Source organism: Triticum urartu, chromosome 4A (assembly GCF_056163025.1).
Source record: "Triticum urartu cultivar PI428250 chromosome 4A, HENAU_Tu73, whole genome shotgun sequence".
Taxonomy (NCBI): Eukaryota; Viridiplantae; Streptophyta; class Magnoliopsida; order Poales; family Poaceae; genus Triticum; species Triticum urartu.
In genome coordinates, this window is record NC_141876.1 from 408,052,040 (window position 1) to 408,123,845 (window position 71,806).

At 44.7% G+C, this 71,806-nt stretch overlaps 3 protein-coding genes and 1 pseudogene across 7 annotated transcripts; 2 read left to right on the plus strand and 2 right to left on the minus strand.

Annotated features, from left to right (window-relative positions):
• The first annotated feature begins 27,641 nt into the window (after positions 1 to 27,641).
• Positions 27,642 to 34,989, plus strand: LOC125554779 (uncharacterized; annotated as a pseudogene). Its single transcript, XR_015601286.1, has 5 exons — positions 27,642 to 28,091; positions 28,956 to 29,292; positions 29,824 to 31,792; positions 32,121 to 32,327; positions 34,401 to 34,989. The product of XR_015601286.1 is annotated as an uncharacterized LOC125554779 (transcript).
• A 4,732-nt stretch (positions 34,990 to 39,721) lies between these two features.
• EMB2191 (Cytidine/deoxycytidylate deaminase family protein) lies at positions 39,722 to 42,894 on the minus strand. Of its 4 annotated transcripts, XM_087518493.1 has the most exons (8): positions 42,756 to 42,894; positions 41,630 to 41,667; positions 41,459 to 41,525; positions 41,213 to 41,372; positions 41,012 to 41,111; positions 40,638 to 40,741; positions 40,282 to 40,358; positions 39,722 to 39,936 (listed from the first exon to the last, which is right to left on the minus strand). In XM_087518493.1, exons 1-7 carry the CDS (start codon positions 42,792 to 42,794, stop codon positions 40,318 to 40,320), a joined length of 549 nt encoding a protein of 182 aa, XP_087374619.1. In that variant the 5' UTR covers positions 42,795 to 42,894; the 3' UTR covers positions 39,722 to 39,936; positions 40,282 to 40,317. The 4 variants fall into 4 exon arrangements, with proteins under 4 accessions (XP_087374619.1, XP_087374620.1, XP_087374618.1 ...); XM_087518494.1 differs by lacking the exons at positions 39,722 to 39,936; positions 40,282 to 40,358 and having other exon boundaries at positions 40,365 to 40,741; positions 41,213 to 41,327; XM_087518492.1 differs by lacking the exons at positions 39,722 to 39,936; positions 40,282 to 40,358 and having other exon boundaries at positions 40,365 to 40,741.
• A 121-nt stretch (positions 42,895 to 43,015) lies between these two features.
• LIP2 (lipoyltransferase 2) lies at positions 43,016 to 43,866 on the plus strand. Its single transcript, XM_048715217.2, has one exon. It carries the CDS (start codon positions 43,016 to 43,018, stop codon positions 43,742 to 43,744), a length of 729 nt encoding a protein of 242 aa, XP_048571174.2. The 3' UTR covers positions 43,745 to 43,866.
• Positions 43,867 to 44,807: 941 nt separating this feature from the next.
• On the minus strand, positions 44,808 to 46,414 carry LOC125551847 (uncharacterized). The gene is made up of 3 exons (XM_048715216.2): positions 46,063 to 46,414; positions 45,817 to 45,921; positions 44,808 to 45,535 (listed from the first exon to the last, which is right to left on the minus strand). Exons 1-3 carry the CDS (start codon positions 46,113 to 46,115, stop codon positions 45,073 to 45,075), a joined length of 621 nt encoding a protein of 206 aa, XP_048571173.1. The 5' UTR covers positions 46,116 to 46,414; the 3' UTR covers positions 44,808 to 45,072.
• Between the last annotated feature and the right edge of the window lie 25,392 nt (positions 46,415 to 71,806).

A 71,806-nucleotide genomic window follows, 5' to 3' on the forward strand; every position in this document is an offset into this window, starting at 1 on the left:
GTACCAGGCTTTACAAACCGCAATAGCCACTCGTTACTTGAAACGAGATCTAAAAATTGCTGAAGAAACATCGGTCAAGCATCACCCCCATGTAGTACATGCTTGTAATACATAACCACCGGTCTAGAGAGTTGGAGAAACCAGACCATGTTGTTATTTATAACAACACAGATGAATATGTCAAAATCGTTGCGCCAAAAGCCAGACAATCACTCACCAACTGCCAAGAACTGAAGAGAGCCAACAGATCTAGCGACATAAACTCTGACATGCCCTTTATCGTCGCCGGATAGAACGTCGTCGAGGCATGGAGAGGCCGGAGAGATCTTATTCCAAGACGTCATTGCCATCGCCACCTCGTCGATGCCGCCAAAGAAACAAAAACAACACTTAAGGAGAAGAAAAGCGAAATGGACGGGTCCCCACTCCTCTTGTCACTACAAGGCAGTCGGACGAGGAGGGGGAGGTACCAAAGCGACGTCGTGGAGGAAACATTTGTCGATGATTAGGGATGTTTGTAGACCATATGCCACTTTAGCGTCCTCTTTGATGGTTTTTGGGTCAGGCATGTTCAGAAGTTTTGACAAATTAGTTTTCGTCTTCCATTTTCAAGGCACGTGGGCTCCACTGTCAACATACTTCTTCTCTTCTCTCCTTTTATTTTTTACTTCATGTCGATGTTTGTTAACCAGGTTGCTCAACTCATAGGCAAGAGATATATAAGCCCTTAATTGATTACGAGAGCCTTTATTTGCAGGATTTTAAGGAATACGAAAAGCATAGGATTGTAGTGTCATGGGCATATGAATTCTACAGGATTTTGATGTGTTTAATGGTTCTTTTGAGGAAAAAACAAATGATTATTTTCAAGAAGTTTAAGTGGGTGTTAAAATTCCTATGGAATGCAATACAAGGGAAACCTTAGAAATTCTTTTAGTAGGATTCAATCCCCACGAATAAAACTGCCAACGTAGAAAAAATCAGATGGATTTCAATTCTTCAAAATTCCTATGATAATCCTTTCAATCAAAGAGGCCTTAAACATGTGCATCGATAAAAAGAAATGCTAGCTTCGTAGTAAAGAATATAACTCATGCTATTGGGATCAAACACAAAACCAAACGATCTGGAGCATTTCTTGTGGTATAGTTTTGAAATTGAGATAAAAGCATAGTTGATTTCGTAATCAAGGTGAAGCTGGCAAAAGCACCCCAATATATGTCGAAACAAAATTTTGCCCCACTTTATATATAAAGTAAAACTGAACAGAGTACACGGTCAAACGATACAAGGAGATTTGGTAACCCTCACACAATGCCAATCCCAGGATAACTGGATCACGTAGGACGCACATGACTACGCTACCAAAAGAGAGTACAGGAAGAACTGAGTACAACACCACGCCAAGCCCTAAAACACCTCAGCTCCACAACAACGCCCCCAGGAGGGAGAACCGCGCCAAGCGTCATCGCCGTCGAGTCCACAGCAGATATAGGTTTTCACCCGGAACCCGAGCACGGAGAGGAGCACCACAATGACGTCATCAGAAAGATAACGGCGCCCACAAGCGTCGCCGTAGAAATGGAAAACAACAGTTATGTCTGTACCAATACATGCAGTTGTCGATAAACTGTTGGTACAGATTCCCGAATCACTGCAGCTCGCGCTCACATGAGTACTTTCGATCCGGATGCTTTTTTTATTAAAAAAAGGACGAATATGGTCGATGCATGCTACAGTGAAGGAAATATGCCCTAGAGGCAATAATAAAGTTGTTATTTATATTTCCTTATATCATGGTAAATGTTTATTATTCATGCTAGAATTGTATTTGTAAGTGCATCTAGTGCCACCCTAGTTGGTTTTGGAGTATTGACGACAAACCTGGTTGAGGGATTAATGTGTTTGTGAGAATTGTAGAATAACACAGGTAGTAGTCCCTCATTGATTCGATTTACCTACTGGAGATGATCCCTAAAAATGTATGAAGACATTGAAGACAAAGGTGGTATGTGAAGATATTCACATTAAAGACTATGACAAGAGAAGACATCGCGTGAAGACTATGGAGCGTGAAGACTTAGTTGTTCCGTTGTTTCCTTTTCTTATTTGTTGAGTCATAGGAACCACCGTACTGTTAAGTGGGGTCCCAGTGAATAAAGTCAGAGTGACTGAAGTGATGCTTAACCAAAATCCTATGTCTTCGAGCGAAGACAATGAGAGCAAATCTTATCTAGAGGTGGATGAGTCAGCTTTACTTGTAGCCCAAGTAAAGTTGCCGCGTGTGTTTGAAATCTGACCGTTGGAACACATATCAGTTCCTTAGTGACCCAGGGTTATTTCAGACAAATCAGGTCGGGTTGCCTAGTGGCTATAAATAGCCCACCCCCTACACCATAAATTGGTGGCTGCTCAGAGTTAGTGCACGGCTTTTGTCGTTTGAGAGCAACCCATCTTCAAAGCTTTTGAGAGAGAAATCCTTGCGAGGACAAAGCCCTAAACACTAAGAGCCAAAGAGTGTTAGGCATCACTGAAGTCTTCCTGTCTGTGTGATCTGAAGACTTGTTACACTTGAGGACTGTGAATCCTCCAGCCGTTAGGCGTCACGTTCTGAGCGTCCAAGAGTCATTGTGGATCGTCGGTGAACGAAGTTTGCGAAGGTTTGGAAGTCTACCTTGAAGACTTACCTGAGTGATTGGGCAAGGGCTGTGGGTCCTTAGCTCAAGGGGAATAAGGTGAAGACACGGTCTTCTGAGTTAAATCTCAGCCTCCCTAACCAGACATACAATTGTCACAGCAACTGGAACTGGTCCAACAAATCATTGTCTTCTTCACTAAGCAACTAGTTCTATCCTTCCCATCTCTTTATTTACAGTTGGTCCTTGTGAAGTCATTGCATGTTTGCATTATCTATTTGTCTTCACTGTGTGACTGTTTTTCTGATTGGCTTCATACTATCTTCCATCCTGATGTGTACTGCCTAGCTGCTATTAGTCTTTGTGCTTTCACTTCATTGAATACTTGACTATGGCTTGTCTAGTGTAGTCTACCTTCCGCTGCATGTTTATAGGTTCATTTCTATCGTTTGTCTTCGAAACTTCCATGTTTTGAAGACTTTCATAAAAATCGCCTATTCACCCCCCTCTAGTCGATAACTAGCACTTTCAATTGGTATCAGAGCAGGGTACTCCCTTGTTCTGTGTGATTCGGTTTAACCACCTGGAGTTTTAGCTATGTCGACAGCAGGGATAATCAAAGTCTCCGCTGCTTGCCCCGTCTTCGATGGAACTGAATATCCCTACTAGAAGAATAAGATGTGCATGCATCTTGAAGCCATTGATGTCGACCTCTGGTATGTCGTCAAGAATGGCGTTGCCAAGGCTAGTGAAGGTGTCACCGCTGCTGATGTCAAGAAGTTCGTTCAACTGGATTCTACTGCAAAGAACATCATCTGTGGTCATCTGACCAAAGGACAGTATGGCCGTGTGAGTGCTCTGGAAACATCAAAGCTAGTCTGGGACTGACTCTCCAAGGTCAACAAAGGCGTTTCAACCCAGAGAGATCAAAGGATCAGTGTTCTTCGCAACCTCTTCAACCGCTTCAAGAGAAACGACAATGAGAATGTTCCGCTCACGTTTGATCGCCTCACTAATATCACAAATGAACTTCAAGCTCTCGACGCTACTGAGATCACCAAGCACGAAATTGTCAAGACGCTTCTGAGATCTCTTGATAGCTCATTTGACACCCTAGCCCTAATGATTCAAGAACGCCCTGACTTCAAGACATTCGATCCATCTGACATACTTGAAAGGCTCAACACACATGAGTTTTAGCTTACCGAGAAAAGAGAGATCTACGGTCCCAACTATGGCCGAACTCATGCTTTGAAGGCAAAAGTTGTTTCCTCTTCTGAAGAAGAATCTGACTGCAGTTCTGATGATCCTGAAGACATTGGAAAGGAGCTTGCTATGCTTGTGAAGAAGTTCCAGAAATTCACCAAGAAGAAAGGCTTCAGAAAGTCTTCTCGATCCGGCTCAAGTAATGATGAGGCCTCTACCCATGACTACAAGAAGAGAACATGCCACGAGTGCAAGAAACCTGGTCACTACATCTGTGAGTGTCCACAGTGGGACAATGAGAACAAGAAGAAGAAGAGCAAGGAATATGATTCTGATGACAAGAAGAAGAAGAAATACTCAAAGTCTTCTTCCAAGTCTTTCTTGAAGTCTTCATCACACAAGAAGAGCTCATCTAGCAAGGCTCGTGCGTTTGTTGGCAAGGAAATGGATTCAGAGGAGGAGTCTGCATCTGAGGAGGCAGAGGTGGAGTCTGAGGAGGAGTCCGACTCTGGCGTTGCAAGTCTGGCTACAGCCTACGTTGCCAAGTCCATCTTCAACACTGAAGACAATGACTTCGTCACCGACGCTGATGCTAATGACAAGGACGACTCCGCTCCCACCTATTGCTTCATGGAACGCGGTGCCAAGGTAAACTCATGCAATGCTCACTATCAAACATCCAGTGAAGATGACTCTGATTGTGATTCCAAACCCAGCTACAAAACACTTGCTAAAATTGCAACTGAACAATAGAAAGCTATGGAACATATTCAAAAATTGTTAGACAAAAGCGATGACCTGTTGGACGCTGAAATGACTCGATCTCAGTCCTTAATTGAAGACATAAAAAATCTTCATGTTAAGTATGAGGAACTTGAAAGTCGTCATGCAACGCTCTCAACAACTCATGAAAAGCTTTCCTATGATTATCTTCAAAGGAAGCAAGAACTTGAGAAATTGAGAGCGGTTCATGAAGATCTTCAAAAGGAAAACGAGTCACTTCGCGCTCAACAGATCAGTCCCGCTCAGGAAGGTTTTGACCCACCATGTCTAAAATGCCTTGAGCGTGATAACGCTACTTCTGTTGCTGAATGTTCTACTGCTGCTACTATTGCAATATCTTCAAATGATGATGTGGTAACTACCCCTCTGCTGAGGATACCACTACTATTGCTGATGAAAATGCTAGGTTGAAGACATTGCTTGAAACAGGGATGTACAAAAGTCTCAAAGTGCATCAGACACCGTGCGATGTCCTCAAAAAGCAGATTCTGAACCGAAACCCTAGGAAAGAGGGTGTTGGGTTCGAGAGGAAAATGAATGTTGATGGCTCCTACTGGAAGCCTGAGCAGTACCCCAAGACCACATGGGTTGCTGTGAAGGGACCTTCAGTGGATCCATCCACCTTATCTGGCTTCACTTGTGCTAACCCTATTATCGTTGATGAATCCTTTGATGCAAACTATAAACTGTTTAAGAATCAGAATGGTGAAGTGTTTGCCAGGTATATTGGTACTAACTGCAGGGATGGGCCACCTATGAAGAAGATCTGGGTTCCCAAAAGCTGTCTTGAGAATCTTTTGGTGAATGTCATCATGACACCGCCTGGGAAGAAGACAAATCCCAGACCAAAGGCTTCATGCAGACAGAGGACTCACCTGAGTCACCCTAACACCAATGTTTTGCAGGGAAACCATACTCAGACTTATGAATATGAGTGTGTTTCTTCAAACCGCTATGTTCATAAAACTAAGAACTATTCTGCTTATTCATATGAGTACTATTCACCCCCTGCAAGGCTATTTGCTAGGGCTCCAAAGCCAAAGTTCTCAGATGCTGCACTTAGACTCATTGCTTCTAAGCCACCCCTGAAGATGTGGGTGGTTAAGAAGAATTAACTTTCTTTTTCAGGGAAAGGTCTCCAGTGGGAAATCAAAGGCGTCTGACGCTATTGTTGGGGACCTAAAACATCTTGTAGGGTGCAAGATCAAATGCCCAAATGGTCTTATTATGTATTTTGTTCCTGAGTCGCTTGCTATTCGTCCTATCAGTCCTAACCTCGATCTAAGCTTTCATAATCCACTTGCTCGTCAAATGTTTGTGCTTCACAATTCTCTTCGTGAAGCCTATCCCCCTAACTGCACTGTAGGTATGACACCAACTGCTTCATAATGGATTATTGATAGTTGGATGTACTAATCACATGACTGGCGAACGAAGTCTTCTCATGGACTCAACCTTACGTCCATCTGACAAAAGTCACATCACATTTGTTGATACTGGTAAAAGCAAGGTATTGGGTCTAGGTAGAGTTGCAATCTCAAAGGATCAGCACATGGATAAAGTGATGCCTGTTGAATCCCTTGGTTTCAACTTAATGTCTGTCTCAGTGCTTTGTGACTTGAACATGATTGTGATATTTGGAAAATATCGTTGCCTTGTTCTGATGGAATCTGACAAGTCTCTAGTCTTTGAAGGGTATCACAAAGATAATTTGTATATGGTAGATTTCTCAGCAGGACCACAGCTTGCCGTATGTCTTCTTGCAAAAGCTTCAGAGTGCTGGCTCTGGCATCGGAGGCTAGGGCATGCTGGCATGAGGAATGTGCATACTCTCGCAAAGAAGAAGCACGGCATAGGCATCGAGGGCGTCAAGTTCAAGAAGGATCACTTATGCGGTGCCTGCGAAGCTGGAAAGATGACGAGGGCCAAGCATCCCTCGAAGACAATCATGACAACGAATCAACCCTTCGAACTGCTACACATGGACCTCTTCGGCCCTACTCACTACTCTACTCTAACTACTACTGCTTGTCTCTATGGCTTCATCATTGTTGATGATTATTCAAAATATACATGGGTACACATAATCCTCTACAAGACTGAAGTGCAGGATGTCTTCAGACGCTTCGCCAATCGAGCCATGAACAACTATGGCGTCAAGATCAAGCACATCAGAAGTGACAATGGCACTAAATTCAAGAACACCGGCCTCGACACTTATCTTGATACATTGGGCATCACTCATGAGTTCTCAGCTCCGTACACGCCGCAGCAGAATGGCATCGTGGAACGCAAGAACAGAACACTCATTGAGATGGCTCGGACGATGCTCGATGAATACAAGACACCAAGAAAGTTCTGGCTTGAAGCTATTGATACTGCATGCCATGTCATCAACCGTGTTTATCTTCACAAGCTTCTGAAGAAAACATCCTATGAACTCCTCACTGGTAAGAAGCCAAATGTCAGTTACTTCAGAGTATTTGGTGCTAGGTGCTGGATCAAGGATCCACATCACACTTCAAAATTTGCACCGAAAGCACATGAAGGTTTTATGCTTGGTTACGGAAAGGATTCGCACTCCTACAGAGTCTTCAACCTCTTTCACTATAAAGTGGTTGAAACTGTGGATGTGCGGTTCGATGAGACTAACGGCTCGCAAAGAGAGCACCTGCCAAATGTGCTAGATGAAATTCCACCTAGTGAATCCATCAAGCTATGGAAAATGGAGAAACCATACCATCTAAAGTACAACCTGAAGAGGAACTTATCATTTCTACACCTAATCAACCCGAAGACAATGCTCAGCCTGAAGACAATCCTCCAAACGATGACAATGATCAGCAAGAGCAAAATCTTCATCCAGTTCATCCTCGTGTTGCAAATGAAGTACAGATTGAGAAGATAATTGATAGCATCAATGCACCTGGTCCACTCACTCGTTCAAGGGCAACGCAGCTAGCAAATTTCTGTGGGCACTTTGCATTTTTCTCAATATCTGAACCCAAGAAAGTTGATGAAGCCTTCATGGAACCTGAATGGATTCAAGCTATGCAAGAAGAGCTTCAGCAGTTCGAGCTGAATAATGTATGGGAACTGGTCAAGCGTCCTGATCCTAGTAAACACAATATCATAGGCACTAAATGGATATATCGCAACAAGCAAGATTAGCATGGTCAAGTTGTCAGACACAAGGCCCATCTCGTTGCTCAAGGATACACTCAAGTTGAAGGAATTGACTTCGATGAAACATTTGCTCCTGTGGCTAGGCTTGAAGCTATTTGCATACTGCTAGCGTATGCAAATCATCATAACATCCTTCTGTATCAAATGGATGTGATGAGTGCCTTTCTCAATGGCAAGATTGAAGAAGAAGTGTATGTTGCACAACCGCCTGGTTTTGAAGATCCAAAACACCCTGATATGGTATACAAACTCAATAAGGCATTGTATGGCCTCAAACAAGCCCCTCGTGCTTGGTATGACACACTCAAAGACTTCCTAAAGAGCAAAGGCTTCAAACCTGGTTCCTTGGATCCCACACTCTTCACGAAGACATATGATGGTGAACTGTTTGTGTGCCAAATATATGTGTATGACATTATCTTTGGCTGCACAAATCAAAAATACAGTGATGAGTTTGGACACATGATACAAGAGCAATATCAGATGTCCATGATGGGTGAGTTGAAGTTCTTCCTTGGTCTTCAAATACGGCAGCAACGCAACGGCATCTTCATATCTCAAGAGAAATACCTCAAAGATTGCCTGAAGAAATTTGGAATGCAAGACTGCAAAGGTTACACGATGCCAATGCCAACCAAGAGTCATCTGGGTCCTGACGCCAATGGTAAAGAGGTCGATCAAAAGGTATACCTCTCCATGATTGGTTCTTTGCTTTATTTATGTGCATCAAGGCCAGATATTATGCTTAGTGTTTGCATGTGTGCTCGATTCCAAGCGGCACCAAAGGAATCGCATCACTTAGCTATGAAGCGAATTCTTCGATATTTGGCTTACACCCCAACATTAGGATTATGGTATCCAAAGGGCTCAGAGTTTGATCTAGTTGGGTTCTCGGATGTTGATTATGCTGGTGACAAGGTAGATCGGAAGTCTACATCAGGCACATGTCACTTTCTGGGACGATCACTTGTCTGTTGGTCTTCAAAGAAGCAGAACTGTGTATCACTCTCCACTGCTGAATCTGAATACATCGCTGCTGGATCTTGCTGCGCTCAGCTTCTATGGATGAAGTATACACTCAAGGACTATGGCATCCATCTGAAACAAGTACCACTCTACTGCGACAATGAAAGCGCCATCAAGATTGCCAACAGCCCAGTTCAGCACTCGAAGACAAAGCACACTGAAATTCATCATCACTTTATCAGAGATCATGTCATGAAGGAAGATATTGATATCATACACGTCAACACTGAAGAGCAACTGGCATATATCTTCACAAAGCCCTTGGATGAGAAAAGGTTTTGCAAGTTGCAGTGTGAGCTAAATATCTTGGAATACTCAAATGTCCTGTGATAAGGCACACATCCTAACACTTATGCATGTTGATGACCTAGATGTACAACACACGAAGTAAAGTATATCTTCAATCAATGAAGAATTACATTCTAAGTGTGAATACATTAACGTGGAATTTGACTTCGGAGCGCCACGATAATTGTGCGTCATGTCTGGGTCTAATACTTCCTATACGGTGGGTAACGCCACCACCAAATTCTTCTGTTTGAAGTGTTTGTCTCATGGCGTTACATTTGCTATGTCTTCGCATTTGGTTTGTCTTCAAATTTCAACATGTCATCATGTTTATCTTCACTATGTTGATTTGGTTGTATTCTGATATATACATATATTAGTGTTCTGTCCTCTACAGCATTCACTTATAGCTATGTCTTCTCATTTGAATCTTTTGAACTAAGTGAATGTGATCGGACCCTAACCTCTCTATGCTCTCTGCCTCAAACTCTATCTATCCAAATCATATGCATTCTATTGAAACTGTCGAATGTCGTCTCTGCGTCCTTGTCAGCAGAAGACACAGAGACAAACATTAAATCTGATTAAAATGCTCAATCCTTTTTGCCTGAAACCCGGAGAAGCAGGAATGACCATCCGACAATCGAGGCGTGCGTGGGAACATGGAACAACCTCCAATGTGTTGCATGTTCTCCACGTGTCCTTTAGATGTGAACCGCCAGGGGCACCTGCGTAATAACATTGTGCCGTCCCTATCCTTATAAATACACGCCACACCCCAGTCATTATCTCTTCTTCCACTTCTCCTTCTCGCACAAACCCTAGCGCCACCGCTAGCCCTCGACGATGCCGGCGATGAAGCGCTTAGCTATCGTGACCTCACCGACACCATCCTCACGCCGACCGCGGACATCGTCTTCTCCGCCGTCGCCGTAGGTGTCCTCCGACGCCAAGTTAGGGCACGGAAGATCGAACTTCTCGGCCTCATCCTCTACTCTGTCTAGCAGTTCCTCGAGTGGTAAATAAAAGCTCTTTTTTACAGTCCTTTTGATTCGATAGGTTCATCCTTTTCAACCTCACATGGTTTCTGTCCCAACAAATTGAATCTATCCTTTTTTGCATCTCATAACATGCCTAGTCTGTTCACTTATGCTTCACAAAGTAGTTAGATTCCTCACTTGTACTTATTCGTGGATTCGTACAAATCTGGAACCTACTCTCTACATATGAGTGAATGTCTTCGCACTATGAGGTCAATGTCTTCTAAACTGATTTATCTTCAAAATCTTCTGAGAATGCATATGACCTCTTCCCCTTCCATCGCATCTCTAATGCTGTCACAGGTACATGTCCATGGGAGAATCCCTTGGTTCTCATAGTCTGCATTCATTTGCAGAGTTCTTACAGCATCACATCAATTCTCCCGAAGCTAATTCCTATATGACCAGCAAAAGAAAGCCTTTGCAAGTTCTGAAGCCATTCAGTCTGAACTTCATGGCGACAGAAAAATCAATCAGGAAGGGCAGCAGACAGCGCCGTGAAAACACTGCTAAGGACCTGCCACCGGATCTCTATGAGCTATACAAGTCAGATCCAGAAGAGACCTATGGAGAACGCAAGAACCGAATCCAACGGATTCGAAGACATTGGGCAGAGGAATGGTTCAAGTACAATTTTGTCACTGACGAATATGCTGAAAAGAATGCCATCAAGGGCCCCTGGGGAGAAATTATATACAAAGGTCTTCAGCCCAAGTCGAATTCCGAAGCTATTGCTCAAGGATTCTACCCTTGCATGATCCGTGGACCTCAGCCTGGTAATGCTGACCCATCCTCTCTGTTATGGTGTCGTGAAGACAATCTCTTTAAGCGCAACTTCCAGTTTGCCAAAACTTCTGCCAAAGAGAACAAGAAGTCGCTTGGGTTAGACTTCAACCCCGGTCCCTCTGCTCCTCGTGCCGACGGCACATGCGATGCTGAACCCAATATTGTTGGGCCCTTCTACAACCTTGAAGGTCTCATCACTCACATTCAGGTTCAAGGGGCAGCTGTGGATCACTCTGCAGATGACGCTGATTCTGACGAAGCGCCTGCACCACCGAAGCCTGTGAAGCAAAAGAAACCAAAGGCTTCAAAGCCCTCCTCTGCACCAAAAGTTTCACGGGCGAAGCCTCTGGCCACTGCACCTCCTGAAGCCAGTGTGCAGTCTGAAGATCTCGCTCGCATCTCCAAGTCTGACAAGATGAAGAAGCCCATGCAACCAACTGGTCAAGCATTGACCCCTGCTGCCGTTCTGAGGAATGAGAACGAAGCCATTGATCTATCTAGCGACGACGATCTTGGCGATGATGCTCTTGAAATGCTTATAAAGAGCAAGCAAGAGGCGGGAATCTTCAATGATCTTCCCCTCTTTGATGTGGAGATCATGTACAAGTTCATTGATGAGTGGTTCGATAGCCCAGACCTCAGTTTTGATGATCTTCAACTCCCAATTGGCCTCAGCGTCTCCTTCCATGGAGCCATTGCTCTTGAGCTGGCTCTTGCATAGAGAATTGTTGAGCTGAAGCACAAGATTGACTATGAAAAGGCTCAGTTCAAGAAGCACATGGCCAAGCTCAACGTGGCAGACGTCCAAAACTTCAAGGTCATGCTGCATGAGCTCAAGGAGGCGTTCCACAAGAAACGTGAAGAAGCTAAAGGTTCTCGAGAGCGCATGAAACACCTGGCTGCCAAATGTGTTCAAGGCTACAATGAAGCTGAAAAGCGCAAGCCTCTGGGGCGACCTGGCATCGACCCCAGAATGGCTGCCAAGAAGAAGAAGAAGCCTGCTGTGGCCCAACCTGAAGCATCAAGGCAAGAAGAACCTCACATTGTCTTCCCTGCCAGTATGACAGGCTCGAAGCCTAAGGTCCCCACAGTGGCTTCGGAGCGCAAGAAAACAAGGGCAGCTGAAGCCGAAGCCCGCAAGCGCAAGACCAAGCACACCACTGACGACGCTCCACCGACGAAAAAGGGAAAGACAAAGAAGAAAGATCGTCCTGCTCCCACAGAGCCCCTTGTTGTCGAGCCGATCTCAGTGGCTCGTCCTGCGTCTGAACATAGTGAGCGCCAGTTGATAGTTCATGAGCCTGCTTCCACAGAGGCTCCTAAAGCTGAAGACATTCCAGCTGTTGACCCCATCGCAGCTGAAGACATTGATCATCAAGACAATGTTGAAGATGATGAAGTCCTTCCTCAGATCGAACACAATGTGGTATCATCGCCTGTTCTCACGAATAACGAACTCATCATCATTGGTCGTCCATTGACGCCAATTGCTCAGGATGACTCATGGGCTGATCACCCACAAGACTCCCCCATCAAGAAGAATCACCAAGTACTCCCCCACCTCAAGTCACCACTCCGGTGCTTGAAGACAATGACTTTGTGGCCCAACCAACTCCATTTTCACAAGCGTCGCCAGCATTTCGCAGGCTTCGCAAAGGACCAAGGCCACAGGTCACTCTGTCAAGTGTTCCAGAAGGAGAAGAGCACCAATCCATTTCACGCCAAGTCTTTCCTGAAGCCTCTCCTACTACGAACATCCCCGAGTCTGAAGCCAAAACGGCTGAAGATATTCTGGCTGCATCAGCCGATGAACAAGAAGAGCCAAGAAATGAAGAAGAACGTGTTGCTACACCCCCAACCAACCCTGAAGTTGTTCTCGAGGAGAACGTGTCTGACCCTCCAGCTACTCGAGTGGAGGTTGATAACATTGAGGCGACCACCAACACCCATACTGAAGCAAATGACGTTGCCATGGCTGAAGCTACTGTGGCGCCTAAAGTTAATGTGGTGCCAGAAGTGATTGCACAAGCCAATGCTGCTCCTGACGCAAATCTGCAGCCAGAAGTCAATACCACTGCCACTGCTCCTGTACCGCCTCCACATCCACACACCATCGAGCAAGCATATGATCATGGTCAGGTGGTCACTGTCAAATGGCCCATTCTGGTTCCTCCATCTATTGTTGGTCCGCAATTTGACCATCATATCGAGCACAGGCCTCAGGTCCAGAAGCCGAAGCCAAGGTTGCCCATGTTTCCAGGTACAACAACCTCACCAGGATCATTCAATGCAAATGGCTTCATTGCGCACAACACTTTCTTTGATAGTGCCAAGAACCCCTATTCCAAGCCAAGAATTTCATATGATCGGTTTTGGAGCTATCGGCAGCGAGTTACTATTCTTGTGTTCTCTATGATCAAGGGCGCATCTTTCCTCATATGTGTCTAGACAGCGAAGCCATGGCTAGCCTGCCTTGCCTAGAAGAAGCCCTTGACTGCTTCAAAGATGCTGGTCTTTTTCCATTTTTGACAGCAAAAGAACATTGGAATGAAGAGCTTCTGCTTCAATTCTATGCTACCCTCCACATTCATGGCTACAACAGGGATCCAAAGACATGGATCCTTGAGTGGATGACGAGCGATGCACATCATGAAGCTAAAGCCCAAGACATCATCGAGCTTACAGCCCTACCCACTCCTGGCGAACATTATGAACCAGGTTGTCAACTACACCAGAATGCTTTGGAGAGCATATTCCAGAAGCCAGAGCCTAATTTGAGCCAAATGCTGAGCATGATGAAGTCTCTGTCACGTGACGCTGAATACCCAACAGAATTCTTTGTTGAAGACCTCGAGTATCTGCCCTGCACCATTTATCATATCATCAGGCGTACTCTATGGCCTGTCAAAGGACATTCTTCTACAGCGAAGCTTGAAGGAGCAATGAAGACTTTGGTTTTCTATATCTTCAATGGCATCTGCTTCAATGCTCAAGACTTTTTCATCAGGCAATTGGCTGCATCTGGCTCCGACATCTTTGGTCTGAAGTTCTACGCTCCATGGGTAATGCGCCTAATCAAGCTTCACTCTGCAATCAACTATCAGCCTTCTGCATGCAATCATCTCATATTCTTGCCAGAGGTTGATCTGTCTGTTGAAGCCATCTACCCAGAGCCTGCCAAAGAGCCTGTTACTCTTCACAATACTGATCACCAAAGCTTCTCATAGCCCATTGAAGGAGTTCAGGCCGTTTCTCGTGTTTATCCCTTGGCTGGCAATACACGTGCCCCTCGCACCCAAACTGAAGCCACCGAAGGCACCATTGCTCAAAGGCCTCGGAACCGATCTCGTGTTCTCAATGATCGAGAGCTTCTCGCCGCTCTACATCAGAAACAGGACACGCATCATGACTGGATTAAGCGTCAGATGCAAAGCCTCTTGGTGGACGTCAATCGCATTCGCAATCTTGCCACCAAGAATGCCTTTGTTACACATGAAACCTGTCGGAGGTCATGGAAGAGTTTTACATTGCTTAGTGTTGAAGCAGATCTTCAAGACGATGGCTTCATGGAAAAACTCAAGTTTGACTCCACTCCTCCAAGGAATGATGTCTTGCGTCGAACTCCATCTCTTGAAGACTCTGACTATTCCTCCTCAGCTGCAATGTTGAATGCCAGAGTCATAGATGATCAAGATGATGCTACTTCATCACCTCCAATTTCAGCGCGTGTCGACACTGCACCAAGTTCTTCTGCACCGCCAAACACCAACGCCGACCCTGCATCTTCTCCTGCTCCTTCTGGGAACGAGTAGAGGCTCTATGTCCTCAAACCTTTTTGGTCCTTACTGACAAAAGGGGGAGAAGCATATGAGTTGATAGTCTTCAAGCGAGTCCAAATGGGCGGTTGCTTTATATTCTTGCCTAGTGTTTACAACTCTCGCTTTTGATACATTTGGTTCTTTGAGTTGTAACACTTAAACTTGATGGCCGTCTGCTACTTGTTTGCTATTCTGTGATGCGATGATAAATTCCGCATGTACGATGATAAATCCCGCACGAAGTCATTTTGCAGACGTCTATTTTTCATTATGCATGTCATTATATTCGTTATATCCTTTCATGCATGATGAATTGTCTTCATAAGTAGAAGAGGAGCTCCGCAAGTATAACCTGCCATGTGCATTTGCATTCAAAAGCAAAATACTTATATGCACATCTTCAGGGGGAACCTTTCTGCTACTTATGAAGACAATACCTAAATCCTTTACAATTTCACATACTTTTATCTCCGTTGAAAACTTCAACCAGTTTGTCATCAATCACCAAAAAGGGGGAGATTGTAAGTGCATCTAGTGCCACCCCTAGTTGGTTTTGGAGTATTGACGACAAACCTGGTTGAGGGACTAATGTGTTTGTGAGAATTGCAGGATAACACAGGTAGTAGTCCCTCATTGATTCTGTTTACCTACCGGAGATGACCCCTAAAAATGTATGAAGACATTGAAGACAAAGGTGGTATGTGAAGATATTCACATTGAAGACTATGACAAGAGAAGACATCGCGTGAAGACTATGGAGCGCGAAGACTTAGTTGTTTCGTTGTTTCCTTTTCTTCTTTGTTGAGTCATAGGAACCACCGTACTATTAAGTGGGGTCCCAGTGAACAAAGTCAGAGTGACTGAAGTGATGCTTAACCAAAATCCTATGTCTTCGAGCGAAGACAATGAGAGCAAATCTTATTCAGAGCTGGATGAGTCAGCTTTACTTCTAGCCCAAGTAAAGTTGCTGTGTGTGTTTGATATCTGACCATTGGAACACGTGTCAGTTCCTTAGTGACCCAGGGTCATTTCGGACAAATCAGGTCGGTTTGCCTAGTGGCTATAAATAGCCCACCCCCTACACCATAAATTGGTGGCTGCTCAGAGTTAGTGCACGGCTTTTGTCGTTTGAGAGCAACCCACCTCCGAAGCTTTTGAGAGAGAAATCCTTGTGAGGACAAAGCCCTAAACACCCTGAGCCAAAGAGTGTTAGGCATCACTGAAGTCTTCCTGTGTGTGTGATATGAAGACTTGTTACACTTGAGGACTGTGAATCCTCCAGTCGGTTAGGCGTCGCGTTCTGAGCGTCCAAGAGTCATTGTGGATCGCCGGTGAACGAAGTCTGTGAAGGTTTGGAAGTCTACCTTGAAGACTTACCTGAGTGATTGGGCGAGGACTGTGTGTCCTTAGCTCAAGGGGAATAAGGTGAAGACACGGTATTCTGATTTAAATCTCAGCCTCCCTAACCAGACGTACAATTGTCACAGCAACTGGAACTAGTCCAACAAATCATTGTCTTCTTCACTAAGCAACTGGTTCTATCCTTCCCATCTCTTTATTTACAGTTGGTCCTTGTGAAGTCATTGCCTATTTGCATTATCTATTTGTCTTCACTGTGTGACTGTTTTTCTGATTGGCTTCATACTATCTTCCATCCTGATCTGTACTGCCTAGCTGCTATTAGTCTTCGTGCTTTCACTTCATTGAATACTTGACTATGGCTTTCCTAGTGTAGTCTACCTTCCGCTGCATGTTTATACGTTCATTTCTATCGTTTGTCTTTGAAACTTCCATGTTTTGAAGACTTTCATAAAAATCGCCTATTCACCCCCCTCCAGTCGATAACTAGCACTTTCAGTATTAACCAGAAACTTAGTACATGTGTGAATACATAGACAAACTGAGTGTCACTAGTATGCCTCTACTTGACTAGCTCGTTAATCAAAGATGGTTAAGTTTCCTAGCCATGGACAAAGAGTTGTTATTTGATAAACGGGATCACATCATTAGAGAATGATGTGATTGACATGACCCATCTGTTAGCTTAGCACGATGATCGTTTAGTTTGTTGCTATTGCTTTCTCCATAACTTATACATGTTCCTATGACTATGAGATTATGCAACTCCCGAATACCGGAGGAACACTTTGTGTGGTATCAAATGTCACAACGTAACTGGGTGACTATAAAGATGCTCTACAGGTGTCTCCGATGGTGTTTGTTGAGTTGGCATAGATTAAGACTAGGATTTGTCACTCCGTGTATCAGAGAGGTATCTCTGGGCCCTCTCGGTAATGCACATCACTATAAGCCTTGCATGCAATGTGACTAATGAGTTAGTTACGGGATGATGCATTACGGAACAAGTAACAAGACTTGCCGGTAACGAGATTGAACTAGGTATTGAGATACCAACGATCGAATCTCGGGCAAGTAACATACCGATGACAAAGGGAACAACGTATGTTGTTATGCGGTTTGACCGATAAAGATCTTCGTAGAATATGTAGGAACCAATATGAGCATCCAGGTTCTGCTATTGGTTATTGACCGGAGATGAGTCTTGGTCATGTCTACATAGTTCTCGAACCCGTAGGGTCCGCACGATTAACGTTCGATGACGATCAGTATGATGAGTTTATGTGTTCTGATGTACCGAAGGTAGTTCGGAGTCCTGGATGTGATCACGGACATGACGAGGAGTCTCGAAATGGTCGAGACATAAAGGTCGATATATTGGAAGGCTATGTTTGGACATCGGAAGGGTTCCGGATGAGTTCGGGCATTTACCGGAGTACCGGGGGGTTACCGGAACCCCCTGGGGAGTCAATGTGCCTTATTGGGCCCTAGTGGGAGAGAAGAGGAGGCAGCCAGGTGGAGGGTGCCCCTGCCCCCCCCCAAGCCCAATCCGAATTGGGTGGGGGAGGGCCGACCCCCCTTTCCTTTCTCCTTCTCCCTCTTCTTTTCCTAGTGGGACTAGGAAAAGGGGGGAGTCCTACTCCTACTAGGAGGAGGACTCCTCCTCCCTTGGCGCGCCTAGAGGGCCGGCCGGCCTCCCCCTCCCTCCTTTATATACGTGGGGAGGGGGGCACCCTAGAACACATCAAAGTTGATCTTAGCCGTGTGCGGTGCCCCCCTCCACAGATTTCCACCTCGGTCATATCGTTGCAGTGCTTAGGCGAAGCCATGCGCCGGTAGCTTCATCATCACCGTCACCACGCCGTCGTGTTGACGCAACTCTCCCTTGACCTCAGCTGGATCTAGAGTTCGTGGGACGTCACCGAGCTGAACGTGTGCAGATCGCGGAGGTGCCATATCTTCGGTACTAGGATCGGTCGGATCATGAAGACGTACGACTACATCAACCGCATTGTCATAACGCTTCCGCTTACGGTCTATGAGGGTACATGGACAACACTCTCCCCTCTACGTCACCGAGCTGAACGTGTGCAGATCGCGGAGGTGCCATATCTTCGGTACTAGGATCGGTCGGATCATGAAGACGTATGACTATATCAACCGCATTGTCATAACGCTTCCGCTTACGGTCTATGAGGGTACGTGGACAACACTCTCCCCTCTCTTTGATATGCATCACCTAGATGGATCTTGCGTGTGCGTAGGAATTTTTTTTGAAATTACTGCGTTCCCCAACAGTGGCATCCGAGCCAGGTTTATGCGTAGATGTTATATGCACGAGTAGAACACAAAGGAGTTGTGGGCATGAGTATATACATATTGCTTGTCGTCACTAGTTGATTCTTGACTCAGCGGTATTGTTGGATGAAGCGGCTCAGACCGACATTACGTGTACGCTTACGCGAGACTGGTTTTACCAACGTGCTTCACACACAGGTGGCTAGTGGGTGTCAGTTTCTCCAACTTTAGTTGAATCGGATTCAATGAACAGGGTCCTTTCTGAAGATCAAAAAGCAATCACTATACCACATTGTGGTTTTTGATGCGTAGGTATAACGGTTCTAGCTAGAAGCCCATAGCAGTCACGTAAAACTTGCAACAACAAAGTAGAGGACGTCTAACTTGTTTTTGCAGGGCATGTTGTGATGTGATATGGTCAAGACATGATGCTAAATTTTTATTGTATGAGATGATCATGTTTTGTAACAAAGTTATCGGCAACTGGCAGGAGCCATATGGTTGTCGCTTTATTGTATGAAATGCAATCGCCATGTAATTGCTTTACTTTATCACTAAGCGGTGACGATAATCGTAGAAGCAATAGTTGGCGAGACGACAACGACGCTTCGATGGAGATCAAGGTGTCAAGCCGGTGACGATGGTGATCATGTCGGTGCTTTGGAGATGGAGATCAAACGCACAAGATGATGATGGCCATATCATATCACTTAATATTGATTACATGTGATGTTTATCCTTTATGCATCTTATTTTGCTTAGTTCGGCGGTAGAATTATAAGATGACTCTCACTAAAATTCAAGGTATAAGTGTTCTCCCTGAGTATGCACCATTGCTACAGTCCATCGTGCCGAGACACCACGTGATGATCGGGTGTGATAAGCTCTACGTTCACATACAACGGGTGCAAGCCAGTTTTGCACACGCAGAATACTCGGGTTAAACTTGACGAGCCTAGAATATGCAGATATGGCCTCGGAACACTGAGACCGAAAGGTTGAGCATGAATCATATAGTAGATATGATCAACATAGTGATGTTCACCATTGAAAACTACTCCATCTCACGTGATGATTGGACATGGTTTAGTTGATATGGATCACGTGATCACTTAGATGATTAGAGGGATGTCTATCTAAGTGGGACTTCTTAAGTAATATGATTAATTGAACTTTAATTTATCATGAACTTAGTACCTAATAGTATTTTGCATGTCTATGTTGTTGTAGATAGATGGCATGTGTTGTTGTTCCGTTGAATTTTAATGCGTTCCTAGAGAAAGCTAAGTTGAAAGATGATGGTAGCAACTACACGGACTGGGTCCGTAACTTGAGGATTATCCTTATTGCTGCACAGAAGAATTACGTCCTGGAAGCACCACTGGGTGACAAACCCGCTGCAGGAGCAACATCAGATGTTATGAATGTCTGGCCGAGCAAAGCCGATGACTACTCGATAGTTCAGTGTGCCATGCTTTACAGCTTAGAACCGGGACTTCAACGACGTTTTTAACGTCATGGAGCATATTAGATGTTCTAGGAGTTGAAGTTAATATTTCAAGAAAATGCCCGAATTGAGAGATATGAAGTCTCCAATAAGTTCTATAGCTGCAAAATGGAGGAGAATAGTTCTGTCAGTGAACATATACTCAGAATGTCTGGGTACCACAACCACTTGACTCAGTTGGAAGTTAATCTTCCTGATGATAGTGTCATTGACAGAGTTCTTCAATCATTGCCACCAAGCTACAAGAGCTTCGTGATGAACTATAATATGCAAGGGATGGATAAGACAATTCCCCGGCTCTTCGCAATGCTAAAGGCCGTGGAGGTAGAAATCAAGAAGGAGCATCAAGTGTTGATGGTCAACAAGACCACCAGTTTCAAGAAAAAGGGTAAAGGGAAGAAAAGGAACTTCAAGAAGAACGGCAAGCAAGTTGCCGCTCAAGTGAAGAAGCCCAAGTCTGGACCTAAGCCTGAGACCGAGTGCTTCTACTGCAAAGGGACTGGTCACTGGAAGCGGAACTGCCCCAAGTATTTGGCGGAGAAGAAGGATGGCAGAGTGAAAGGTATATTTTATATACATGTTATTGATGTGTACCTTACTAATGATCGCAGTAGCGCCTGGGTATTTGATACTGGTTCTGTTGCTAATATTTGCAACTCGAAACATGGGCTACAGATTAAGTGAAGATTGGCTAAGGACGAGGTGACGATGCGCGTGGGAAATGGTTCCAAAGTCGATGTGATCGCCGTCGGCACGCTACCTCTACATCTACCTTCGGGATTAGTTTTAGACCTAAATAGTTGTTATTTGGTGCCAGCGTTGAGCATGAACATTATATCCAGATCTTGTTTGATGTGTGATGGTTATTCATTTAAATCAGAGAATAATGGTTGTTCTATTTATATGAGTAATATCTTTTATGGTCATGCACCCTTGATGAGTGGTCTATTTTTACTAAATGGTGATAGTAGTGATACACATGTTCATAGTATTGAAGCTAAAAGATATAAGTTTAATAATGATAGTGCAACTTATTTGTGGCACTGCCGTTTTGGTCATATTGGTGTAAAGCGCGTGAAGAAACTCCATGCTCATGGACTTTTGGAATCACTTGATTATGAATCGCTTGATGCTTGCGAACCATGCCTCATGGGCAAGATGACTAAGACTCCGTTCTCTGGAACAATGGAGCGAGCAATAGACTTATTGGAAATAATACATACTGATGTATGCGGTCCGATGAGTGTTGATGCTCGCGGTGGGTATCGTTATTTTCTTACCTTCACAGATGATTTAAGCAGATATGGGTATATCTACTTGATGAAACATAAGTCTGAAACATTTGAAAAGTTCAAAGAATTTCAGAGTGAAGTGGAAAATCATCGTAACAAGAAAATTAAGTTTTTACGATCTGATCATGGAGGTGAATATTTGAGTTTTGAGTTTGGTCTTCATTTGAAACAATGTGGAATAGTGTCGCAACTCACACCACCTAGAACACCACAGCATAATAGTGTGTTCGAACGTCGTAACCGCACTTTATTAGATATGGTGTGATCTATGATGTCTCTTACTGATTTACCGCTATCGTTTTGAGGTTATGCTTTAGAGACGGCTGCATTCACGTTAAATAGGGCACCACCGAAATCCGTTGAGACGACACCTTATGAACTGTGGTTTGGCAAGAAACCCAAGTTGTCGTTTCTTAAAGTTTCGGGCTGCGATGCTTATGTGAAAAAGCTTCAACCTGATAAGCTCGAACCCAAATCGGAGAAATGTGTCTTCAGAGGATACTCAAAGGAAACTGTTGGGTACACCTTCTATCACAAATCCAAAGGCAAGATATTCGTTGCTAAGAATGAATCCTTTCTAGAGAAGGAGTTTCTCTCGAAAGAAGTGAGTCGGAGGAAAGTAGAACTTGATGAGGTAACTGTACATGCTCCCTTATTGGAAAGTCGTTCATCACAAAAATCAGTTCTAGTGATTCCTACACCAGTAAGTGAGGAAGCTAATGATGATGATCATGAAACTTCTGATCAAGTTACTACCGAACCTCGTAGGTCAACCAGAGTAAGATCCACACCAGAGTTGTACTGTAATCATGTTCTGGAGGTCATGTTACTTGACCATGACAAACCTACGAACTATGAGGAAGCGATGATGAGCCCAGATTCCACAAAATGGGTTGAGGCCATGAAATCTGAGATGGGATCCATGTATGAGAACAAAGTGTGGACTTTGGTTGACTTGCCCGATGATCGGCAAGCCATAGAGAATAAATGGATCTTCAATAAGAAGATTGACGCTGACGGTAATGTTACTGTCTACAAAGCTCGACTTGTTGCAAAAGGTTTTCGACAAGTTCAAGAAGTTGACTACGATGAGACCTTCTCACCCGTAGCGATGCTTAAGTCCGACCGAATCATGTTAGCAATTGCCGCATTTTATGATTATGAAATTTGGCAAATGAATGTCAAAACTGCATTCCTTAATGGACATCTTAAAGAAGAGTTGTATATGATGCAATCAGAAGGTTTTATCGATCCAAAAGGTGCTAACAAAGTGTGCAAGCTCCAGCAATCCATTTATGGACTGGTGCAAGCCTCTCGGAGTTGGAATATACTCTCTGATAGTGTGATCAAAGCATATGGTTTTATACAGACTTTTGGAGAAGCCTGTATTTACAAGAAAGTGAGTGGGAGCTCTGTAGCATTTCTGATATTATATGTAGATGACATATTGTTGATCGGAAATGATACTGAATTTCTGAATAGCATAAAAGGATACTTGAATAAGAATTTTTCAATGAAAGACCTCGGTGAAGCTGCTTATATATTGGGCATCAAGATCTATAGAGATAGATCAAGACGCTTAATTGGACTTTCACAAAGCACATACCTTGATAAAGTTTTGAAGAAGTTCAAAATGGATCAACCAAAGAAAGGGTTCTTTCCTGTGTTACAAGGTGTGAAGTTGAGTCAGACTCAATGCCCGACCACTGTAGAAGATACAGAGAAAATGAAAATCATTCCCTATGCTTCAGCCATAGGTTCTATCATGTATGCAATGCTGTGTACCAGACTCGATGTGTGCCTTGCTATTAGTTTAGCAGGGAGGTACCAAAGTAATCCAGGAGTGGATCACTGGACAGCGGTCAAGAACATCCTGAAATACCCGAAAAGGACTAAGGATATGTTTCTCGTTTATGGAGGTGACAAAGAGCTCGTCGTAAATGGTTACGTCGATGCAAGCTTTGACATGGATCCGGATGACTCTAAGTCACAAACCGCATACGTATTTTTATTGAATGGTGGAGCTGTCAGTTGGTGTAGTTCTAAGCAGAACGTCGTGGCGGGATCTACGTGTGAAGCGGAGTACATAGCTGCTTCGGAAGCAGCAAATGAAGGAGTCTAGATGAAGGAGTTCATATCCAATCTAGGTGTCATACCTAGTGCATCGGGTCCAATGAAAATCTTTTGTGACAATACTGGTGCAATTGCCTTGGCAAAGAAATCCAGATTTCACAAGAGAACCAAGCACATCAAGAGACGCTTCAATTCCATCCGTGATCAAGTCAAGGAGGGAGACATAGAGATTTACAAGATACATACGGATCTGAATGTTGCAGACCCGTTGACTAAGCCTCTCTCACGAGCAAAACATGATCAGCACCAAGACTACATGGGTGTTAGAATCATTACAATGTAATCTAGATTATTGACTCTAGTGCAAGTGGGAGACTGAAGGAAATATGCCCTAGAGGCAATAATAAAGTTGTTATTTATATTTTCTTATATCATGATAATGTTTATTATTCATGCTAGAATTGTATTAACCAGAAACTTAGTACATGTGTGAATACATAGACAAACTGAGTGTCACTAGTATGCCTCTACTTGACTAGCTCGTTAATCAAAGATGGTTAAGTTTCCTAGCCATGGACAAAGAGTTGTCATTTGATGAACGGGATCACATCATTAGAGAATGATGTCATTGACATGACCCATCTGTTAGCTTAGCACGATGACCGTTTAGTTTGTTGCTATTGCTTTCTCCATAACTTATACATGTTCCTATGACTGAGATTACGCAACTCCCGAATACTGAAGGAACACTTTGTGTGCTATCAAACGTCACAACGTAACTGGGTGACTATAAAGATGCTCTACAGGTGTCTCCGATGGTGTTTGTTGAGTTAGCATAGATCAAGATTAGGATTTGTCGCTCCGTGTATCGGAGAGGTATCTCTAGGCCCTCTCGGTAATGCACATCACTATAAGCCTTGCAAGCAATGTGACTAATGAGTTAGTTATGAGACGATACATTATGGAACGAGTAAAGAGACTTGCCGGTGACGAGATTGAACTAGGTATTGAGATACCGATGATCGAATCTCGGGCAAGTAACATACCGATGACAAAGGGAACAACGTATGTTGTTATGCGGTTTGACCGATAAAGATCTTCGTAGAATATGTAGGAACCAATATGAGCATCCAGGTTCCGATATTGGTTATTGACCGGAGATGAGTCTCGGTCATGTCTTCATATTTCTCGAACCCGTAGGGTCCGCACGCTTAACGTTCGATGACGATCAATATTATGAATTTATGTGTTTTGATGTACCGAAGGTAGTTCGGAGTCCCGGATGTGATCATGGACATGACGAGGAGTCTCAAAATGGTCGAGACATAAAGATCGATATATTGGAAGGCTATATTCGGACATCGAAAGGGTTCCGGGTGATTTCGGAGAAAACCGGAGTACCGGGGGGTTACCGGAACCCCCCGGGGAGTCAATGGGCCTTATTGGGCCCTAGTGGGAGAGAAGAGGAGGCACCCAGGTGGAGCCCCCCCCCCCGAATCCCAATCCGAATTGGATGGGGGGGCCCCCTTTCCTTTCTCCTTCTCCCTCTTCCTTCTTTTCCTAGTGGGACTAGGAAAAGGGGGGAGTCCTACTCCTACTAGGAGGAGGACTCCTCCTCCTCCCTTGGCGTGCCTAGAGGGCCGACCGGCCTCCCCCTCCCTCCTTTATATACGTGGAGAGGGGGCACCCTAGAACACATCAAAGTTGATCTTAGCCGTGTGCGGTGCCCCCCTCCACAGATTTCCACCTCGGTCATATCGTTGCAGTGCTTAGGCGAAGCCCTGCGCCGGTAGCTTCATCATCACCGTCATCACGCCGTCGTGTTGACGCAACTCTCCCTCGACCTCAGCTGGATCTAGATTTCGTGGGACGTCACCGAGCTGAACGTGTGCAGATCACAGAGGTGCCGTATCTTCGGTACTAGGATCAGTCGGATCGTGAAGACGTACGACTACATCAACCGCATTGTCATAACGCTTCCGCTTACGGTCTACGAGGGTACGTGGACAACACTCTTCCCTCTCATTGCTATGCGTCACCTAGATGGATCTTGCGTGTGTGTAGGATTTTTTTTTGAAATTACTGCGTTCCCCAACATACAGAACCGCGAGTTTCGTTCATATTCCCCTCTGTTATGGGAAAACAGTTAAGCACGAGCTACTTCTACCGGCTGTTGACCTTCCATGGAGTTAACTGCGTTTTTCATAGTTGGGTGTTGATCCCTCTTAAACACAAGACTTTTCTCTGATTGGCTTTCTAGGACCGTCTCAACACTAAGGACAACATGGTTAAGAAAACATTGGTCAGCGATCGCCCCATACACGGATTGTGATATCTGCACGGCTGTGGAATCGGTTTCATCATTTGGTACTTCATTGTGGGCCAGCACATGCATTATGGAATAGGCTATCCCTGGCCTCTTTGGCATGTCGATCACCTAATATTCTGTACTTTGTCCAGCAAGCTGCTCATCTTTTGCAGTTCAAGCGAAAGTTGTGGCCTTTGCCGCTTGTGCTATCACTCTCTGGCATGTACGGAACGACCGTATCTTCAACACCGGTTCTTGGACGGACTCTTTCATCAGATTCCATACTGCAAATATGATTCATCTTTGATGCAACAGAGCTAATAAACAACAGGACAAAGAAGATCTAAGGTTCTGGAGCAACTTGCTTGCCGCGTAGTTTTTGTTTCCTGATGTAACGCCTCTCTGCTATCCCTCTCTTCTCTTCTTTATATTGTAGGCTGCTTGTGGCCTTGCACCTCGGTGCATCCTACAAGCTTCTTGTATCTGATACTTTGTCACCCAGGCTCCATCCTGTTTTGAAATATATGGTTGGCACTGCGCCACCTTTTCTTTCCAAAAAAAGTTTTGTTCATATCAGCAGGCAGTACCCGGTTAGATGCGAGGGTTTTGACTTCCAGGATATCATTCAGGACTTTGGTGGCATGACGGGATCTCTTCCGTGTCGCTACCTTGGTCTCCCGCTTAGCTTCCGCAAGCTCAGGAGAATTGAGGTCCTCCCACTCATTGAGGGCATGGCTGGCAGGCTTAAGGGATGGAAAGTAAAGAGAATGGAGAAGATTATGCGCAACTTCCTTTGGAATGGGGATGACGAGTGTAGCGGAGCCAAATGTTTAGTAAACTGGAAGAGGGTGTGCTCCCCTAAGGATCTGGGTGGCCTCGGAATCAAAGATATTGTCTGTTTTGGTAGGGCACTACGGCTGCGATGGGCTTGGCTTGAATGGAGCCCCACCCCTAGGCCTTGGCTAGGCACTCCCATCCCTTGTGACCGCACTGATAGGTTGCTATTCTCGGCTTGCACTAACATCTCCCTGGGAAATGGGAAGAGCACACATTTCTGGCATGATCGTTGGTTGGATGGTATGGCTCCGGTCAATATTGCTCCTGGCCTGTTTGGTTTGACGCGGAGGAAAACTTTGACTGTGCAGGAGGCTTTGGACCGTGGCCGCTGGATGAAGGGCCTGGAGAGGATTTCCTCTGAGGAGCTTCTCGACCAGTTTGTCAGGCTGTGGGAGATGCTCCAACCCATTGTGCTCTCGGATATCCCAGATTCTATTCGGTGGAAGTTCTCTGCTGACGGCTGCTACTCCGCTGCCTCCGCCTACAAGGCTTAGTTCTTGGGCAGCATTGCGGAACCGCAACTACACGCTGTTTGGAAGAGCAAGGCCGAGCCGAAGATCAAATTTCACCTTTGGTTACTACTCCAAAACAAAATCTGGACAGCGGATCGGCTTGCGACGAGGGGATGGCCACACAACGAGAAGTGCACGTTCTGCGATCAGATCATCGAGTCGGCTTCTCATCTTACTTTGACTTGCCTTTTTGCCCGGGAGGTTTGGTTTTCCTTCCTGTAAAGTGACCCCAACCTCAATGACGATCAAGGGCTGGTTGAGGAAGGTCTGGAAGCTGCGCAGCAATCCAACTAGGCGCATGCAGATCACCTCGGCTGTATACGTCGCTTGGAATCTTTGGAAAGAGAGAAATAGGCAGACTTTTGAAGGGAAGAGATGCTCCCCCGAGACTGTTGCTGCTATGGCTAGAGATGAAATAGCAATGTTCAAGGAGGCTACTGTTTAGCGCCTTTATTTCCTTTTCTTTTGGTTTCAAGAGTTGTATTTTTCTTTAAGAGTGTGAGTGTAGGCTTTGGCCGCTCTGAACAATACCTGGAACCTTGGTTCCTTTCCCTCTTCTAATATGAAAAAGCAGAACTACTGCCATGTTCCTTCAAAAAAAAGTGTCGCCGGATGAGCGGCGGTGATCGACTTACCGTTTTAAATCCGGGGCCCAGATAAAGCAGCAGACCAAACGGCCAACGGCCTTCTTCCGCGAGCCCCACCACGGCGCCACAACTTCGGATTTTGGCCGCCGCCGACCCCCCACGATTTCCACCTCCGGCCTCCGCTCCCCCGTTTCAAATCCCTAAAATTCCGCCTCCCCACAGGATTCTCCTCTCCCATTCTTCACTTCGAAACCGGACTAATGCAATTTTGCAATTACTACGATTCATTGCCAGTCCAATCCCACCATCCCGACGGTTGCTAGGCTAGCGCACTCGTCTCGTGTGCTCTGCTGCTCTTCTCCGGTGGACGGCGACAACGTGGCCGCGCTCCGCATCCACCGGCCCCGTACCTCCCCGGCGGCACCTCTGCGACCTGTTTTTACTCCGGTTGCCCGGTCCGATCCTCCCGTACCCGACCGCCTCCGCAGCTGCGCTCCGCTACGGCGGCCGGCCTCCCGAAATAGGAAAAATCCTCAACCTCTCTCTCAGGTAGGTGTCGAGTCCACCATGCTTAGTACTTATTTCAATATGATTACCGAATTTCCACCACAAACGCAGCCGTGCACTGTAACTTTCCGTTGTCATTGGCTGTTCTCAATGTCTGTTTGCTGTTCAGTGGTTATTGCTTATTGAATTGATTTGTTCAATTTATACTGTTTGGTGTTGAACTGCTGCGGATCTGGTGGCATGATTACTTGTACGGATGCAGAGCGAGTGACTTGACTGGACGTTAGTATAATACTCCATGATCTCATGTCCTTGTTTTGATCCTAGCACACAGAAAAATGCAGTGTCCGGCGATTGGCGAACTACCAAATTTTTTGGACGGAAGGCTTTGCCGCCCGATTTTGATGAGCTAATATGAACCAAACCATACAGTCCAAGAAGACCGTCACTTGCAATTTTGGCTTCTAGCTTTCCTTGAACAAAATTTCGAGACCAGGTTTTATGTTCAGTTTGCCGCTAAGTTTAGTCAGTCTCAAATTTGTCAAGGCTACTTTCGGTTCTGTTATTCTCTCCCGGTTCTTGTGTATACATTTTTGTGTTTCCTTGCCCATCAAAATCTCTGCCTGGAACCTGTTTGAAGGATTTTCTAAACCAAAATTTACCAGTGGGGGGACGTTTCCATTTTTTTTAAAAAAAATTGTGATTCGTTTGCTTTCTCCTAGATTTGTGCCCATCCAGTTTTTAATACAGTTTAATTGGCAGTCATGTTGACTTATCTAATGCACCACTCAGCTTGCAAATCATTTCGAACAGCTATGATCCAAGCTTTTACTATTATCATCATCATTGCTATGTTTCGGTACAATCTATTATCTTTTTGGGCCGTAACATTGCCCCATGCAGCAGATTACTGGACATTTCAGGAGATGAGAAGGTTCTTTCCATTCCGCTCGTTCACAAGCAATGCCGACAAACCAGCTCCAGCGCATGATAAAAGGAGTGAAAGCAAATTGGATGAGGGTGGGACTAATGGTGCGTCCCATTCCCCTGATACTAGGGCACTCAGGTCAAGGAGGAATGGAAATTTGAGGAGCAAGGAATCGCCCAATCCGCAGCTCAGGAGATGCCTGTCGTTCGCATCCTCGGCAATTGATCGTTCCTTGGATGAAAGGGCAATGAGATTTTCAGGCGATATCCCATGGTTTAATAGTTCTGACGTGCCTCGTCATGTTTCTGATATTGAGTAAGTGGGTCGAACTGCACCAACATCAATTGCCACTCCCTATTCGCAAACAATTTGGAAACGCCATCGATCAAATGCTAGCAATATAATTATAAGTGGTATAATGTTGTACTTCCAATTCAATGTAATCAAAAGCAAATTGAAATCTGATAGTATAGGAGTAGATGCTAGCGGCTGTGTGTCATAAGTTGTACTGTAGCAAAGTTTAGGTTCAATTGGAAGTTCATCTTTAACACACCAAACGATTGCTCATGTGAACCACTAACATGCCCCTCTTGAGATTTTTTTTTCAAGAAACGTCTTGAGAATTTTCTCTACAGAAATACCACAGTTAGCATTGTCATAATCTGCAGCCACCAGCTCATTCTTTGAATTAAATTCCCGTTGGACATACCATAACATTGTTGTAGACGATCTCTGTTACTTATAGCCATGACATAATTGTGCGCGTTATACTTGAATAAAACCTGAATGTTATTCTTTGGAGCATGTTTTGTAGAAAATGTTAATGATAGAGGTTACTGTCTGCAGGTGCTACACATGGTCACCAGAAAGACATCCTAATGTAGAGGAATGCATGATAAAGGTTCCAAAAGCACATGGCGTACAGGAAACTGATTCACCACGTTCAAGATGCTACTCATGCTCATCAACAGGACACTCTCCTCTTAGCTCTCCTGTTGCATTGAAATGCAGACCTGCCAGGTTGACCAATTTACTGGACAAAAATGGAGTGGTAGATCTGTACATTGATGGGGAGCAAGAAGCAAACATATTAAATGAGAAACATAAGCAGAAATTCCCCGTCAGAACTGCAGCTCCTCATTCGGGATGTGGAAGACCACCTCGACCTCATTCTACAGCTCCATCTTCACCAAAATCTTGCAAAGAAATATATGAGAACTACTCAAACATAGACAAGACTTTGCAAGATTTGGAGGATGGAACTTTACCCCTAACCTACCACCATCAACTTGCTCAGGAAGAGGCAATGGGCACCTTGAAGGTGGGATCTATGTGTCATTCAGATGGAAATGACACTAGTCTATTTGAAGGATCTTCTGATAATTTTTCTCACTCAGAGGAGTGCAAATCACATAGCGTGACTACACTGGAAGATATCTACGAGGACTCACGAGATCTACAACCTCAATGCTTCTATGGATTTTCAGTGAATCCTCTTTTCGGGGCAACCTCAAGATGCTCTGCTGCCGATACTTATCATCATGATGGGTCTTGTGGTTTTCATGACAAGAACTTGGAACAAGACACTGATGATAAGTTGCTTAGAAGAACTAAAGAATTGGATGCATGCTTTATGGTTCCTTCTGAAGAAATGAGCGAGCTTAACATGCTCAGGGATAAGAGATTGAACTCAACTGACATTATGCAGCTGGTTCTCAGCTTGATTGAAGATAGAAAGCAACTGGCGCTCGAACTATCTTCACAGATTAAGGCGCGTCTTACAGAAAGGTTTGCAGCCAAAGAACAATATAACCGGTCTAGGGTAGAATTAGACTCTAGAACTAGAAGGCTGGAGAATGAGAAGACTGATGTGCAAACTACCTTGGAACGGGAGCTTGATAGAAGGTCAAATGATTGGTCAGCCAGGCTAGCAAGATTTCAAGCCGAAGAACAGAGACTACGGGATAGAGTAATGGAGCTAGCAGAGCAGAATGTGTCATTTCAGAGAGAAGTTAATTTGCTTGAATCAAATCGAGTTGAGGTTTCTAACAGGATTACAAGTTTGGAACTGCAAAACAAACAACTGAATAATGAGCTGGAGAAAGTTAAAGGTGAGCACACCAGTCTTTACAGATCCTCAGTAGAGTTGCATGATAGCTTTACAAAAGCTGCAGAAGAAAGGGACCAAATCCAAGAATGCTTAAAATCCAAGGAAGATAACAGTAGGGCACTACACAAGGTGATTGCAAGATTACAAAGGGAATCTAATGAGCAGGAGAAAACAATAAATGGGCTGAGACAAGGATTTAGTGCTGAATTAGAAAAGAGATCCGCCGGAAGTAGTGAAAGCATCACAAGGACGCAAATGGAACTTTTGAGACTTGCTGGAGTTGAGCAAAAGCTGAGAAAAGAAATTCAGTCCTGTAACCTTGAAGTAGAGTCTCTTCAGCAAGAGAACATAGGGATTTTAAATCGTCTAGAAAGTAGTGGGAATGGATTAAGTTTATCCACGCTTCGTCTTGACCTCGAACTTCACGCTAGAGTGGACAACTTGCAGATGCAAGGCTTATCATTACTTGAAGATAGTAGTTGTCTTTGTGGCAAGTTGTTGGACGTCATGAAATCCAAGAGTGAGAATATTGGCAGTATTGATGCACTAGCAGCCATTGAATACACTTTGAAGTACCAGAACATAAGACAAGGAATGGATAATTTAGCCCTTAGCCTGAGAAAAGTTAAGTCCGTGTTGGTTGAAAAGCACAACGAAGAAGACAACACAGTGGGTGTTCCTGTGAGACATGATACATTATATAGGGTATGAAATCTGCTCTGTATATTGTTGTACTTGAGTAAAGTGTATGTTGTTCAGTGGTTTATCATTTTGCATTCGAGAATAACATGAAGCTAGCAACATTCTTTTAGAACTTATATAGTAAAATTTGTGTTACCATGAAATGTGCTCAAGAAAAATATGTTAATTTATATAATACAAAATTACAAATATATTATGAAGCCAAGTTACTGAAAGAAGTACTCTATAACATTAAAATACCGAATTATATTTATGTTGGCATGGCCAGCTGAAGCTAGTAGCAGAAGCAGAAATCTAACCAAGCTTTCTTATTTTGTTTTCGGCGATGTAGGATGACTTCGAAATTAAGCTGAAAGAAGAAGCTTTACTCAACAGAGTATTGAAGGAGAAGCTATTGTCAAGGGAACTGGACATTGAACAATTGCAGGCAGATGTAGCATCTTTTGTCCGGACCCAAGATGCCATGGAAAATGAGATCCGTAGAGCTCAGGATGAATTATGTCGTGCAACCCACAAGTTCAAGCACTTTGAACTTCAGGTAACCATACATCTGCTAATGTTGTTTGTTCATAAGTTATTTGTGCAAGGTCCACGTGCATATTCAGATACCAAAAAGGATGACATGCATGTTTGCTATCCGTGGCACTATTAAGCCATTACTGAGATTTTCCATTAAAAAGCTATTACCGAGATTAAGTTGGCTCATATCTTGAGTGGCGTAGAATAACATCCAAATTCAATAGACCACAGCCCCCCCCCCCCCTCCTGCTCACCACCCCTCCTCTCTAGGAAAAAAATTATATGAGACCAGGTCTCACGGGCTAGCAGGTGAGACCCACCCTGATGGATGACATGTGGCATTCACAAATCGTAAAGCATCTAATCTCCCCCCCTCTGATTTCAAGTGAGGGGTGGGGTAGATGCTTTGTGATTTGTAAATGCCACGTGTCATCCATCAGGATGGGTCTCACATGCTAGCCCGTGAGACCCGGTCTCATATAATTCTTTTCCTCCTCTCCACCCCCTCGCCGCCGCCGAATGACACGGCCGGGCTAAGCCCGCGCAGCGGACGGCGGCGGCGGGGCTCCCCCATCCCGTGAAGGCACGGTCGGAGTGCTGGATCCTAGGCGGCGCGGCCCCAGCTTCGTGGCGGCAGATGGGCGGCCGCTGTGGCTGCGGGGGCGGCGCGGCGGTTGGGCCTGGTGACGCTCCGGTCTCCCTCATGGGAGTGGGTCAGAGTGAGTGGGCGTGGCGCTCTGTATCTCGATGCTGGCGGCTCTCCGACTTGGCCTCCTGCTCCGCTCGGTGTGGCGGCGCGGGGCCTTTGTGGTCGACGGGAGGGGTGGCCGCTGCCGGATCTGGCCAGGTGTGGTTGAATTCGGCCGGCCAGCGGTGGTTTCTTGCTACGGTCTTGTCTTCGTGTGGTGCGGTGACTATAGTGCAGCGGGGTGACCTCTTGTCCCCGGGCCTGGCGTGGCGATGTTGGACTCCGGGGCGGCGGCCCCGGGACGGTGGTTGATGTGTCGGCAGCCGTGGAGTTCGCGCGGGCGACGCGGCGGCTGCGGTGTTGTTGGTGGAGAGAGGCTCATCTCTTCTGTGGTGATTTGTGCATCTTCAACTCTCGGGTCAAGATCTCCGGGCTAAAGTCAGGATCTTGGTTGGATCAGACGGCGGTGTCATCTCCAACGTCGTTTTCCTTCCTGGGGGCGCCATCTTGGAGATCTTGATCCCTTTTGTGCTTCCTACAGGCTGGACGTGCACGACATCGCGGTCGGCAGGTGCCCGACCGGCGATGAGGTTGGTGTGGCGTTGCGACGCCTATGGCAACGACAATGGTGGTGAGAAAAGCTGAGTCGCTGCTTGTCCTTTTGATGTCGAAGGTCCGGTGCGCCAATGGGTGTGCCCATGCTGGTTTCTGGCTATGACAGAGAAGTCAGAGCTGCGGGCGGCAGGGCCGCTGCGGCAACGATGACTCCATGAGAACGGTTTTCAGCGTGCGGTGCTCTCCGGATGTTGCGCTGGACTAGGTCGGTGCGAGGCTAGCAACTTTCTTTTGTGAAGCTCATCAGCAAAATCGGAGCTGCCATGTCATCGACGCTGCGGTTGACTGTTTGGTGTTGTTGCGGCCAGGTCGTCCGCATTTGCCCCTTGGGGGTTTGTATCTAGGTTTTCGCCCGGTTTCCTCTAATTAACCGGGCAACTCTCTTCATCGTATTCAATGAAAATGGCAAATCTTTTGCCTCATTGCACAAAAAAAAGATCCAAATTCAGCTGGCGGTGGTGTAGCTATTCATAACTTTAGCAAACCCATACTTGTCATGTATTATCTCTAACGATGAATGGTAAAATGTTTTAGAGCTACACTCTGCTCTAATCCCTCTGAAGTTGGTCTCAGCTATTGCTTTATGTACATACTTCTTAACAAATCTTGTTTGTTGCTTCAGTTAATGAATGAGCAGAAAGCAAGTGCTTCTATCCTCTGGTCAAGAATGCACAAAATTCTAAAGCTGCAGCAGATCCATATTTAGAACTGCGTCCCAAATTCCCATTTATTGAGCATCTCATTATGCATGTGCATGTCACTAACATTATATTTGGTTGCAACTTGCAGGTTTTGAAGAAAGACGAGAGCATTAACCAGATGCAACAGGATTTTCAGGAATCTGCAAAGGAGTTGACCACTCTCCGGTGCACCCTTAAATCAGTAAGTGATGAAAGGGATGCCTTGTGGCAGGAAACAAAGCATTTGCGGAAAACTGTTAGCGTGCTGCAAAACGATGTTGCCTCATTAAAGCAGAAAATCAAATCGCTCGACAAAGACATACAGCTGAAGGAAGGCGAGATACTGCTGCGTGAGGGTGAGATTTCCATATTACAGGACAGCATCGATAGGCCACTCGACATCATCTGCAGTCCTCGTCAATGAAACAGTTTGACATGGAGTAAATTTGCGTAATTCACATCCTTCTGTCTGGATTCTCAAATGGCCTTTTCCTTCTGTCTATTCTTTTAGAAACATAGAAACTCGGGCTGGATTCTAAAATGGCCTTTTCCTTCTGTCTCTACTTTTAGAAACATAGAAGCTCAGGCTGGATTCTCAAATGGCTTTTTCCTCCTGTCCCTTCTTTTAGAAACATAGTTCACATCCTCTATCCCTCTTTAAACATAGTTCACTATATTAGCAGTTGGATAATGGTCTATCCTTCTTGTTTGCACTTTGACGATGCAACCTGTGTTGCTACCCTCGTTTAGTTTTGTGATACTGCACTTTGTCTAAATCTAATTGTTTGTTGAAAAGGAGTAGTCAGATCTTTTTCATATGCAGTTTTTTTTAAACAAGCAGGCTTAAAACACATAACGGTCCATTACTTGTTCATTACTGATATGTACAAAAAAAGCATGTAGATGAGTTCAATGTCAGTGAGATGATATAAGGCCCTTCCCAGTGCTCCATGATGGACAGGTGCTAAGGGTGCCACATATGCAAAAAAAATTGATGTGGCAAAGCAATTGAAGAGGAGAGAGAGTATTACAGTGACCCCAAGAAGAACCAATGCTAAGCACAAGAACCTATACAAAAAGACTACCAACCAATACATAAAGGAGTTTTGTCACTAAACAATTAAATAAAGGAGGTCTAGCTACAAAAGCTAAGCACCGGTGCATTGGAGATATTAGTTGCTAAGCATTTTAATGCACTTAGCACCTCACTTTAGTACCAATGCATTGGAAGAGGTCTAACAAACATCGCATAATTATGATCAGAGGCAAAATAAATTCACACTCTTTTAGTGTGCATGGATGTATAACCCACCATGCTGATTCAAGTCCTCATGAATGCTTGTGGCCAAGGTTAAAACCACAAATATTGCAGCTAATGATCTATCCCAGAGGGTTTGCAGCCATCATTCAAAACCATACACGACGGCATGATAGAAACTAAAGGTTTGAAGGTAGCATGATTCCACCCGCCACAGTTACATCATCAATACAAAAGTAGTAGAGCTACCCCTAAGCTTATAACACACGTGAGGGGGCACGTCCACACCTATCATGCATAGGAGTTGCACATCATTAGGATCTTGTTCGGTTAAACCCCTTCCAAGGGGATTGGAGAGGATTTGAGGTGATTGGGGATTGGGGAGAGGGGAGGGGGGGCTTGTAGACGATTGAATCCCTCTCAATCCTCTCTAAATCGAACATGTGTTTGTGGTGTGATGAACCGATGTCATTCACTAATGGATGTATTTTCTTCTGGACCTTGACATGTGTCTAAGGTTATACAACAACCATTTTTTTGATGGACAAACTCTAAAATTGTTTAACTCCCAAATGCCATATTCGGTTTTACTAACCGTCTTCACCGTTGGCTTTGTCTCGACGAGAGGTTTGATACTAGATCACATATGTGTAGATTTCGACCCAAAAAATCATCTTAAAAATTGCCACCTAGTAATTAATAAAATTGTGATGATATTGGTATTAAAATTGTCACCTAGTAACTTTCCTTATTGTGGGGTGGTAACAAATCCATCTTAAAAGTTGTCATCTAGAGGTAATGAAGTTGTCATTGTGTTGATATCAAAGTTGCCACATGGTAACTTTTTTTTAATAATTGTCTCCTCCTTTATTCATTTATAAGAATTGTTGCATCGATTACAATCATGGATACCACCGCCTCTAGGAGGGGAGAACCTAGCTAACCTAGCTAGTTCTTGAGCTACCTGATTTCCCTCTCTATTATTGTGATCATAAATAACATGATGAAAACCTAATGACATGTAGAAACAATCATCAAAGATGGCACTAGCTATTGAACAAGAGATGCCCTCTTGCAAAGCCAAAATGACCTCTGCACTATCGGATGTAATATCAATCTTGCTACAACCAACAGTTCGTGCAAGGTCCATACCAAATCTCACCATTATCACCTCTGTTGTGAAGGAATCAAAGCAGATGTCCACTTTTTCATTTGTTGCAAGTATGAACTTGCCGTTATGGTCCTGGAGGATGGCACCTAGAGTCCCTTCTAGCAAATCATAAGCGAACCCATCATCAGCATTTAACTTCATGTAACCTGCCCATGGCTTTGCCCATCCAACAGTTCGAACCTTTATCCAAAAAGGCTTTCGCCCTGCTTTATATATAAAGCAAAATCAACATCACCCGGTATAAACGCACGCCACCACCACACACGTACACCCAAGGCAGGATACATAGGCGTTGAACGCAACAACAACACCCTAGCACTACCGCCACGAAGAGATGAAGCCGCATACGACGAACTGTGGACTCCAAGACGACACCTTCAGGAAGGATATGACACTGGAGCGCTGCCACCGCCCGATCCAAGGATCGGAGTTTCCCCTGGAGCCGCACGACGGGCGGTGAGAGCCATGACGACGCCTTCAAGAAGGGAACGAGTTTCGCCGCCGCCGGTCCGTCCGAAGATAGAACAAGTTTTCACCTCGACCAACACTCGCCGCCACCGAACGCCACACCCCAGCTACCACGCCGCCCACATGGCCATGGCCACCAGGCAGCAGCAAGCCACAGGCTCTGCCCAAGAGCACCGCGCTACTGCCACCAGGGCCGCCGTCTCGGCATCCAAGACCTTGACACCACCTCACCCGAGACCCACCGCTACCCCAACCAAAGAGACGAGCGGAAAGGTCCCACCTTTCGCACCCCTGGGCGTCCCCAGCATCGAGACCCAGTAGGCCGGCCAACACTGGCATACATCGACCCGTCCTGCAGCCCCGAGTGCGAGGCGTGTTCGGTCCTGCAGCACCATGAGGGGGACGAGGTCAGTCCTACAGCCCCGAGTGCGAGACGAGTTCGAACCTTTGCCTTAGGCTTGCATGCAATAACATAATTTGCCGCCAACCCTCTTACCGCAAAATTAATTTGCGAAGCACTTAGGGTTGTTCTCCATGAGTAAGTTTCCTACACTCATACCACAAATACTACCTTGTTGTAGCCTTGTTTCTCTTAGTCTGGGCAACCCAAGGCTTGAATATCATGGTATGTCGCCTCATAAATCGACCTAGCATGCCTTTTTTATGATACCATAGACCCCTAGAAGCTTCCAAACTTCATGTGCTTTGCCACATGGTAACTTTGATACCAACATAGTGGTAACTTTGACAATAATTGAATAATACAATGATAACTTCATTTATCACGGATCCATCTACAACTAATCATCTCCCTGGTTTTTAGGGGTGGACCCTCCTCTTCCCCTAAATACCAAACCATGATTTACCACGATCGTCGGTAAATTCAATCCCGTATGAATCGTTAGCATTTCTCAAGTCAGAGTTCCTATAGCTTTTTCTCAGAGACAACTGCTTAGACAACAACGCTTCTAGGTAGTGCTAACAACAACGAAGATCTAAACCAAATATTATGCAAGTCAGTCATAACTAGGTAAACAAAAATTAAATTAGATGTGGCAGAATTACATAACGCTGAATTGCATTATACTCCCTTCATTCTTAAATATTTGTCTTTCTAGAGTTTCAAATGGACTACCACATACGGATGTATATAGACATATTTTAGAGTGTAAATTCACTCATTTAGCTTCGTATATAGTCACTTGTTGAAATCACTAGAGAGACAAATATTTAGGAACAGAGGGAGTATTTTGCAGAAGAATATTTGTCACTTTTGTTTAAGCGAGCCAAAAGCTTTTTTATTAATCAAGAAGAAGATGGTTGTCCAGTTAATTATGAAAAAGTGGACGAAAACCAATACAAACAGGGAATCCCATTGACATCACGAGACACCATGGCCACGCCCACTCTCGCCGGCTACATGACAAACACCCAGAAGACGCCCACCACCGCGCATCACACAACACAAATCTCAAGCGGACTACTCCCAAAATAAAGAAAAAAATACCTGAGCGAGAAACACATCCTTGAGACTAACATCTTGCAAGGTTGTCACATTTCCCAAGGAGACATTAATCCCCTGGTTGACATTCTTGACTTTACTCTCATTGACAAGGCGGCTCAAACCTTGGGTGATCGAAGGCATGATAAGCAGACCTTTGATCAGCTTCGAGGGGGCATGAACAGTGGCATCGTCCCCTCTGGTCAACGTGGCACCCTTTTTAACAGCCAACACATCATCAGAACCAGAAGTAGCAAGGTTGAACTCAGCAGCCACCTTGCCAATGGAGACCAACTTGGGCTCCATAAGCTTCAACTAACTCTGATGACCTCAACCGAACACAGTGGAAGTTGCCCACAACACCTTGATACCCATCTTCTGCCACCAGCAGCGCTTGCATCGCCTGCAATGGGCCATCAACGATGCTGTCTGATGAGCAAGGTCCCTGGGAGCCTGTGCTCAACCTCCTGTCCTCCTCTCACCATCGGACACATCTGCAAACTCCAATAGGATGGTCGCACGTGCCAACCACGAGCACAAATAGTCCTCTAGCATGCGCAGAGGGAGGAGAGCCGTGTCCAACATGCCTTGCAGCTCAGCACCAAGCGATGAACACAGAGTGTCTGGAGACCTTGCAACTGTCGTGCCCAGCACAACCTTTACTGGCAGCATCAAGAACAGGAGCTTGGGCGTTCAACAAGGGCAGCCCCAGAATGTCTCCACGGAAGGGCATGACCAGTCCGGAGGGGCGCGTGCAGTGACTAAGAGCTCTGCTGGTGGGATGGCAAAGGCGACAGTCCTGTTCGCGGTGCCCAGAGGCAGGCGAGCCATCTGATCGGGTCACCACAGCAAGAGGCAGCCTGGTGGTCAGGAGCCAAACAACGGAAGCATCGAATGATGTTGTAACACATGGAAATGTACTGCCAAAGTGTAAGCTATATTCAAAGCCAACTTCTCTATTTCACATTTCAGTCAAACAAATTGCAAGAGACTCAATTAGTAGCAAGGTAGGCAACAGGAAATGCGCTGCAATGATCAAACTATCAATTGAATTGCATTTAAGAGCAATAGTAATATATAACAATTTGCGTAACACATTTGGTTTCTCTTTTATTTTCCCATAAAGGACAAACCAAATGTCTAGATGATAGATAGCTGCAACTAAGTAAGGCTGAATTCAGTGTTAACACAAGCTAATCAATAGTGGAGAGAATCTTCTTGAATCGCCTGACCTGTAGGATGTAGATCTGCAAAATAACAACAGCAACCTCAAAAACAAATGATGTACAGTAGTAGTTTAGATCAGCAAAAGAACAACAGCAAGCCCATATAGCAAACTACACCCTTCGTTCCTAAATATAAGCCCTTTTAGAGATTCCAACAAGGACTACATACAGAGCAAATGAGTGAATCTACACTCTAAAATACGTCTATATACATCCGTATGTAGTCCATATTGGAATCGCTAGAAGGGCTTATATTTAGAAACGGAGGGAGTACACAGATACGTACAATTCAACACAGCAATGCTCAACTCTAAATCACCGGACAAACCTAAAGCAGCTTGCCATCCATTGTTTAAATCGGAATACCTGAGATCTTCCTCATCAGCACGACTAACAAACAAGTCACTGCTGATCCACTCGGACAGGTCTGTGTGGCTTCGGTGCTGAAATGCATGAGAAAGCCGTCGTCATCACATATAACATTAAAGGACATGGCAAAAGTTTCTTTGATGCTTACACTTGTGGTTCTGATTCTAATAGAATATGGAAGTACACTGACCGGATCCCTAGTGCTAACTTCTACGAGACCCCAACTCATATAAACAGAACCAGTACAGTTCGAACTTTAAGCAACATTTTAACACGGAAGTAAGAACTGAATTAAAGCAACCATGCCAGGAATTGTGGAATAATATGTGAAATGTGAATGTAAAAGAACAAACCATTCGGGTTTCCTTGTTCATAGAAATTTCTAAAAAGAGCGACTGCCTCTTCCGCCATTATCCCCCCAGTACATTTAAAACCTCTTGATCTGGTATCTTGGCTCCTAGCAAAAGAAACGCATGAGACCATGTTAGTTGTACAATTTGTGAGTAACCTAAATAACTAACATAATTTGGAATTAGAAGAATGCATGAGAACTCAATAAGAATGTATGGCATTCAATGCAAACAGAAAGATTATGCAAGCCCAACTTTGTCATGACACATCATAGAATATTGAACTACTGGTAGAAAGGCATTATTAACATTCAAAGTATAAGAAGGTTTGTTCACATGAGCAGAGAGTTTTCAATTTGCCGCTGATATCCCCTCACCCTGTCAAGTCATCCGACGAAAGGCTCTCATGCAGTGACATGACTGATCCACATCCCCCGAATTTATCATTCGGACACCCAAAGTATACTTCCCTGATTCCTACCAAAAATATCATAAATTCTTACTGGTTAATATAGTTTCAACAGGAGAAATAGAATAATCAAGATGGGGCAAACAGGAGAAATAGAATAATCACAGACCTAGTATCGACAATGCTGATGCACACATTATGCATGGCTCGCACGTGACATAGAGGTCACATCCTGCAAACTTATCCGCGACCAGTGTCTGGTCAAGGCCAATACTCTGCCACTCCTGGAGAAGGACATCGATTGCTTCCATCTCAGCATGTCTTGTAGCCTTACAATTGAAGTAATTTATTTCAGAGGAAAAAACACAAAAATGTCTCAAAGCACAAACATCCAGCACACGGGAGAATAGCATACATTCCGGGTGGCATTGGTCCTGTTGCTACCAGAGGCAATAACCTTCCCGTCCTCCACAATCACACATCTATCTTGACGGGGATGGAACAATACAATTAGCACATTAGGAACTACAAATTTACCTTCCACCGAGTGAACTGTGAACTATATTCAAGGGAAACCAGAGCATACCCTACAGGAACCTCAAGGTTGTCCAGCGCAAACTTGGCCTACAAAAAAAAACAGCAGGAGCTCTGCCTTCATTAATTAAGTAGGAAAAAACCGACCAGTTTATGATGGAAACCTGTTGGAAACCGATAAAATTGGATCGACTCGCCTAGCTAAACTAGGCCCGGAGCTCCGCGCTCATAGACAACACAATGAACCCAAAACACCCACAAACCTAAGAACAATTGATGACAGGTAGAAGATACAACTCTGTCAAAAGATGTCACTGTCATGCTGTAGACACACTACACCCTGATCAAGCAGACCAGATTTGGCATGAACCACACAAATGAAGGTCGCAAGATTCCTGGAAGGTTTCAAAGAAGCACGAAAGACAACCTGCCAAGAGGCGGGAATCCAAACCCATCCCGACTACCAACTGAGCCAACAACGCCGCCACCCACATAGCACAAAGCCAAAACCTCACCCCTCTAGGGCGCCACTGCGTCGCTTTTCAGGGATGGTACCCCGGCATCCACTGCCTCGGCCTCACTGGCAGAGCACCCGCATGCCAAGGCCTTCCCATGCACCTGGGCAAGGGAGAAGCCACGGCCGCACCAGGCACGCCTTCCAAGGTCCAGCGCCAGATTCGGAGCCACCACATGAAATGGTTTTTCTTCTCCCTGCAGCTAACTAGCCTGAGATAATGCCAGTAACTCTGCTCGGTAGTTTTCTTAAGGCCTTAACATTTTGCTGCTACACTCATTGGCCTATACCGGGTTCGATTAACCCGGATTACACTCAATCACACGTACTGGTTGTTGAACCATCTAAATTAAGCATGTTCAGGATGATCTGAGGATGAAGCTAATCTACAAAAGTAGTTTCAGAGAGTTGAGGAAATAATTTCAGTCAATCAGGCTCCTATAGGGAGAAGAAAAAACACTTGAATCCCTGGCAATCCGTCAGTCACACATATGGGAACGATCAAGCCCGACGCCACATGCCCACCACAGCAGGAACTCGACAACGCCGCCGCGCTAGACTAGCCGCAGGGCTCGCCGCTCCGGCGTCGAGGACAACGCAGCCACAGTTCAGAAATACTGGCACGCATGTTCTACTCGTACGGCAAGCACGATTTGAGCCATACCTGGTCGAGCGCCAGCTCCATAAACGCCGTAGCCGACATTGGTTGGGCACGAAGGGTCAGCGAGAGAGCGCAGGCAGACGGCGCACCGGAGATGCGGCGAACGAACTGCTCGAGTGGGGGCGTCTAGGTTTCTCCTTATTTTTCCTTCTCTCTTCATTTAGGCCGTGGGCCGGGCCCTGAGAGCCCATGTACTTCGTCGTCTTCTGACTGGGCAACAAAGCGGGGAGGGAGCCACCGGGTCTCACCCACCAACGGCGGAGATGGGTGGTGGTGCCGCGAGGAGGGTTCTCGAGGCGTGGAAGCTCGGAGTGGTCAAGTACGGCGACGCCCTCAGGCTCCAGGAGAGGCTCGTCGCCGACCGGAGAGCCGGCCGGGTCCCGGACCTCGTGCTCTCGCTGCAGCATCCGCCTACCTACACCCTCGGCAAGCGGCGCACCGACCACAACCTGCTCGTGCCGGAGTCAAGCCTCGCGGGCCTCGGCGCCGAGCTCTACCGCACGGAGCGGGGCGGCGACGTCACCTTCCACGGCCCGCGCCAGGCCGTGCTCTACCCCATCCTCTCGCTCCGGGACATTGGGCTAGGCGCGCGGAGGTATGTCGAGGGGCTCGAATCCGCCATGATCGAGGTTGCCTCTCTGTACGGCGTCAAGGCGCGGCCGGGGGGCGCCTGCGAGACCGGCGTGTGGGTCGGGGACAGGAAGATTGGGGCCATCGGGGTCAGGATCTCGTCAGGGTTTACCTGCCATGGCCTGGCCTTCAACATCGACCCTGATTTGGGCTACTTCAAGCACATCGTGCCCTGCGGCATTGCTGACAAGGAGGTCACATCGCTGCGGCGGGAGGCCGCGGTGGAACTCCCTCCTGACGAGGTGATCCATGGTCAGCTCGTGCAGAGCTTGGCGACAACCTTCCGTTTCAGTGATGTTAAAGTCAAGGATGATTCCGAGTGTGCAGACATGATTAGCTCAGCTGCAACTGAGCAACACTGATATGTATTTTGCTCTTTGTACTTTTGTATACTGGGATTTTGCCTCGACACCTAGTTATAAACTTTTGGGTTTCAAAATTTTCCTCTGATAATGTTGGTCGTAAATGAAGGTGCTTCCCATGCTGTTGGCAAGAGCTAACATCTGAACCATCCTATTAGTGTGGTGTCTTCTTGGTATTGCTTTAAACAGCATCCTGCTTCATGAAGATAATAATTGTGTGTGTGGATATATATCAGCTTGGTTGAAATATATGGGAGAACACCTTGCCACGGTAACAACATTGGAGAAGTCGTCAGATTTTGCTTGTTTCAGATAAGCGGAAACAAAGGTAATCTTCATATGGTATAGGCCAACAGTGAAAACCTGAACAAGCCTATTTGTCTCTGCTTGGTATTCTTTTGACCGGAGATGGCAAATTCTGTGGATATATTACACTGTTAACAGATGGTGTGGGTGTTATATGGAGCTACCAAATGTTGATACTGAAATTTTCCTCTATTATTGAGCATGCAGACCTTTTGTCTTATTTGATGTCGTGTCCTTGTTTTGTTCTCTCTTGATGATCAGGTCCATTTGGACAAGCCCTGGCTGCTGTAGGATGCTTGAAGGCAAAGAGGTCTTTAAGAATGTAATTCATGTGTAAATTTGCACCAATAACCTCTCCAACTGTGGAATATAATCTATTTTCGTTCCTCCGACTTCAGCAGGTCTCCTGAAATATTGCATAATATTGATTTTTCGCTGAGATGGTAAAGCTGGTATGTTGCTACGCCATGCACAAATAAAATGATCTTACACATTCGCCTGAACTGGATTTTGCTTATTGCATTGGCATCCTGCTATTGATGGCCAATGTACAAAATATGGTTTGGAATAAGATTGCTGCCCATCTTTCATGTTCATCTACTCGTGGTCTTTTCTATCACCAAGATGTTTGGTAACTTGTTTATGGCCATGCTGCATATATTTATACTATGATGATTTGAGAGCTCTGCCCTCTGTCACCGTGTGTGTGTTCCTACCCTAATCGCCTAATCCATTCTTATTGTGTACTAGTACTATGTAGCATAATAATAGGGTAAGGAATGTATTCATTGCTTTTGAAGGTACAAGATGCTGCAGTGTCTCAACAGAAATAACATGAGAGTTTGCAGAAATGAACTCTGCCTTCTGAATTAGCAGTGGTATTTCATTTCAATTGAACTAAGAAAATCTTGGCCACATCCCACATGCAAGTATCTGGTGCTCTAGCATGCGTGTAGATGGGAAAAAACATGTGTATCATATTAGTTCTTTGAGGTAAGATCAATTGTCTTCCACTGATCCATTTACAAAAAATGGAAGAATCTGATAGAACCGAATCTCCCTGCATCTATGTCTTCGGAAATGTATGCATCTTGGCACTCGGTGCTGCAGGACTGGAGATCAGCACAGGCCGTCTTTTGCTCCACAACGCCGGGGGCCCAGGAAGAAAGCGCCTCTGAACGCAGCGCAAGGGGCTTGTTCTTGCTCTCCGAAGGCGTGCCGCGTGGCGCCGCACTCGAAGAAGGCGAGCTCGCATTGGCTCCCGGCTCCTGAGCCCCGGATGAATCAAAGCAGATGGAGACTGCCTTTCCAGATGCGGTCTGCAGCTGGAACTCTGTGGGAGTGAGGGCAAGGAAGGCGCTGTTGCATGAGTGCTCGTTGTAGTATGTGACTTGGTACAATGGGGGGTCGCTGTGATCTTTCTGCTGAATCTGCTTGGTGGCCGGGCAGTTCATGTTGTCTTTGTAGGTGCATCTGTAGTAGTACCTGTGGCAGGATAGAAAGAAGAAGACGAATCTTCTGTGAGTAAATCGAAGAACTGAGGCTTCTTCTCATATATTGGTAAGTTTGTTACACTGTGCATCCCTATGGTAGATTTGGATGAGAAGAATGAAAAGACCACCCAGGAATCATGAGAGAGAGGCCGGTAAAAGACTTGTGATGTGCCTAGACGAGGCGCTAGATACTAATGGTTTTTTTGGGAGCACATGCAGATGCAGATCACCAAATGAGGATGAGGACGAGGAGACCAAAGGCGGGATGCGAACCTGGGAAAGTTGCAGTTGTTGATCTTCTTCTCGCCGTACTTCCTCCATTGGTGGCCGTCGTTGTGCGGCGCAAAGGTATCCACCTTCCTCATGCGCTTCTCTTTCCTGCAAGTTTGTTTCATTTCAGAAACAAATCAAGAGAGGTTACTCCGATTGAACTGACCGCGCGCGCGCGCGCGCACACACACACACACATATATATAGAGAGAGAGAGAAAAGAAAGATGCAAAGAAGCAGAAAACTGACCTTGATCCATGGCCTAGAAGGTGTGATTGATTTGGGCTCGGCACGGGAGACATTGTTTCCCAGTCCCAGAGCAAGAAAGGAAGCGCGGAGGAGAGGAGAGGAAGAAGAAAGGAAAAGAAAGGTATGAGGAGCTAGCCTTAATCAGAAGCGTACTAGAGCAGGGCGCCCCTTTTAGCTTAACGTCAAGACCTCTATAATTGAGTCCCTGATGCAGCGCCATGGATTATAAAACTCCCCCTCCCCCTCATAAACTGAGACCGGCAAGGGAGGAGGGAGAGATGCAAAGATAATCTTGTCCTCCCTCCCTCCCTACCCGGCTCCCAGTCCCAGAGGGCAGAGGAGCAGAGCGTATCGCTATCACGTGCTCCCCCGCACCGACGGGCCGCCCGCGACCCCGAGAAATTTCTCCGCACCTTCTTGGGCGAAAGCCCTACAAGTGGCCTCGGGTGATGTGTTCCGGCCCTTTTTTTATGGCGCCAAGCACTGTCATCGATCTCGCAACTGGGTCTAACAATAATAACCCCCCCTTCCCCCTCCGTTGATCGGGACTCGCCCGCCTATATTGTATTCGGCCGGACCGGTTCAAATCTTGTCCAAAATGGAAGTTTGGTAGCGCCCGGCGATTAAACTAGTCGCCGGATTCTTCTTGGCTCGCGGAGGCCGGGAATCGTCTCGTTGCTTGGGAGGGGAGACTAGCTGATACCTAACGCACATCCACGGTTTGCACGGTTTTTTTTATAAGACCCGCACTGCCGCACAGCCAACTTGAGGCCGGAAGGAATCTCTAAAGCTCCCCCCTAAATTAGGACCCCGGCCCCCCAAACATGAGATCATCCCTGAGGTTTTCTCCTCCTCCCAACTGCAACTGGATGGATGCCTGGTCACCCCCACCATTATGTGATGCTGCAAATGCAAATCGCCCTCTGCTCTGCATCACCATGCCGCTCTGGCTCGTCGATGCGTCGGGTACTCGCGTCGGGTCTTCCCAACCAGTAAAAGCATCTCTTGCCGTTCTCCTCCTCTGTAGAAATAGGAGTAATATACTCCTATTTTTCTTTTCTGAGAGCTCTGAAATAGTATTCTCTTGTGAAATGTTGACTGGCAAGCCAGGCACAGCACCATGTCCATGTTATTGTTTCCAGCCAGAATGGCAACCATGACCTACTACAACTATTCTCCTGGTTTTCTTTTCTTTTCTTCTCCATATAATAAAATGATAATAAAAAAAACGGGGTGTTGATCCTTGACCATGTACTCCTCCAAGACAGCTCACAAATGCCGCAAGGTCAAAGAATTCAAAGAGAAGGAAACCAAGTGTTACCAGATCACATACTTTATTCCTCGCGGGAAGAAAAGATCACATTGTTTATTCTACCAGCATGTTACTATAATTAAGACCTGCTTAGCCAAAGCTCTGACCTTTTAACCCATTTCCTCCCCCCCTGTAGTAATTTACAAACACTATGAGGCGGGGACACGTAGCCCCTTTTTTAATTGCCTTCTTCTAGAAGTAGGACAGGTAACGCCTTCTCATTGGCCGTTCGGCAGAGAGGGGGAAGGGGGATGCATGCCATCCAGATCTTGGCTTATTCATTGACTTTGCACACTATTTTTATTTTCGCAGTATAGTAAATGTCCAGCTAATTGAGTTGGTTACCAACTAAAATAGGGCGTCACAGTCCTGATGAGAAAACAGATAAAATAAGCCGTAGAAGTGTGGCCACAATGAAGTACACGATTAACAATCCAGAGCCAAGAGATAGAAAAAGTGTGCAAGTGCGGCGCGTCGACGTTCAGACCTGCAAATATCAGCGAACGCCATAGACTCATTGTTAAATTAATACAGTGTAACTACCCAAAAAACATGGAAATAAATACGCAGGAGTAGTTTTTTTTTTGCCGGGAATAAATACGGAGTAGTTATCCAAATATACAGTACATGGTTAGGCACTAAAACCTACTCCACCAAAGGATATATATGTTGCGGCACATGGATATAGTCTTTGAAACCCAACTTTGACGTCTTTAGTGTATTGGTTTGTGAAAGCAATTTAGAAATGTCACAATTCTAGAATACACCTTTTTCATTTTGATCAGTCAAAGTGATCCTTTTTATGTATCAATAGTCAAAGGGAGATATTTGACTACACATTGTTGGGTCATCCCCCCCCCCCCTCCCCCCCTGGCTGTACCGGATATTGCGGTGGTAATCGATTCTGATATATTTCAATAACATTTTGTTGTATGAGACATGAATATTTCGATAAGTAATATAAAAACTATAACTTAGAATACATATGATATTTTTTATTATTATTGTGAGGTTGTAAAATATTTATTATACATAAGTACATAATATTACATGCATAGTTGCATGTTGAGGTAGACTTTTTCAACCATAGCTGCATGATATGATGAACCTTTTCCCATAAATGATTGCATGTTGAGATAAATAAATTAATGAAGATCATCTATCATTTCTTTAATTTTGATCTTGTATAACCAACAAGACAACAGATGATTATACATCTAAAATTCAATCTAGTTTCGCCTCTCTATATAAGAAATATTACTATTCCATGGTAATGCATGGGATGAAGTGGTCATCTTGTTATCTTTTAGAGATATGGGAAATTAATATATATGGTTCATTTTATATATATACTCCTCTTCATTGTTGACAGTTGTTGTTCTAGTGCACTGGTCTCATGGAGCCTTACCACGACGCCTCTCCGACGGTTTAGTACAACAAGTTTGGCCCAGCTCCAGTGAGGGAGGGATGATGACGATGGCGCGCCATTGGCTCATGCCGGTGTTTGTAGTCGTCGCTAGGTGTTCTACGAACATGGATGTAATCTTTATTATTTCTATGCCCTCGGTACTGCCATGGCATGATGAGTACTCCCTTCGTCCTTGAAAGAGTGTATTTCTAACTTTGTTGGAGGGTCATACTATCTCAAAGTTTGATCGAGTTTGTGTAAATATATGTCAATGCTTATGAAACCAAATAGTTATATGATGAAAATATATTTTGTCATGAATCTAGTGCTACTAATTTGATGGCATAAATGCTGGTCTATTACTGTATAAATACAATTAAATATAAAAAAATTTAACTTTTCAAGAAAGTTGGAAGTACACTCTTTTAAAGACGGAGGGAGTAGACAAAAAATTTCCTCGCAAAGAAAAGGAAGACTCTGAATTGCTTTGAGAAAGATTGAAACAAGATACAAGCATCGACCTTGAGTAAAAGAACTTGAAATGTCCGGTCCGAGTATAGTAATGCTTGCTAGTCCTAGTAAAACTTTGTAGAAGTAAATTAACACTGGGTTGTGAGCCGCCGGCACTAGAGCCAAACACCAGACGGCAAAGTTTTGGTTAGAGAATAGCGCCAAACCGCATAATATCTCGTGTTAAATGATTGTACGAACCAGGGCACATTTCTTAGCTCAGTCGTTACTTATGTGGAAGGTAGCACTTGTTATTCGCTGATTGGTCTTTGTTAAGAAGTGACCCCACTTTTTCGAGTCAAAATAAACTAAATCTCTGAGTGGCGCAAGCCGGCAAGTCTGGTCGCCAATAAAAAGTAGGGAGTATTCGTCATCGCTTCTTCATCCATCCATTAACTAAGACAGGGACGAGAAGATTGAAACTTTCTTGAGCTGCTCTGCTTTTTCTTCAGCAAATTGATGTGCTTCTAGCTGGAACTCAGTAGAGTATTTGTTTAGGAAGTCTCTAGGGCGGACGGAGACGGACCACCGTTGGTCAGAGTAAATTAGATTGGGCAGTAGCTCGAAATGTCTTTCCTGGGACTGGGAGGCTAGAACTGGGAAAAAAGCAACAGAAAAGAAATGCCGACAATCCTGTTGGCGCCCATGGTTAACTTTTCCGGTTGGGCGGATTAGTCATGCGTGATAAGGTGGCCGGTGCTCAGTGTTAGCAGCTCTTCTTCCCACGTCGTCACCACACCTCCGGTTTATTCATTCCTTTATTTAAAATGCCGTCAAACTTTTCATCCAGGAACAACAACAAATGTGTGTCAATGTTTCGTTTCTTTATCCAGTGTTTTTCTTTCATTTGTCCTGCACGTTTCATTTCAATGTGAGCAATCCTACAGAACAAAATCTCGAAATGGTCTCAATGTGAGCAAAGCTTATCTTAGTTCTGTAGGATTTTGGTTCGTTTGAGGACATGTACAATGGAGGCATCACCATGCATATGCCCCAGTGAATCCACGCAAGTCTGAAGGAATGAAACCACCGTCTTGCAATATTCTGGGCATCGGAGGCACTAGTCTGTGGTCCACATTTTCCAGTGACTCTGTTCCTTTCCTACGTCAAGCACACCGGGGCTTCTCTTGCTTTTTTGGTGCATACTCCTCTTTTCTCTTCTCTCTCTTTGCTTTTCACATGAGGAGGCTGGCTCTTCTGCAAGCATCACCTTTGGTCTGCAGGCAACACCTTTCGCTGAGCTGGGCTCGTTAAGACAGACGTGGCAGCTGGGGCACTAGTCCATGCTGGAGCATTGGCCATGCCCTGATTGCATCACAGAAAAAACAAAGGATTTTTTAAGGAGGTTTGAGTGGATGCTAATTTTTTTATAAAATATAATGCAAAGGAGTCCTTAGGGAAAATTCATATAGGATTCAATCAACACAGGAAGAACTCCTAAGAATTCCAATCCTATAAAATTCATATAAAATCCTTTATACCAAAGGAACTCTGAAAATGAAGATGGGCATTGAGCAATTGAGAGTGAACAAAAGCTTCTTTTTTTGGAATCAATTCTAATAGGCTTACTCGTGACGCGTCGGTCGCGCACGCGCATGCTATGCGTCACAGTGGGTCCTTCGCACATTCCCCCTTTTCGCTCTTTTCTCCCACCACCCCGTGGTCGCATCCCCCCCATTCCCCATTCTCCTCTTCTTCTTTCCACCAGCGGCCAGCGTTTGCTCCCAATCCGCACGCGCGGCCGATGTTATGAGAGGTTCCCACCACCCACCCAACGCGAGGGCCACTAGCGATGCTATGTAGGGAGGCACTTAGGATGCGAGGAGAAGCCTGCGGGCATAGGTCGTAGGGGGATCCATACCCACCATGACGTGATAAAGGGCGGGAGGAGGGGTGATGCTACTTTAGGAGGCAAACCATTGTTTGCTACAATGACGGCGGCTCGCCAAGGTATGAGATGTTGGTTGCGATACTACTAGGGATGCCATGCCCTCTGACAAAGACGGAAGAGTGAGCTTGCTGCGGTGGCTGCGACCACCCCACCACAAAAAAAACACTCATGTGTTGGTACGTGTTTGTCATAGTAGGTCATGTTTTCTCTCGTGCATGTACATCCATAATGATTTTATGACAGAATCAAGATAGCCATACCTATTGAAAGGATCGATATGGTTGACTAGATGGGGGTGAATAGGCTAGCAATTTTTAGTTTTTCTTGACAAATTGGGTAAAGCAACAAATAGGTTGTCTAGATATGCAACTAGGTGAACAACCTATATGATGCTAACAAAGGAAACAACACAAGCAAGAAAGGAGTATAACACAAGTAAAGCTTGCACAAAGTAAAGGTAAGAGATAACCATGAGTGGAGACGAGGATGTGTTACCGAAGTTCCTTCCCTTTGAGGGGAAGTACGTCTCCATTGAAGCGGTGTGGAGGCACAATGCTCCCCAAGAAGCCACTAGGACCACCGTATTCTCCTCACACCCTCACACAATGCGAGATGGCGTGATTCCACTAGTGGTGCCCTTGAATGCGGCGACCGAACCTTTACAAACAAGGTTGGGGTAATCTCCACAACCGAGTTAGAGGCTCCCAACAACACCACGAAGCTTCACCATAATGGAATGTGGCTCCGAGGTGACCTCAACTGTACAGGCTGCTCAAACACCCAAGAGTAACAAGATCCGCAAGGGATTAGTGGGGGAATCAAATTTCTCTTGGTGGAAATGTAGATCGGGACCTTCTCAACCAATCCCTAAAAAATCAACAAGTTTGATTGGCTAGCGAGAGAGATCGGGCGAAAATGAGCTTTGGAACAACAATGGAGTTTGGGGAGGAAGAGGTAAGCCTTCTAGAGGAAGAATACCCCCTTTATATAGCGGGGGACAAATCCAACCGTTATGTAGCCCTCAGCCTGCACATAGGTGGTACTACCGCTCGGGGAGCCGTACTACCACCCAAACGGTAGTGACAGGAAGTAAGTGCAATGACATGATACGTCTCCAACGTATATATAATTTTTGATTGTTCCATGTTGTTTTATTATCAATCTTGGATGTTTTATAATCATTTTATATCATTTTTTTGGTACTAACCTATTGACATAGTGCCCAGTGCCAGTTCCTGGTTTTTCCATGTTTTTTACATCGCATGAAATCAATATCAAACAGAGTCCAAATGGAACGAAACTTTACGATGATTTTTTATGGGGGCCAAAAGGAAGCAGATGGGCCCTGGTTGCACCTAGGGTGCCCCGAGAGGGGCACAACCCACCAGGGCCCTGGCGCGCCCCGGTGGGTTGTGCCCACCTCGGGTGCCCCCCCGGACCGCCTCTTTGCTCTATAAATACCCAAATATTCCCAAAACCCTAGGTGAGTCGACGAAATATTCATCCAGCCGCCGCAGAGTCCAGAAACACCAGATCCAATCTAGACACTGTCACGGAGGGGTTCACCACTTCCATTGGTGCCTCTCCGATGATGCGTGAGTAGTTCTTTGTAGACCTTCGGGTCCGTAGTTAGTAGCTAGATGGCTTCATCTCTCTCTCTCTTGATTCTCAATACAATGGTCTCTTGGAGATCCATATGATGTAACTCTTTTGCGGTGTGTTTGTTGGATCGATGAACTTCGAGTTTATGATAAGATCTATGTTTTTATATCCATGAAAATATTTGAGTTTCTTTGATCTCTTTTATGCATGATATCTTATAGCCTCATATTTATTCTCCGATATTTGGGTTTTGTCTGGCCAACTCGATCTATTTATCTTGCAATGGGAAGAGGTGCCCGGTAGTGGGTTCGATCTTACGGTGTTTGATCCCAGTGACAGAAAGGGAACCGACACATATGTATCGTTGCTACTAAGGATAAAAAGACGAGATCTATATCTACCGCCATATAGATAAACGGATCTTGTCTACATCATGTCATCGTTCTTATTGCATTACTCTGTTTTTTCATGAACTTAATACACTAGATGCATGTTGGATAGCGGTCGATGTGTGGAGTAATAGTAGTAGATGCAGGCAGGAGTCGGTCTACTAATCTTGGACGTGATGCCTATGTAATATCGTCATAATTATTTGAAATTCTATCAATTGCCCAACAGTAATTTGTTTTACCCACCGTTTGCTATTTTTCTTGAGAGAAGCCACTAGTGAAACCTACGGCCCCCGGGTCTTATTTCTCATATATTTGCCTTTGCGGTCTACTTTTTCCTTACTTTTATTTTTAGATCTATTAAACCAATAATACAAAAACACTTTGCTACACTTTATTTTATTTGCGATCTATTTATCCAATCTATTACAATCTTTTTACCGTCACACATCAATTTCTGGTGCCGTTACCCGAAAGGGATTGACAACCCCTTTAACACGTCGGGTTGCAAGGTGTTGTTATTTGTGTGCAGGGGTTGTTTACGTTGTGTTGCTTGGTTTTCGTACTGGTCCTATAACCTTGGTTTCATAACTAAGAGAAATACCTACCGTCGATGTGCTGCATCATCCCTCCCTCTCCAGGGAAATACCGACGTAGTTCCAGCTGCCATCAAGGAGAATTTCTGGCGCTGTTGCCGAGGAACATCTTCAACATAACCAGGTTCCTAATCACAAATCTCATCTCCTTGCAATTTACATTATTTTTCATTTGCGTCTCGTTTTCCTCTCCCCCACTTCACAAAAATTTGCCATTTTATTCGCCTCTCTTTTTCCGTTCACCATTTTCTTGCCGGATCTGTTTTTGAGTGCAATCTTGTTGTGTGGTCATCATGACTCAAGAGAACATCAAGTTATGTGATTTCTCAAATACCAATAACAATGATTTTATTGGCACTCCGCTTGCTCCTCCCGCCACTAGTGCGGAGACTTGTGATATTAATACTGCTTTGCTGAATCTTGTTATGAAAGACCAATTTTCCGCTACTCCTAATAAGGATGTCGCGTCCTATCTTAATACCTTCGTGGAATTGTGCGATATGCAAAAGAAAAAAGATGTGGACAATGATGTGGTCAAGATGAAATTATTTCCATTTTCCTTGCGTGATTCTGCAAAAATCTGGTTCTCTTATTTGCCTCGTAATAGTATCGATTCTTGGAATAAGTGCAAAGATGCTTTTATCACTAAGTATTTTCCTCCCGCAAAAATTATTTCCCTTAGAACCCAGATCATGAATTTCAAGCAACTTGAACATGAGCATGTTGCGCAATCTTGGGAAAGGATGAAAATGATGCTGAGGAATTGCCCAACTCATGGGTTAAATCTTTGGATGATCATACAAAAAAATTATGAGGGATTGAATTTTGTTTCTCATAATCTTTTAGTTCCGCTGCGGGTGGTACTTTTATGGGAATTACTTTGGGTGAAGCCACCAAATTTCTTGATAATATTATGGCAAATTATTCTCAATGGCATACCGAAAGAGCTCCTACTAGTAAAAAGATTAATTCGGTTGAAGAAATTTCTTCTTTGAGTGAAAAAGTTGATGCTCTTATGAAATTGGTTGCTATTAAAATGCCTTTGTCTTTTTGATTGAGCAAAATAGTGATGCCATTGATGTGAATTTTATCTCTAGAAATAATTTCAACAACAATGCTTATAGAGGTAATTTTAATCCTAGGCCTTTTCCTAGTGATTCCTCTAATAATTATGGTAATTCCTATGGAAATCAATATTATAATAATAATAGGAACACCTCTGATCTTGAAAATAATATTAAAGAATTTATGAACACACAAAAAGTTTTCAACAATTCCATAGAAGAAAAGTTGAAAAAATTGATGATTTGTCTAGAAGTGTTGATAGAATTGCTCATGATGTGGAAAATCTCAAGATGAATTTTTTTGTGCCTAAAGTAGATGAATCAATTAAAGTTGTTTATGTTTCTATGGATGAAAGTAAGAAAAGAACTGCTATGCTTAGAGCTAAAAAGAGAATTTTTGGAAAAAGCTTTTTCTAGTGATTATTCTTGCAAAAGTGATAAAGATCTTAAAATGATTGGTGTTTCTTCTATTGATTCCTTGTTTAGTAAAGTTAAGAATGATAAAAGGGACTGGAGAAGAGTCAACTTTAGGTAGAAGGCATCCCGATATTTCGGAGGGTGAAAATCTTGTTGAGAAAATTGATGAAAGTGGGTTTGAAGAGGTCAGGACTTTAGCTAGTGATGCACCCAGTATTTTGGATTACAAAGACTTTAATTATGATAGTTGCTCTTTGATTGATTGTATTTCTTTGTTGCAATCCATGATAAATTCACCCCATGCTTATGAACAAAATAAAGCTTTTACTAAACATATTGTTGATGCTATAATGAAAAATCTTGAAGAAAAATTGGAATTAGAAGTCTCAATTCCTAGAAAATTGCATGATGAGTGGGAACCTACTATCAAAGTCAAGATTAAAAATTATGAGTGGTTTGCTTTGTGTGACTTGGGTGCTAGTGTTTCTACAATTCCGAAATCTTTATGTGATGTGCTTGGTCTTACCAATCTTGAAGAATGTTCCTTGAATTTGCACTTGGCGGATTCCACTATTAAATAGCCTATGGGAAGAATTAATGATGTTCTTATTCTTGAAAATAGGAATTATGTGCCCATAGATTTTATTGTTCTTGATATTGATTGCAATCCGTCTTGTCCAATTATTCTTGGTAGACCATTTTTACGCACTATTGGTGCCGTGATTGATATGAAAGAAGGCAATATTAAGTTACAATTTCTTTTGAGGAAGGGTATGAAACACTTTCCTAGAACTAGAATTAATCCACCTTATGAATCAATCATGAGGGCATCTTATGGATCTCGAACCAAAGATGACAAAACTTAGATCCTTGCTTTATGCCTAGCTAAGGGCGTAAAACTATAGTGCTTGTTGGGAGGCAACCCAATGAATAAATTTATTTTTGCTTGTTGCTTTATGTTCTTGTGTGTTTACACAATTATGCTACTGTTATGATTGTGTTTTTTATGTTTTAATTAGTGTTTGTGCCAAGTAAAGCCTTTAGGATCTTCTTGGGCAATAGTTGTTTGATCTTGCTGAAAAAACAGAAAGTTTGTGCTCACGAAATTAATTTTAATTTTTTACCAGAGGGCAATAAAATACCCATTCCAATTGCAGTAGATCAATATACAAATTTCTCAGGTATTCCTATTTTTTCAGAGTTTTTTGAGTTACATAAGTATTCGAAATAGTCAGATGGCTACAGACTGTTCTGTTTTGACAGATTCTGTTTTCTTTGTGTTGTGTGCTTATTTTGATGGCTCTATGGTTTTCTTTGATGAGTTTTTGCCATAGAAAAGTTGGAATACAGTAGATATAATACAAAAACAAAATATGAATTGGTTTGATACAACACTTATAGTAGTGGCTTATTATTCTTATACTAACGGATCTCACGAAGGCTTTGTTGAGTTTTGTGTGATTGAAGTTTTCAAGTTTTGGGTTATCTTACGATGGATGAAGGAAGGATGTAAGAGCTTAAGCTTGGGGATGCCCCGACATCCCAAGCTATTATCCAAGAATGAGCAACCAATTAAGCTTGGGGATGCCCCCGAGTGGCATCCCCACTTTCTTCCAACAACTATCGGTATTTTACTCGAGACTATATTTTTATTCGTCACATGATATGTGTTTTGCTTGGAGCGTCTTGTATGATGTGTCTTTGCTTGTTTATTTTGTGTTTTAAGTTATCAATCCTTGCTGGACACACCTATTTGAGAGAGCCAAAATTATGTCATGACTTGTTATAATTGCTCTCTATGCTTCACTTAAATCTTTTATGAGCTAGGAATTGCTCTAGTGCTTCACTTATACCTTTTTGAGCACAGTGTGCTTTGTTATTTTTGAAGAAATGCTATCTTGCTTCACTTAGATTTGTTTGAGAGTTAGTAAAATTTTGAAGAAATTCTCTCTTGCTTCACTTAAATATTTTGAGAGAAAGAAAATTTGTTATGCTCATGATCTTCACTTATATTTGGTTGAGCTTATGAAAAGCAACTCATGAGAATTAGTCCCAAAGTGATAGATATCCAACAAGGATAAAGAAAAAGGAAATGTCATGAACATCATTGGACAAAATAAACTTGATTCTTAGTAATAGTTTTGAGATATGATGATGTGATATGTGAGTTATGTTGATGAGTAATTGTGTTCTAGTAAGAATATTGGTGTTAAGGTTTGTGATCCCCTATGCAAGTATGAAAGTTAATAGTCATGCAATGAAAATTATATCCTACTTGTGGTGCATTATTCGGTGTTAATTATGCTTAATGCTTGCTTATGAGATTATTCGTTTCTTGGTTGGTCGCTTCCCAATCTTTTGCTAGCCTTCATTTTGCACTAAGTATGACCTCTACTTGTGCATCCAAAATCCTTTAAACCAGTTTTGCCACATGAGTCCACTATATCTACCTATATGTGGTATTTTTTTGCCGTTCTAAGAAAATTTGCATGTGCCATCTCTAGTTTTCAAAATAAACTTCTTTTCTGTGTGTTTGTTTCGCTCGCGGAGCGGTGAGGGGTGGCTAATATTTTCCATGTTAGATGTGTTATTCTCAAGATGAGTGTTTATTCACTTGTCATTGCACAAGAGTACGACAAAGGTATTAGGGATGCCCAATACAGAAATGCAAAAAAGAAATGAATTTACTTTATGTTTTCAAATAATAAATTCCTTGGAATATGGAGGGCACTCATGGATACGGTTAGCCATGGAAAGTGAAAGTTATGGTGGAAAAAGGAATAAGCTTTATTTTCTATTTGGGAACCGCCTATGATATATTTATGCATGGAAAGTATTGGGAACTCTAAGTCGTTTTCGTTGGTGGGATGGATACACCTCCCAAAGTGTTTTTATCTCAAATTTTTTGCTTTGAGCTCTGGCACCTCTACAAATCCCTACTTCCCTCTGCGAAGGGACTTTCTTTTACTTTATGCAATTTTTATTTTGAAATTTGAGTCTCCATCTTCTCTCATAAAAAGCACCAACTAGGAGGAAATATGATTGTGCTCAAGTATTGGGTGTAGTTAATATTCGAGTGTGTTTCATGAATGGATCAATGTTTGAGCATGATGGGCTAGGGATAACTTATTTTAGGATTGATATTTTGAAAGACATGGTTGCTTGTTGATATGCTTGAGTATCTAAATTATTATGTCAAAACAAGACTATTGCTTTGAATCACATAAAAGTCCAAATGTCCATGCTATAAAGAAAAGAATATGATATGACTTGATGAACAACACTCCACATCAAAAATTCTATTTTTATCACTTACCTACTCGAGGACGAGTAGGAGTTAAGCTTGGGGATGCTTATATGTCTCCAACGTATCTATAATTTTTGATTGTTCCATGCTGTTTTATTATCAATCTTGGATGTTTTATAATCATTTTATATCTTTTTTGGTACTAACCTATTGACATAGTGCCCAGTGCCAGTTCCTGTTTTTTCACATGTTTTTTACATCATAGGAAATCAATATCAAACGGAGTCCAAATGGCATGAAACATTATGATGATTTTTTATGGGCCAAAAGGAAGCAGATGGGCCTTGGTTGCACCTGGGGGGGTGCCCCGAGGGGGGGGGCACAACCCACCAGGGCGCGCCAGGAGGCCCTGGCCCGCCCCGGTGGGCTCTGCCCACCTCTGGTGCCCCCGGACCGCCTCTTTGCTCTATAAATACCCAAATATTCCCAAAACCCTAGGTGAGCCGACGAAATATTCATCTAGCCGTCGTAGAGTCCAGAAACACCAGATGCAATCTAGTCACCATCACAGAGGGGTTCACCACTTCCATTGGTGCCTCTCTGATGATGCGTGAGTAGTTCTTTGTAGACCTTCGGGTCTGTAGTTAGTAGCTAGATGGCTTCATCTCTCTCTCTCTCTTGATTCTCAAGACAATGGTCTCTTGGAGATCCATATGATGTAACTCTTTTGCGGTGTGTCTGTTGGGATCGATGAACTTCGAGTTTATGATCAGATCTATGTTTTTATATCCATGAAAGTATTTGAGTTTCTTTGATCTCTTTTATGCATGATCTCTTATAGCCTCGTATTTCTTCTCCGATATTTGGGTTTTGTCTGGCCAACTCGATCTATTTATCTTGCAATGAGAAGAGGTTCTCGGTAGTGGGTTCGATCTTACGGTGCTTGATCCTAGTGACAGAAAGGGAACCAACGCGTATGTATCATTGCTACTAAGGATAAAAAGACGAGATCTATATCTACCGCCATATAGATAAACGGATCTTGTCTACATCATGTCATCATTCTTATTGCATTACTCCATTTTTTCATGAACTTAATACACTAGATGCATGCTGGATAGTGGTCGATGTGTGGAGTAATAGTAGTAGATGCAGGCAGGAGTCGGTCTACTAATCTTGGACGTGATGCCTATGTAATATCGTCATAATTATTTGAAGTTCTATCAATTTCCCAACAGTAATTTGTTTACCCACCATTTCCTATTTTTCTTGAGAGAAGCCATTAGTGAAACCTACGGCCCCCGGGTCTTATTTCTCATATATTTGCCTTTGCGATCTACTTTTTCCTTACTTTTATTTTCAGATCTATTAAACCAAAAATACAAAAACACTTTGCCGCACTTTATTTTATTTGCGATCTATTTATCCAATCTATTACAATCTTTTTACCGTCACACACCAATTTCTGGCGCCGTTACCCGAAAGGGATTGACAACCCCTTTAAAACGTCGGGTTGCAAGGTGTTGTTATTTGTGTGCAGGGGTTGTTTACGTTGTGTTGCTTGGTTCTCTTACTGGTTCGATAACCTTGGTTTCATAACTGAGTGAAATACCTACCGCCGCTGTGCTGCATCATCCCTCCCTCTCCGGGGAAATACTGGCGTAGTTCCACCTACCATCATGACACACAAGTCACGGGCCAGTAGTGCCACCGGAGTGGTACTACTGCTCGCCCCAGCGGTACTACTGCTGAGGTTGTGGTACCACTTTACTATGGTAGCAGGGGCTGCAGTAGTATGGTAGCAACGGTACTACCGCCCAGAATGGATGGTACTACCGCTTACAGCCGGAACCGCCGCTTCCTACTTCCGCTGAGGAAAATAGAGGATTGCTGAAGAGCAGAGCCACGAGCGGTACTGGCAGCGGTAGTAGGCGCGGTACTACCGCTTACAAGCGGCACTATGGCTCCTACTAACACTTGCTCTACTAGGTCAAAAGGGGTTGCACAGAGGTGAGCATGAGTGTGATAGCCTGGCTTATTAGGGATGATAGACTACTCATATCAATAAGGAATTCCTTCTTTTCCGGAAGCCCATTCGGACAGAATTCCAATGTTAAGCGTGCTCAGCTTGGAGTAATTTCAGGTTGGGTGACCGACTGGGAAGTTTCTCCCGGGTGCGCACGAGTGAGGACAAAGTGCATAGAAAAGACTAGTATTGATATGTGGGGCCAGTCTAGATCCCGCCAGGAGTAACGACCACCGGCGGGTGTGTTCGGGGCGTTACAAGTTGGTATCAGAGCCGACCCTCGCGGTTATCCGGATGTTTGCGAACAGGTGTGCAGCCATGTTGTTCATGACGTTTGTGACCCGTCGTGGCACACGGCATGACACATGTACCAGACTGGAAGCACATACGTATGTGCCAAGAGGGAACGTTCATGTGGCCCGACGAGGACATCGGTTCCACTGAGTGGGGGTGTATGTGATAGCCTGGCTTATTAGGGATGATAGACTAGTCATATCAATAAGGCATTCCTTCTTTTCCGGAAGCCCATTCGGGCAGAACTCCAAAGTTAAGCGTGCTCAGCTTGGAGTAATTTCAGGATGGGTGACTGACTGGGAAGTTGCTCCCGGGTGCGCACGAGTGAGGACAATGTGCGCAGAAAAGACTAGTATTGATCTGTGGGGCCAATCTAGATCCCGCCAGGAGTAACGACCACCGACGGGTGTGTTCGGGGCGTTACAATGAGGGACTACCGCTGTACTACCGTGCAACCCATCGTGAAAAATCAAGACCTGAGCAGAAAGCAGTAGTACGCGCGGTACTAGTAGCGGTACTACCGCTTGTGAGTGACCTCTTTGCAAACAGAGGGAGAACTCCATCGAAACAAAAAGACAACGGGGGTGCAAAGTAGAATGTGTACGTGATGATCCCACCCAAATCTTTGTTGGAAATATGCTCTAGAGGCATTAATAAATTGGTTATTATCATATTCCTTGTTCACAATAAATGTTTATTATTCATGCTAGAATTGTATTGACTGGAAACTTAAATACATGTGTGAATCATAGACAACACAATGTTCCTAGTGAGCCTCTACTAGACTAGCTCATTGATCAAAGATGGTTAATGTTTCCTATGTTGGGGAACGTAACATGCAATTTCAAAAAAAAATCCTACGATCATGCAAGATCTATCTAGGAGATGCATAGCAATGAGACGGGGAGAGTGTGTCCACGTACCCTCATAGACCGAAAGCGGAAGCGTTAGGTTAACGCGGTTGATGTAGTCGAATATCATCACGATCCAACCGATCCAAGTACCGAATGTACGACACCTCCGTGTTCAGCACAAGTTCAGCTTGATGACGTCCCTCGTGAAGGAAATATGCCCTAAAGGCAATAATAAAGTTGTTATTTATATTTCCTTATATCACGATAATTTTTTATTATTCATGCTAGAATTGTATTAACCGGAAACTTAGTACATGTGTGAATACATAGACAAATAGAGTGTCCCTAGTATGCCTTTACTTGACTAGCTTGTTAACCAAAGATGGTTAAGTTTCCTAGCCATAGACATGTGTTGTCATTTGATGAACGGGATCACATCATTAGAGAATGATGTGATGGACTAGACCCATCCGTTAGCTTAGCACTATGATCGTTTAGTTTATTGCTATTGCTTTCTTCATGACTTATACATGTTCCTATGACTATGAGATTATGCAACTCCCGAATACCAGAGGAACACCTTGTGTGCTATCAAACGTCACAAGGTAACTGGGTGATTATAAAGATGCTCTACAGGTGTCTCCAATGGTGTTTTGTTGAGTTGGCATAGATCAAGATTAGGATTTGTCACTCCGTGTATCGGAGAGTATCTCTGGGCCCTCTCGGTAATGCACATCACTATGAGCCTTGCAAGCAATGTGACTAATGAGTTAGTCACGGGATGATGCATTACAGAACGAGTAAAGAGACTTGCCCGTGATGAGATTGAACTAGGTATGATGGTGCCGACGATCGAATCTCGGGCAAGTAACATACTGATGACAAAGGGAACAACGTATGTTGTTATGCTGTTTGACCGATAAAGATCTTCGTAGAATATGTAGGGACCAATATGAGCATCCAGGTTCCGCTATTGGTTATTGACCAGAGATGTGTCTCGGTCATGTCTACATAGTTCTCGAACCCGTAGGGTCCGCACGCTTAACGTTCGATGACGATATGTATTATGAGTTATGTGATTTGATGTACCGAAGGTTCTTCAGAATCCTGGATGAGATCACGGACATGACGAGGAGTCTCAAAATGGCCGAGACATAAATATTCATATATTGGAAGGTTACATTCGGACAACAGAATGGTTCGGGTCATTTCGGATAAGTTTCGGAGTACCTGGGGTTACCGGAACCTCCTTCGGGAAGTTATTGGGCCTTATGGGCCTAGTGGTGGAAGAGAGGAGGCAGGCCAAGAGGTGGCGCACGCCCCCCCTAGCCCAAACCGAATTGGACTAGGGCTAGGGGGCCGGCCCCCCCTTTTCCTTCTCTTCTTCCTCTCCTTCCTTCTTCTCCTACTTGGACTAGGAATGGGGCAAACCTACTCCTACTAGGAGTAGGAATCACCCCCTTGGGCGCGCCCCTTGAGGCCGGCCCTCCTCCTCCTCCCCTCCTTTATATACGGGGAGGGGGCACTCCATAGACACACAAGTTGATCTTTAGCCATGTGCGGTGCCCCCCTCCATAGTTTTTACACCTCGGTCATATTGTTGTAGTGCTTAGGCGAAGCCTTGCGTCGGTAACTTCATCATCACCGTCAACACGTTGTCGTGCTGACGGAACTCACCCTCGAACTCAGCTAGATCAAGAGTACGAGGGACGTCACTGAGCTGAACGTGTGCAGATCGCGGAGGTGTCGTGCGTTCGGTACTTGATCGGTTGGATCGCGAAGACGTTCGACTACATCAACCGCTTTACTAAACGCTTCCACTTTTGGTCTACGAGGGTACATAGACACACTCTCCCCTCTCGTTGCTATGGATCTCCTAGATAGACCTTGCGTGATCGTAGGAATTTTTTGAAATACCACGTTCCCCAACAGTGGCATCTGAGCCAGGTCTATGCGTAGATGTTATATGCACGAGTAGAACGCAAAGAGTTGTGGGCGATAATAGTCATACTGCTTACCAGCATGTCATACTTTGATTCAGCGGTATTGTTGGATGAAGCAGCCCAGACCGACATTACATGACCGTGTTCATGAGACTGGTTCTACCGATGTGCTTCGCACATAGGTGGCTAGTGGGCGTCTGTTTCTCCAACTTTAGTTGAATCGAGTCTGACTACGCCCGGTCCTTGTTGAAGGTTAAAACAGCACACTTGATGAAAAATTGTTGTGGTTTTTGATGCTTAGGTAAGAACGGTTCTTGCTAAGCCCGTAGCAGCCACGTAAAACTTGCAACAACAAAGTAGAGGACATCTAACTTGTTTTTGTAGGGCATGCTGTGATGTGATATGGTCAAGACATGATTATATATAAATTGTTGTATGAGATGATCATGTTTTGTAACAAAATTATCGATAACTGGCAGGAGCCATATGGTTGTCGCTTTATTGTATGAAATGCAATCGCCATGTAATTGCTTTACTTTATCACTATGCGGTAGCGATAGTCGTGGAAGCAATAGTTGGCGAGACGACAATGATGCTACGATGGAGATCAAGGTGTCAAGCCGGTGACGATGGTGATCATGACGGTGCTTTGGAGATGGATATCAAAGGCACAAGATGATGATGTCCATATCACATCACTTATATTGATTGCATGTGATGTTTATCTTTTATGCATCTTATTTTGCTTAGTACGGCGGTAGCATTATAAGATGATCTCTCACTAAATTTCAAGGTATAAGTGTTCTCCCTGAGTATGCACCGTTGCTACAGTTCATCGTGCCGAGACACCACGTGATGATCGGGTGTGATAAGCTCTACGTTCACATACAACGGGTGCAAGCCAGTTTTGCACAAGCAGAATACTCAGGTTAAACTTGAAGAGCCTAGCATATGTAGATATGGCCTCAGAACACTGAGACCGAAAGGTCAAGCGTGAATCATATAGTAGATATGATCAACATAGTGATGTTCACCATTGAAAACTTCTCCATCTCACGTGATGATCGGACATGGTTTAGTTGATATGGATCACGTGATCATTTAGATGACTAGAGGGATGTCTATCTAAGTGGGAGTTCTTAAGTAATATGATTAATTGAACTTTAATCTATCATGAACTTAGTACCTAATAGTATTTTGCATGTCTATGTTGTTGTAGATAAATGGCTCGTGCTACTGTTCCTTTGAATTTTAATGCGTTCCTAGAGAAAGCTAAGTTGAAAGATGATGGTAGCAACTACACGGACTGGGTCTGTAACTTGAGGATTATCCTCATTGCTGCACAGAAGAATTACGTCCTGGAAGCACCGCTAGGTGCAAAGCCCGCTGCAGGAGCAACACTAGATGTTATGAACGTCTGGCAGAGCAAAGCTGATGACTACTCGATAGTTCAGTGTGCCATGCTTTATGGCTTAGAATCAGGAATTCAACAACGTTTTGAACATCATGGAGCATCTGAGATGTTCGAGGAGTTGAAGTTAATATTTCAAGCAAATGCCCGGATTGAGAGATATGAAGTCTCCAATAAGTTCTACAGCTGCAAAATGGAGGAGAATAGTTCTGTCAGTGAACATATACTCAGAATGTCTGGGTACCACAACCACTTGACTCAACTGGGAGTTAATCTTCCTGATGATAGTGTCATTGATAGAGTTCTTCAATCACTGCCACCAAGCTACAAAAGCTTCGTGATGAACTATAATATGCAAGGGGTGGATAATAAAATTCCCGAGCTCTTCGCAATGCTAAAGGTTGCGGAGGTAGAAATCAAGAAGGAGCATCAAGTGTTGATGGTTAACAAGACCACTAGTTTCAAGAAAAAGGGCAAAGGGGAGAAGGGGAACTTCAAGAAGAACGGCAAGCAAGTTGCTGCTCAAGTGAAGAAGCCCAAGTCTGGACCTAAGCCTGAGACTGAGTGCTTCTACTACAAAGGGAGTGGTCACTGGAAGCGGAACTGCCACAAGTATTTGGCGGATAAGTGCTACGTCTTGAGCTTGCGTTGGTTTTCCCCGAAGAGGAAGGGATGATGCAGCAGAGTAGCTATGTATTTCCCTCAGTTTTTGAGAACCAAGGTATCAATCTAGTAGGAGCCCACGCTCAAGTCCCTCGTACATGCACAAAGCGATAGCTACTCGCAATCAACGCGATTAGGGGTTGTCAAGCCCTTCACGGTCACTTACGAGAGTGAGATCTGATAGATAGAATATTTTTGGTAGTTTTGATATAAAGATGCAAAGTAAAAAGTAAAGGCAAAGTAAAAAAGCAAAGCAATATAAAAGTGATGGAGATTGATATGATGAGAATAGACCCGGGGCCATAGGTTTCACTAGTGGCTTCTCTCAAGAGCATAAGTATTCTACGGTGGGTGAACAAATTACTGTTGAGCAATTGATAGAATTGTGCATAATTATGAGAATATCTAGGCATGATCATGTATATAGGCATCACGTCCGTGACAAGTATATCAAAACGATTCTGCATCTACTACTATTACTCCACTCATCGACCGCTATCCAGCATGCATCTAGAGTATTAAGTTAAAAACAGAGTAACGCCTTAAGCAAGATGACATGTTGTAGAGAGATAAATTCATGCAATATGAAATAAACCCCATCTTGTTATCCTCGATGGCAACGATACAATACGTGCCTTGCTGCCCCTTCTGTCAGTGGGTAAGGACACCGCAAGATCGAACCCAAAGCTAAGCACTACTCCCATGGAAAGAACTACCAATCTAGTTGGCCAAACCAAACGGATAATTTGAAGAGACTTGCAAAGATAACCAATCATGCATAAAAGAATTAAGAGAAGATTCAAATATTATTCATAGATAGACTTGATCATAAACCCACAATTCATCAGTCTTAACAAACACACCGCAAAAACAAGATTACATCGAATAGATCTCCACGAGAAAGGGGGAGAACTTTGTATTGAGATTCAAAGAGAGAGAAGAAGCCATCTAGCTACTAACTATGGACCCGAAGGTCTGAAGTAAACTACTCACACTTCATCGGAGGGGCTAGGATGATGTAGAAGCCCTCCGTGATGACGGCCCTCTTCCGGCGGAGCTCCGGAACAGGCCCCAAGATGGGATCTCGTGGATACAGAAAGTTGCGGCGGTGGAATTAGGGTTTTGGCTCCTATTCTGATCGTTTGGGGGTACGTGTGTATATATAGGAGGAAGGAGTACGTCGGTGGAGCACCGAGGGGCCCACGAGGTAGGGGGGCGCGCCCCCACCCTCGTGACCAGCTCTTTGATCCCTTGCAGTAGGGTCCAAGTCTCCTGGATCACGTTCGGCGAGAAAATCACGTTTCCGAAGATTTTATTCCGTTTGGACTCCGTTTGATATTCTGTTTATCAAAAACACTGAAATAGGCAAAAACATCAATTCTGGGCTGGGCCTCCGGTTAATAGGTTAGTCCCAAAAATAATATAAAAGTGGAAAATAAAGTCCAATATAGTCCAAAACAGTAGATAATATAGCATGGAGCAATCAAAAATTATAGATATGTTGGAGATGTATCAATAAGAAGGATGGCAAAGTGAAAGGTATATTTGATATACATGTTATTGATGTGTACCTTACTAATGCTCGCAGTAGCGCCTGGGTATTTGATACTCATTATGTTGCTAATATTTGCAACTCGAAATAGGGGCTACGGATTAAGCGAAGATTGGCTAAGGACAAGGTGACGATGCGCGTGGGAAATGGTTCCAAAGTCGATGTGATCGCGGTCGGCATGCTACCTCTACATCTACCTTCGGGATTAGTATTAGACCTGAATAATTGTTATTTGGTGCCAGCGTTAAGCATGAACATTATATCTGGATATTGTTTGATGCAAGATAGTTATTCATTTAAATCAGAGAATAATGGTTGTTCTATTTATATGAGTAATATCTTTTATGGTCATGCACCCTTGATGAGTGGTCTGTTTTTATTGAATCTCGATAGTAGTGATACACATATTCATAGTATTGAAGCCAAAAGATATAAGTTTAATAATGATAGTGCAACTTATTTGTGGCAGTGCCGTTTAGGTCTTATTGGTGTAAAGCGCATGAATAAACTCCATGCTGGTGGGCTTTTGGAATCACTTGATGCTTGCGAACCATGCCGCATGGGCAAGATGACTAAGACTCCGTTCTCCGGAACAATGGAACAAGCAATAGACTTATTGGAAACAATACATACTGATGTATGCGGTCCGATGAGTGTTGATGCTCATGGCGGGTATCGTTATTTTCTGACCTTCACGGATGATTTGAGAAGATATGGGTATATCTACTTCATGAAACATAAGTCTAAAACATTTGAAAAGTTCAAAGAATTTCAGAGTGAAGTGGAAAACCATCGTAACAAGAAAATTAAGTTTCTATGATCTGATCGTGGAGGTGAATATTTGAGTTATGAGTTTGGTCTTCATTTGAAACAATGGGGAATAGTTTCGCAACTCACGCCACCTCGAACACCACAGTGTAATGGTGTGTCCGAACATCGTAACCGCACTTTATTAGATACGATGCGATCTATGATGTCTCTTACTGATTTACCGCTATCGTTTTGGGGTTATGCTTTAGAGATGGCTCCATTCACGTTAAATAGGGCACCATCGAAATCCGTTGAGACGACACCATATGAACTATGGTTTGGCAAGAAACCCAAGTTATCGTTTCTTAGAGTTTGGGGCTGCGATGCTTATGTGAAAAAGCTTCAACCTGATAAGCTCGAACCCAAGTCGGAGAAATGTGTCTTCATAGGATACCCAAAGGAGACTGTTGGGTACACCTTCTATCACAGATCCAAAGGCAAGATATTTGTTGCTAAGAATATATCCTTTCTAGAGAAGGAGTTTCTCTCGAAAGAAGTGAGTGGGAGGAAAGTAGAACTTGATGAGGTAACTATACCTCCTCCCTTATTGGAAAGTAGTTCATCATAGAAATCAGTTCGAGTGATTCCTACACCAATTAGTGAGGAAGCTAATGATGATGATCATGAAACTTCTGATCAAGTTACTACCGAACCTCGTAGGTCAACCAGATTAAGATTCGCACCAAAGTGGTACGACAATCCTATTCTGGAAGTCATGTTACTTGACCATGACGAACCTACGAATTATGAGGAAGTGATGATGAGCCCAGGTTCCGCGAAATGGCTTGAGGCCATGAAATCTGAGATGGGATCCATGTATGAGAACAAAGTGTGGACTTTGGTTGACTTGCCCGATGATCGGCAAGCCATAGAGAATAAATGGATCTTCAAGAAGAAGACTGACACTGACAGTAATATTACTGTCTATAAAGCTCGACTTGTTGCGAAAGGTTTTCAACAAGTTCAACGAGTTGACTACGATGAGACCTTCTCATCCGTAGTGATGCTTAAGTCCGTCCGAATCATGTTAGCAATTTCCGCATTTTATGATTATGAAATTTGGCAAATGGATGTCAAAACTGCATTCCTTAGTGGATATCTTAAAGAAGAGTTGTATATGATGCAACCAGAAGGTTTTGTCGATCCAAAAGATGCTAACAAAGTGTGCAAGCTCTAGCGATCCATTTTATGGACTGGTGCAAGCATCTCGGAGTTGGAATATACGGTTTGATAGTGTGATCAAAGCATATGGTTTTATACAAACTCTTGGAGAAGCCCGTATTTGTCGGATTTCGGGTTCCGGCAGACCCTTGAGGTTCGAACACTGGGGTGCGCGCGGAGATTTCGCCTCCTACCTACCTGCACCCCTCCGCCACGCAAAGATCTAAGCTACGGAAAGATCAACACGAGAGACACAGGGTTTATACTGGTTCGGGCCACCGTTGTGGTGTAATACCCTACTCCAGTGTGTGGTATGGTGGATTGCCTCTTGAGCTGATGATGATGAACAATACAAGGATGAATAGCCTCGCGAGGGTCTGTTCTTGGCTGGGGGGATGAACTGCTAGGAGGAGTTCAGTCACCCTTCTCTCTCTCTCTTCTCAATCGTCCTCTCTTTGATTTCGATCTCCAGCCGATCGATTGAACCCCCCTTTTACCCTGTGGGTGGCTGGTCCTATTTATAGAGGCCTTGGTCCTCTTCCCAAATATCGAGCGGGAAGGGAGCCAACAATGGCGGGCTAATTTGAAGGGGGACAACTAGTGCCAGTTATCCTGACAAAAGTAGTCTTTGCCTGCACAAAGCTCTGGTGGTGACGCCGTCTTGGGCTCCACAATGACCTCCATCTTGCAGTCCTCCTGGTCTTGGTCTTGTTGCACCGAAATGGCAACCTTTGCCCTGATGCCTCGGTACTCCGCGGCTGCGCTTGCCCTCTTTGCACCAAAGGGGAAAGGAGGACACTGCGCGGGCTGGCGCCCGCCTGGCGCCCTTGGTCGTCATGGCTTGCGTCACGGGCACCTTGTGAGGTACCCCGCCTTGATCTCTCCGCCTCCTCGCGAGACAGCCTGATGAGTCCGTGCCTGAGGAAGCTCCGCGTCGTCCGCCCCGCGAGGCTTGGCCCCTCGCGAGGGTCTTGAGTCTATGTTGGTGAAGATGGGCCGTGCTGGGCCCCCCTGTTGAGCCACGCCGCAGGCCGCAGGCAGGCAAGTCTGGGGACCCCCGTTCCCAGAACACCGACAGTAGCCCCCGGGCCCAAGGCGCGCCCGGACTTGGCCGTGCAGGGAGGCGGAAGGGAGTGAAGCGCCGCGCGCCCTAACAGCCTGCGGCCTCGGGCGCCGCGTGGCGGTTGATTGGACGTGGGCGCCTCCACTTCCCCATGGCGCCTCGGCAACTGCACGGACTGGACAAGTCCCTGCATGCAAAGTGGGTCATGATTACCTGCAATCGTGGAGGTCGGCGGTTGGCCTTCGCCGGCATAAGTACGGAACAGCGCGCGCCCTTCCAGTCCATCCCTCCTTGCTTCTCCTTCTTCCCGGTCCTTGCTCCGTCTTGCTGCGATGGCTCCGGTCCGCCGATTCTCGACGGGAGAGAAGGGAAAGGCTCCCCAAGAGGAACCAGACCTGCTCCCGCCGAAGAAATGGCTCGTCCTCCGTGGCCCGGACGAGGGGGCCCATCAGGTGGTGTCGAGGCCTTGGTGCGAGCGGGCACCGCCGGGGTTCCCGCTTCCCTTGTATGCCCACATCGAGGGCCCTGAAGGAGCTGATGCTGATCGCCACGGGCGGCGCCGCCGTCGGTGCCGACGAGTCACGAAGGTTTGGGTCGTCCCCCCTGGGGTCCACACCGAGGGCTCCTCCCGAGAGTTTGTGCTCCACGTCGCCATGCCTCCTCAGTCTTGGATTCGCCTTCCTCCCTTCTTCGCCTCCATCATCCCGCAGGGAGAACTCCTGGAGCTTTGGCTGCAGCACACCGGCTGTAGCACCCTCGCGATCGAGGCAGAGGTCGCGGTCGTTGCCCCGGGCAAGGTCTTCATGACTCGGGGCTGGAGCGAGATCGCCCGGGTTTGCAGGACAAGAGGCGCCCTCGCGATCCACTTGGAGTACGACGATGCTTCGGTGATGTTCTTCAAGGTCTTCGATGCGGACGGGCGCCGACTGGAGTGCTGCCCCGGGAGAGGTGGCCAGGACCCTGCTGCGGCGAGGACTGGGCCCGCCAACTGCTCCTTTGGCGGCTCCTCAGGCGGTGGAGGCGTCGGAGGTTCCAGTGACTTCGGCGAGCTCTTCGCGACTCCGGAGACGAGCGACGACAGCTACAAGCCCCCGAGCCGGCGCCGCTCCTAGAGCAGGGTGGGCTCGTCAGGCCGCCGCCGACTCTGATCTGGATGGGGTTGGCGCCGGTGCTTGACGGCCCACTGTTGACGATGGCGTCTTTTGTAGGGGCGCGCGTAGTTAGTGTCCCTTTAGGATCTGTTCCCTGCGAGGAATCAAAGACGTGTCCCGTGGGGGTTTGTAAGGTGCCTGTGATCCTGTTTTGTTAATATAACCCTTGTCGTAGAATTGTGCGAGTTGCTCATTCCGTTTTAGCTCTGTCCTCCCTTTCGAACCTCACGAGGGCTTGGTGCTCTGCGCCGACAGGTCCCAGTCTCAAGGCGGCTTCAGCCGTCGCTGGTATGCCAGGTCGCGATGCCGTGGTCAAGGCCAGGAGGTGAGCGACCCGGAGTCCGGTAAGAGCCCCTGAGTCATGATGCTCAGGAGGTCCC

What these genes read in the sequence shown, in the direction of transcription:
- EMB2191 (XM_087518492.1), bottom strand. Translation starts at nt 42,794, where the DNA reads ATGTCGGCTACGGCGTTTATGGAGCTGGCGCTCGACCAG. An exon ending in ATCAGCATTGTCGATACTAG is followed by an intron (nt 41,112 to 41,212) that starts GTCTGTGATTAT and finishes TATTTTTGGTAG; the next exon opens with GAATCAGGGAAGTATACTTT. An exon ending in TCGTCGGATGACTTGACAGG is followed by an intron (nt 40,742 to 41,011) that starts GTGAGGGGATAT and finishes TTCTTTTGCTAG; the next exon opens with GAGCCAAGATACCAGATCAA.
- LIP2 (XM_048715217.2), top strand. Translation starts at nt 43,016, where the DNA reads ATGGGTGGTGGTGCCGCGAGGAGGGTTCTCGAGGCGTGGAAGCTCGGA.
- LOC125551847 (XM_048715216.2), bottom strand. Translation starts at nt 46,115, where the DNA reads ATGTCTCCCGTGCCGAGCCCAAATCAATCACACCTTCTAGGCCATGGA. An exon ending in CTTCTAGGCCATGGATCAAG is followed by an intron (nt 45,922 to 46,062) that starts GTCAGTTTTCTG and finishes ACAAACTTGCAG; the next exon opens with GAAAGAGAAGCGCATGAGGA. An exon ending in AACAACTGCAACTTTCCCAG is followed by an intron (nt 45,536 to 45,816) that starts GTTCGCATCCCG and finishes ATCCTGCCACAG; the next exon opens with GTACTACTACAGATGCACCT.